Source organism: Elephas maximus, chromosome 4, assembly GCF_024166365.1.
Source record: "Elephas maximus indicus isolate mEleMax1 chromosome 4, mEleMax1 primary haplotype, whole genome shotgun sequence".
Classification (NCBI taxonomy): Eukaryota; Metazoa; Chordata; class Mammalia; order Proboscidea; family Elephantidae; genus Elephas; species Elephas maximus.
Genome location: NC_064822.1, coordinates 42,077,084 through 42,142,745, shown reverse-complemented (window position 1 = coordinate 42,142,745; position 65,662 = coordinate 42,077,084). Strand labels below are relative to the sequence as shown.

Here is a 65,662-nt window from a genome sequence, read left to right as displayed (position 1 = left end):
CCCGAGCCATTTAAGAACCTTTGCAGGCCTTGGCATTCTTACTTTTGGAGGCTGTCTTAGTTATCAAGTGCCGCTATAACAGAACTACCACAAGTGGGGGGCTTTAATGGACAGAAATTTATTCTCTCACAGTCTAGGAGGCTAGAAGTCTGAATTCAGGGTACCAGTAAGACAGGGAACAGAGGGGCCCCAAATCTGCAATTCACATAAGGAAATTAAAGTAACAAAGTAACAGGAAATGGGCCAGGGCACAGAAACAAAGCCATTCCCCAGAACAATGGGGTAAGGCCTCAGAAAACAGCCCATGAACTTTCTTAAATTTGTCTTTTTGAAGCAGCCAGATGAAACCAGCCCCAGGGACATGCGCAGAACATCCACCTCTGACCACCACGTGACCTTCCACCAGGGGCAGTGAGGGTTACAGCCACAGCTGGGGAATTGAACTCGGGGAACAAATGACTGCGCAGGTACAACACCCCGTAATAAGTCCTGCTATATGGATCCCAGAAGCCTCCAGGACAGGAGCTGTCTTAAAGCCATCTTAAAAAGCTGCTGCACGCACACCATAGTTAACATATCCCCACCCAGACAGGCCATTTGCCGGAAAAGCCCACCTATACTTATGAATAAACATAAATCTTTTGCTGCTCAAAAACCTTTAAAAACCCATGCAATTCCACTTTGAAGAGTGACCTCTGGGGTCTTAAACACTAGCAAGCAGCCATCTAAGATGCAACAGTTGGTCTCAACCCACCTGGATCAAAGGAGAATGAAGAACGCCAAGGACACAAGGTGATTACGAGCCCAAGAGACAGAAAAGGACACATGAACCAGAGGCTACATCATTCTGAGACCAGAAGAACTAGATAGTGCCCAGCTACAACCAATGACTGCCCTGACAGCGAACACTACACAGAACCCCTGAGGGAGCAGGAGAGCAGTGGGATGCGGACCCCAAATTCTCATAAGACCAGACTTAATGGTCTGAGACTAGAAGGACCCTGGTGGTCATGGCCCCCAGACCTTCTGTTGGCCCAGGACAGGAACCATCCCCGAAGCCAACTCTTCAGACATGGATTGGACTGGAAAATGGGTTGGAGAGGGATGCTGGTGAGGAGTGAGCTTCTTGGATCAGGTAGACACTTGAGACTATGTTGGCATCTCCTGCCTGGAGGGTAGGTGAGAGGGTGGAGGGGGTTAGAAGCTGGCAAAATGGACATGAAAGGAGAGAGTGGAGGGAGAGAGTGGGCTGTCTCATTAGGGGGAGAGTAATTGGGAGTGTGTAGCAAGGTGTATATGGGTTTTTGTGTGAGAGACTGACTTGATTTGTAAACTTTCACTTAAAGCACAATAAAAATTATTAAAAAAAACAAAGCCATACAAATCCTTCGTTCTGAAAGACGGGGGTAAGCGTTGCCTAGGCCTTCCTCATCTCCACTTGCAAGCCTCTTTAATAAAGCTTTGCTCGTGTGGAAAATTCTCCATGCCTTAACTGTTCATTCTTTTTTTTTTCTTTCTTTTTAAAATTTTTATTGTGCTTTAAGTGAAAGTTTACAAATCCAGTCAGTCTCTCATACAAAAATTTATATACACCTTGCTATATACTCCTAGTTGCCCTCCCCCTAATGAGACAGCACACTCCTCTTCACCCTCTATTTCCATGTCTGTTCAGCCAGCTCCTGTCCCTCTCTGCCTTCTCATCTCCTCTCCAGTCAGGAGCTGCCCACATAGTCTCATGTGTCTACCTGATCCAAGAAGCTCATTCTTCCTTGCTCCCGAGGTGGTGAAACCAGTTGCTCACAGGCTTTTAAGAACCCAGACGCTACTCACAAAAGTAGAATGTAGAGCATTTTCTTTATAAACTATGTTAAGCCAGTTGAGCTAGATGTTTCCCAAGACCATGGTCCCCAAAGCCCTTAGCCTGCAATTTGGTCCCTCAGGGAGTTTGGGTGTGTCTATGGAGCCACCATGACCTTGCCTTGTACAGGTTGTGCCGGCTTCTCCAGTATTGTGTGCTGTCTTACCCTTCACCAAAGTTACCACTTACTGGTTTTCTGTTAAGTGTTTTCCATCCCCAGCCCTCCCTTCCCTCGTAACCATCGAAGATTGTTTCTTTTTGTATACAAACCTTTTCATGAGTTTTTATAGTAATGGTCTCTTACGATATTTGTCCTTTTGTGATTGACTTATTTCACTCAGTATAATATCCTCCAGATTCATCCACTTTATGTGATGTTTCACAGATACATGGCTGTTCTTCTTTATCATTGCATAATATTGCCTTGTATGTATGTACCAGTTTGTTTATCCATCCATCTGTTGATGGGCGTCTAGGTTGTTTCCATCTTTTTGCTATTGTGAACAATTCTGCAATGAACATGGGTGTACATATATGTTTGTGCGACGACTCTTATTTCTCCAGGATATATTCCTAGGAATGGAATTACTGGATCATATGGTAGTTGATGGTATTTCTGTTTCTAGCTTTCTAAGGAAGCACCATTTCATTTTCCAAAATGGTTATATCATTTTACATTCCCACCACCAATGCATAAAAGTTTTGGTCTCCCCGCAGCCTCTACAACAGTTATTTTCTGTTTTATTAATTCATGCCAGTGATGCTGGGGTGAGATGCTATGTCATTGTGGTTTTGATTTGCATTTCTCTGATGGCTAGAGATCGTGAGCGTTTCCTCATGTGTCTGTTGGCTGCTTGACTATCTTCTTCGGTGAAGTGTCTGTTCCTTTCCTTTGCCCATTTTTTAATTGGATTATTTGCCTTTGTTGTAGAGGTGTTGGATTTTCTTGTAGATTTTAGAGATTAGACTCTGTTTGATTTGTAATAGCTAATTTTTTTCTTTTTTCCCAGTCTGTAGGTTCTCTTTTTACTCTTTTGGTGAAGTCTTTCGATGAGTATAAGTGTTTAATTTTTAGAAGATCCCAGTTATCTAGGTTATCCTCTGAAGCTTGTGTGTTGTTGGTTGTGATTTGTATCCTGTTAATGCCATGTATTAGGGCCTCTAGCGTTGATCCTATTTTTTGTTCTATGAACTTCATAGTTTTTGGCTTTATATTTAGGTCTTTGATCCATTTTGAGTTAGTTTTTGTATATGGGATGAGGTATGGGCCCTCTGTCATTTTTTTGCAGAAGGACATCCGGTTTTGCCAGCACCATTTGTTGAAAAGGCTGTCTTCTCCCTGATTTGATGGACTTTGTGCCCTTGTTGAAGATGAGGTGACCACAGGTGGATGGATTTACATCTCGGTTCTCAATTCAGTTCCACTGGTCAATGTATCTGTCATTGTACCAGTACCAGGCTCTTTTGACTACCGTAGCTGTATAGTAGGTTCTGCGGTCAGGTAGTGCGAGTCCTCCTACTTTCTTCTTCTATAGTGCTTTACTTATCTGGGGCTTCTTACCTTTCCATATAAAGTTAATGATAAGTTTTTCCATCTAAAGAATGTTGTTGGTATTTGGATCAGGATTGCGTTGTATTTGTAAATTGCTTTGGGTATAATTGTCATTTTCACAATGTTGAGTCTACCTATCCATGAGCATAGTATGTTTTTCCATTTATGTAAATCTCTTTTGGTTTCTTGCAGTAGTGTTTTGTAGTTTTCTTTGTATAGGTCTTTTACATTCCTTCTTAGATTTATTCCCAAGTATTTTACTTTTGTAGGGGCTATTATAAATGGTATTGTTTTCCTGATTTCCTCTTAATCGTTCTCTTTGTTGGTGTGTAGGAATCCAACTGATTTTTGTATGTTTATCTTGTATCCTGTTACTCTGCTGAAATCTGTTAGTTCCAGTAGTTTCCTTGTGAAATCTTTTGGGTTTTCTATGTATAGTATCATATCATCTGCAAATAGGGACAGTTTAACTTCTTCCTTGCCAATTTGGACATCGTTTATTTCTTTTTCTTGCCTTATTGCTGTAGCTAGGACTTCCAACACAGTGTTAAATAGAAGTGGTGATAAAGGGCATCCTTGTCTTGTTCCCATTCTCAAGGGGAATGTTTTCAGCCTCTCTCCATTAAGAATAATGTTGGCAGCTGGTTTTGCATAGATGCCCTTTATTATGTTGAGAAATTTCCCCTCTATACCTATTTTATTGAGAGTTTTTATCAGGAATGGATGTTGGACTTTGTCAAATGCCTTTTCTGCATCAGTTAAGATGATCATATGATTCTTTTCGTCCCTTTTATGTGGTGGATTACATTGATTGATTTCCTAATGTTGAACCATCCTTGCATACCTGGTATGAATCCTACTTGGACATGGCGTATTATTTTTTTGATATGATGTTGAAATCTATTGGCTAGAATTTTGCTGAGAATTTTTGCATCTATTCATGAGAGGTATTGGTCTGTAACTTTCTTTTTTTGTGGAGTCTTGGCCTAGTTTTGGTATCAGGGTTATACTGGCTTCATAGAATGAATTTGGACATATCGTGTCCTTTACTGTGTTCTGAAATAGTTTGAGTAGTATTGGCGTAAGGTCTTCTCTGAATGTTTGGTAAAATTCTCAGTAAAGCCATCTGGGCCAGGGCTTTTTTTGGTTAGCAGATTTTTTTTTATTACTTTTTCAATCTCTTCTCTTGTTATGCGTCTGTTCAGATTTTCAACATCATTTTGTGTTAGTTTGGGTAGTGTGTCTCTAGAAATTTGTCCATTTCCTCTAGGTTTTCAAATTTTTACAGTATAGTTTTTCATAATACTCTGTTACGATCCTTTTTATTTCAGTTGAGTCTGTTGTAATGTCCCCCATTTCATTTCTTATTTGGGTTATTTGTATCTTCTGTTTTTCTTTTGTCAGTTTGGCCGGCGGTTTGTCAATTTTGTTGATCATTTCAAAGAACCAACTTCTGGGTTTGTTGATTCTTTCTATTGTTTTTCTATTCTCTATTTCATTTATTTCTGCTTTAGTCTTTGTCATTTCCTTTCTTCTGGTGGCTCTGGGCTTCTTTTGCTGTTCTCTTTCTATTTGTTTGAGTTGTATAGCTAATGTTTGGATTTTGTCCCTTTCTTCTCTTTTTGATTGTACATCTATTGCTATAAATTGACCTTTGAGGACTACCTTTGCTCTGTCCCAAAGGTTTTGGCATGATGTGTTTTCGTTCTTGTTTGATTCTAGGAATTTTTTTAAATTTCATCTTTGATTTCTTCTATTACCCAGGGGCTTTTAAGCAGGCTGTTATTCAGTTTCCATGTAATTGATTTTTTTTTTCCTTGCTCTTCCTGTTGTTGATTTCTACTTTGATGGCGTTGGGGTTTGAGAAGATACTTCGTGTTTTTTCAATGTTTGGATTTTGTTGAGGGTTGTTCTGTGGCCTAAGATGTGGTCTCTTCTAGAGAATGTTCCATGTGCATTGGAAAAGAATGTGTACTTTGCAGCTGTTGGGTAGTGTTCTATATATGTCTGTGAGGTCAAGATGGCTGATTGTGCTCTTTAGCTCTTCTGTATCTTTGTTGAATTTCTTTCTAGATGTTCTGTCCTTTACTGAGAGTCGTGTGTTGAAGTCTCCTACCATTATTGTGGAACTGTCAATTTCTCTTTTCAGTGCTGTTAGAATTTGTTTTATGTATTTTGGAGCCCTGTCTTTGGGTGCGTAGATGTTTATTATGGTTAAGTCTTTGTGATGCACTGTCTCTTTAATCATTATATAGTGCCCTTCTTTGTCTTTTATGGTGGATTTTGTCTTAAAGTCTATCTTATCTGAGATTAGTATTGCCACTGCTGCTCTTTTTTGCCAGCCTTTGATTTTTATTAAATTTACATCTTTGTTTTTAAGGTGTGTCTCTTGTAGACAGCATATTGATGAATTCTGTTTTTTTAATCCATTCTTTCTCTCTGTGTCTCTTTATGGGTGCATTTAGGCCATTTACAATTCAGTGTAATTGTTGATAAGCGTGAGTTTATTGCTGTCATTTTGTACTGCTTTTTTTAGTGGTCCTAACATTTTCTTACTGTCCTGTGCTGAGTTCTTTTTGTTTGTGGATTTCTTTTTCATTTATTTTGTTTTTATTGAGGCTTTATGTTTTTCTTCTTTAATTTGATGAGTACATTTGTTAACTTTCTTTATGGTTACCTTGAAATTTACCCTTGTCTTCCCAGGTTTGAGCCAGTCTATTATTACTTGGTATTGCCTTGCCTTCCTCTCCATTAGAAAGTTCTGTGCCTATACCATTTATTCCCTGTTTTATTGTTCTGATGTTGTTGACATTTACAGATTAACCTCTCTGGTTCCATGTTGAAATTCTATAGGTTTTGGATAGTGCTTGAGAGTTCATTTCCTAGGTTAGTATCTTGCTGGTACAATCTTGCATCCTAGATTCAGGCTGTGGTCTGGTGTTTTTTGTTCTCAGACTGAAGGACTCCCTTTAATAATTCTTATAAGTTTGGTTTGCTTTTTATATATTCCCTTAATTTCTGTTTATCTGGAAATGTCCTAATTTCAGCATCATATTTGAATGAAGGTTTTGCAGGCTATATTATTCTTGGTTGGCAAATTTTTTCTTTCAAGGTTTTATATAAGTCATCCCATTGTCTTTTTGCCTGCATAGTTTCTGCCGAATAATCAGAGTTTAGTCTTATTGTTCCTCCTCTGTATGTGAATTTTTGTTTTTCTCGAGTTGCTCACTGGATTTTTTCTTTGTCTTTGGTTTTAGTGAGTGTGATTATGATATGCCTTCATGTTTTTCTTTTGGTGTTATTCTATGTGGGGTTCATTGAGTTTCTTGGACAGTCAGCTTTTCATCATTCAAGATATTAGGGAAGTTTTCTGTCAGGAATTCTTCAACGATCCTCTCTGTTTTCTGTTTTCTCTTCCTATTCTGGAACTCCGATCACTCACAAATTTTTGCTTTTGACTGTATCCCACATAATTCTCAGGGTTTCTTCATTTTTCTTCATTCTTTTTCCAGATTTTTCCTCAGAGTTGTATCTAAGTGTTTGTCTTCAATATCACTGATCCTGTCTTCCATCATTTTAAATCTGCTCCTCAGTTCTTCTATGACACTGTCCATTTCTGAAATCTTGTTGTTTATCTTTTGGATTTCTAATTGTGTTTGTATGATTTCTAGTTGTGAACTTATTTTGGCATTTTGTTCCTATATTATTTTCCTGAATTCTTCCCTTTTTTTGGCCTGTATTTTCCATGAATTTGTCTACCTTTTCCATAAATTTGTCTATTTTTTCCTCATTTTGTCTGCCTATTGCTTCAACTCTTGGATAGCTCTGAATACCAGAGATTTGAATTTCCCCATCAGGTAGTTCTAGTGCCTTTTCTTCTACTGGAAAGTCATTTGGCATTTTATTTTGGATGCCTACAGGAACCATCCTGTCCTGTTTATTTATTTATTTATTTTATGTGTTGATATTATCTGCTATTTTGGGGACATTCGGTAGTTATTTTCTTCTTTTCTTGAGTGTAGATTTTTTTTGTTTCGTTCTGCTTTTTTGTTTTATTTGGTTATGTCTAAGCAGGTGGGCTGTGTGTTCTTTGTTGTTCGCTCATCTGTAGTCATGATACTTTCCACCTCCTTGTCCAATGGGCAGGGCCAGTCACTCAGCTCTGGTGCTGCAGGGCAGGTCCAGCTGAAGGGGTGGAGTTGGGATGGTTTGTTTGTGGTGTGTACTAGGGCCAACAAGGTGGACCAGGAATCAGTGCTTGGCAGGTTCTGGTAGGCCGTGCCTATGCTGCTTGGGGGTGTTATGTTCAGTGCATAGTGAAGGTAAGCAGAAAAGAAGGCGGAGGTTGTGATGTGTGGAGCTAATATGGGTATGGGAAAGAGGAAAGAGAAACAGGAGCCACAAACAAACAAAGGGGGAAAAAAAAGAATGCTAAGGGAGCTTGCTGTTAGAGTGGAGCGATGAGAAACCAAGAAATGGAGAAAAGGAAAAAAAAAAGACAATAAAATTTTGGAAAAAGAAAAGAAAAGCTCCCAGGAGTCCCACCAGTGGGGCTGCGAAGACTGGGGAAGTGGCTCTCAGGCTGCACAGTATAGCCAGACTAGAAGGGGTATAGATGTCACACAGCACCAGGTGTTCAGGAGACTGGAATAGAAGGTACGTATAGAGAGAAGAACTAAAAAATGAAGAAAGACAGAGAGGAAAAAAGAGAGAAAAAAGAAAGAAAGAAAAAAGAAATGCCCCCAAGGATCCCACCTACACTGTTATACAGACTTGGGGAGTGGATTCTAAGCCATGCAGTGCAGACTGGCTAGAAGGGGCTCCAAAGCTGCAAAAAGGAAAAGAACACAAACAAACAAAATAGAACAAAGCAAAACAAATCAAGCAAATAAATAAATAAATCCCCAGGGATCCCACCAGCATGGTATCACAGGCCAGGGTAGTAGTTCCCCAGTTGAGCCGGGCTTCACAGTTTCAAGAAGAAGCAAAGATGGCACACAGAGTCAGGTGTTTGAGAGAAAGGTGGGGGAAGTGGTGGGAAGTCTGGAAGAAACCAAAAGAAATGGAAAGAAGCAACACCATCTCAGAGGCCTGGTCAGTGTGGGTGGGGTGAATCCAAGCAACCTAAGACCAAAGTAGTTGCCTCCTAGCCAAGAGACTGTGGCTGGTGGGATGCAGAGGAGGCCGAAGAGGGGAGGGGAAAATGGGTGGGGCCTAGGAAAGCCTATATCACTCTTTACCAGGTGCTCTGTCTCCTGCTAGGAACTTCATGAAGCTGCTTTCCTGTACTCCCTGTCCCCTGATGTGTGATGTGTGTGGGGCAAACCCAAGTGGCATGGATGCTGCACTTCCCAGCCGGCCGAACCACTGTAGCCAGCCAGGAAGCTCAGAGGTATAGCAATGGGGGGAGGATGAGGTGTGGGAAAGCGTGAATCACTGGTTACCAGGTGCTCTGTCTCCTGCTGGGAGATCCTTGAAGCTGCTTTTCTGTGCCCCCTGTCTGCCAATCCCCAACAGGAGTCCAAGATGGCGGATCTGTGCTGCATGAGCTGATAAGGGCACTCTGCATGTATCTCTCCCTGCTCTCTGTCCTCTGTCAGTTTCTTATTCAATTGGGTGTTTGGCTGAGTTCTTTATTTCTTCATTTGACATTTCAGGTTCCGGGAATGACGTTTGTCTCTCTTTTACTTAGCTTTTCAGGTCTTTGCTGTGAAGGCATGTTCTGATACTTCTGTCTGTTATGCCATGTTGGCTGGAAGTCTCCAAAATTTAAAATTCATTTTGTTGTGGTTGTCCTTGAGAATAGACACACCAATTTAAGTTTCTACATGAACAACTCACAGACATTGATTATGTTCTTTGAGGTGTACAACCATTCTCACCCTCTTTTTTCACGTTGCTCCTCCCCCTTTAACATAACCACACTGTCCCCCTAAGGTTCCTATCTAATCTTTCCAGTTGCTGTTGTCAATTTGATCCCATAGAGATAGTTCTTAAAAGAGCATAATGCTTAAGGTAGGTATTTTTTACTTGTTAAGCTAAACTATTGTTTGGTTTTAAGAAGACTTCAGGGGATATCTTTGGTTTTAGGTTTAAAGAATATCTCAAGGCAATAGTTTCAGGGTTTCATCCAGCCTCTATGTCTTTAAAAAGCCTGAAGTCCATGAGAATTTGAAATTCTGTTCAGCATTTTACCACTTTTGATCAGGATTCTTCTATAGATTCTTTGATCAAAATATTCAATAGTGTTAGCCAGGCACGTTCCAGTTCTAGTCTCATGGCAAAGGAGGCAGTACGGAGGCAATTAATCATACATTCCATTTTCTCCTCATATTCCTGACTCTCCTTCTTCCTCTGTTACTGTAGATGACTAGAAACCAATTATTGTGCCATATTGTTGTGGATTGAATTGTGTCCCCCCCAAAAGTGTATCAACTTGGCTAGACCATGATTCCCAGTATTGTATGGTTGTCCATCATTTTGTGACCTGATGTGATTATTCTATGTGTTGTAAATGCTAACCTTTATGATCTTAATGATGCAGGATTAGAGGTGGTTATGTTAACAAGGCAGGGCTCAATCTATAAGATTAGGTTGTAGCTTGAGACAATATCTTTTGAGATACAAAAGAGAGAAGATAGCAGAGAAAGAGAGGGACCTCCTACCACCAAAAATGAACAGCAAGAGTGAAGAATGTCCATTAGACCTGGGGTCCCTGTGCTGAGAAGCTCCTAAACTGGAGGAAGACTGATGACACGGACCTTCTCCTAGAATCGACACAGAGATACAGCTGTCACTGGGAATTGGCACCCTGCATTTGGATTTCTAGCCTCATATACTGTGAGAGAATAAATTTCTGTTTATTAAAGCCATCCACTGTGGCATTTCTATCATAACAGCACTAGATGGCTAAGACAGAATATGGTACTAGAAGAGTGGGGTGCTTCTCTGACAGATACCTAAAATGTAGAAGTGTATTTTAGTCATCTAGTGCTGCTATAACAGAAATACCACAAGTAGATGGCTTTAACAAAGGCAAGTTTATTCTCTCACAGTCCAGTAGGTTAGAAGTCCAAATTCAGGGTGCTGGCTCCAGGGGAAGGCTTTCTCTCTCTGTCAGCTCTGGAGGAAAGTTCTTGTCATCAGTCTTCCCTTGGTCTGGGAACATCTCAGCACAGGAACCTCAGGTGCAAAGGACATGCTTTGCTCCTGGCAGTGCTTTCCTGGTGGTATGAGGCCCCCGCTCTGTTCGCTTCCCTTTCCTTTTTATCTATTGAGAGATAAAAGGTAGTGTAGGCCACACCCCAGGGGAACTCCTTTTACATTGGATTAGGGATGTGGCCTGGATAAAAGTGCTACAGTCCCACCCTAATCCTCTTTAACATAAAATTACAGTCACAAAATGGAGGACAACCACACAATACTGGGATTCATGGTCTAATAAATTTGACACGTATTTTGGGGAGACACAATTCAATCCATGACAAAGTGGTTTTGAAACTGTGAATGGGTAGAAACTGGAAAAGTTTTAAGGTGACTAATAGTAAAAGCCTAGATTGCCTTGAAGAGACTGTTGGTGGAATTATAGACATCAAAGACAATTCTGGTGAGGACGCAGAAGGAAGTGAGGATAGCTGTAACACCGGAGATGGCACAGATGGTAAGAAGTGGCAGCAACAGAACCAGGAGGCTGGTGTGAGATGGTGCTCCTGCCCCCGGAGTGAGTGAGCTGAGTGCCTTTACGCAGGAGGCTTCCTGGCAGAGTAGGATGCCTATAGGCACTTATCAGTGGAGCTAGACTTGCCGACCCATGAAGCAAGAGATCTGAGTGCCTTCTGGCTGAGGTTTACTGGTGGCATGGGGTGCCTCTATGCACTTATCAGTGGAGCTAAAGAGCTTTGGAACACTTGCCTTAGCAGGGCAGTTGCTGGGCTGGCACAAGAGGCCTGAGAGGCCAAGAAGCCAAGGAACCAGGAAGCAGGAGCTGAAGAGACAAACAACACAGGAAGCAGAGCTGCCTCAATCTCAAAGGGCAGGGCCATGACCTCTGGGGTCTCAAATGGTGGGGCCACAGTCTCTCATTTTAAAGAGTCAGATCTTCACCAAGTTGGTTCCAGAGTATGGGGCTGCCTTTCATGAGCGCCAGGGGGTGGGGCCACATTCACTGTCCTAAGCTGATGGGGTAGGGCTACCATGCCCAATGGACAGAAAAAATGGGTCTGCCAGGGCTGAGAAGCTCAGGTTGCCACTCAGATGAACTAGGAGCTTGGGGACGCCCAAATCTGAGGAAGCAGAGTTCCTGTCCCAGTGGGCCTGGAAGGCAGAGCTGAAGCCCAGCGCTGAGAGGCCTCTGCCCAGAATCCAGAGAGTGTGGCCAATTCCCAGTGTCTGGAGGGCAGGGCCATTGCCTAAATGGTCTCCGTTCCCAGAGCAGCGGTGGTGGGCTGGTACTAGCGTTCCGTTGCAGGTTCCTCAGAGAGAAACAGCCAGCCACACAGCCTTCTGAACCAGAGAAGAATGGTGCTCTCGGCAAAAGCTAAGTACTTGCATATATTTTACCATGCCCCCTGCCCCCAAGCCAGCTTCAGCAGCTGAATTCCCTGGGCCTGAGATAGGCTCTGTTGAGCACCTAGAGACATCCTCCCAGCCTTAGAGAAGGAAAAAATTTGCAGTTGGGGGAATAGATAATTTGCCAGCTCCACTAACTGGGGGAGCTCAGGACAGAAGCAGCTCCCATCCAGGCATAAACGGTCTGTAGACTTTGAGCAACTTTTCCTTCTGCATGGACCTGTGTGGGCCTATTTCAGGAGAATAGGACCTTGTTGGCAGACTTCAATTGTTTCAGCTGTGTGGCGGAGAGTTGAGTGTTTGATGTTTGACATTGATTTCCCTATTAAACGGGGTCCTCACCTACCCACATCTGGGGCCTAAGGACTGGTAGCTCCTCTCAGGTCACCTAGTCACCCATGACTGGAGCCCAAGGATAACTGGTACCTCCCAGTCATTGCAACCAAAAACATTGGGTGCCCATGGTCCATCTGCAGAACCCACCCACCTGTATGCTCTAGGGATCAGGGACACACTTTCCTCAGAGACACATGGGGGATGATTCTCAGCCCTCTGCCTTATTCAGAGTGTGACCCCCTGCTGCAACCACGTACCAGCACCTACACCAATCACCCCTGCCCCTCTAAGACTGTAAGAGAGAGCCTGTACCACACACTTGATGATCAGCTACCTGGACACCTGAGGTGAATTCATACAAGAAAAGTGAACGGACTTGTAGATGGATATACCTGATAACAGCTCTAGCTATCTGGGGACAGGACATCAGGGCTCCAAAGGCGAAAATAATCAAGCTAGCTCACTCAAGCAACCCATTTGGGCATATCAAAACAAAATAAAGCAAGAAGCTATGATTCAGTAAGCAAAAATGAAACAAACTAATACAATAACTTATAGATGGCTCGGAGAAAACAGTCAATATCAAGTCACATAAAGAAGCAGATGATGATTGCCTCAACAGTCTCTCAAAACAAAGAATCAAGGGATCTTCTAGATGAAAGTGCATTCCTGGAATTACCAGAGGCAGAATACAAAAGGTTAATATACAGAACCCTTCAAGACATCAGGAAGGAAATGAGGCAATATACAGAACAAGCCAAGGAACACACAGATAAAGCAATTGAAGAAATTAAAAAGATTATTCAGGAACATAATGAAAAATTTAATAAGCTGGAAAAATCCATAGACAGACAGCAATCAGAAATTCAGAAGATTAACAATAAAATTACAGAAGTAGATGACTCGATAGAAAGTCAGAGGAGCAGAAATGAGCAAGTGGAAGGCAGAATTTCTCAACTTGAAGATAAATCACTTGGCACTAATATATTTGAAGAAAAATCAGATAAAAGAATTTTTTAAAAATGAAGAAACCTTAAGAATCATTTGAGGCTGTATCAAGAGAAATACCCTATGAGTGACTGGAGTACCAGAAAAGGGAGGAATAACAGAAAATACACAGAGAATTGCTGAAGATTTGTTGGCAGAAAACTTCCCTGATAACGTGAAAGATGAGAAGATATCTATCCAAGGTGCTCATCTAACTCCACATAAGGTAGATGTTAAAATAAGGTCACCAAGACATATTATAATCAAACTTGCCAAAACCAAAGATAAAGACAGAATTATAAGAGCAACGAGGGATAAACAAAAAGTCACCTACAAAGGAGAGCCAATAAGAATAATCTTGGACTTCTCAGCAGAAATTATGTAGGTAAGAAGGCAACGTGATGACTAATTAAAAAAATTGAAGGAAAATAATTGCCTGCCAAGAATCATGTATCCAGCAAAACCGTCTCTTCAATATGAAGATGAAATTCGGACATTTCCAGATAAACAGAAGTTTAAGGAATTTGTGAAAACCAAACCGAAGCTACAAGAAATATGAAAGGGAGTTCTTTGGTTAGAAAATCAGTATCAGCTATCAACCCAAGACTAGAGCACTGGGCAGAGCAATCAGAAGTCAACCCAGAAGGGAAATCAAAAAAACAAAGCAAGATTAAAAAAATGCTCAAAACAGGGTAACGGCGATGTTATTATGTAAAAGAAGACACCATTAAAACAATAAAAAGGGACTAAGAAATGTAGTCATAGATCTTCCATATGGAGAGGACGATGAGGCGATACGAAGAAATAAAAGTTAGGTTTAAATTTAGAAAAATAGGGGTAAATAATAAAGTAACCACAAAGAAGGCAAACTATCCTACATATCAAAAGAAAATACAAGAAAAAAATAGAGACTCGGCAGAAACAAAATCAAGAACAACGAATATGAGGAAAGGACAATATATAAAGAAAATCTACTCAGCACATAAAATTAAATGGGAAAAAGAAACTGTCAAGAACGCACAAAAAAAGACATCAAAATGATAGCACTAAATTCATACCTATCCATAATTTCACTGAATGTAAATGGACTAAATGCACCAATAAAGAGACAGAGAGTGGCAGAATGGATTAAAAAACACGATCTGTCTATATGCTGCCTACAAGAGACACACCTTAGACTTAGAGACAAAAACAAATTGAAACTCAAAGGATGGAAAAATATATATCAAGCAAACAACAATCAAAAAAGAGCAGGAGTGGCAATATTAATTTCTGACAAAATAGACTTTAAAGTTAAATCCATCATGAAGGATAAGGAAGGACACTATAAAATGATTAAAGGGACAGTACACCAAGAAGATATAACCATATGAAATATTTATGCACCCAATGACAGGGCTGCAAGATACGTAAAACAAACTCTATCAGCATTTAAAAATGAGATAGACAGCTCCACAAATAATAGTAGGAGACTTCAACACACCACTTTTAGTGAAGGACAGAACATCCAGAAAGAAGCTCAATAAAGACACAGAAGATCTAAATGCCACTTGACCTCATAGAGGTATACAGAACACTCCACCCAACAGCAACCAAGTATACTTTCTTTTCTAGTGCACATGGAACATTCTCTAGAATGGACCACATATTAGGTCATAAAGCAAGCCTTAGCAGAATCCAAAACATTGAAATATTACAAAGCATCTTCTCTGACCATAAGGTCATAAAAGTGGAAATCAATAACAGAAAAAGCAGGGAAAAGAAATCAAACACTTGGAAACTGAACAATACCCGGCTCAGAAAAGACTGGATTATAGAAGGTATTAAGGATGGAATAAAGAAATTCATAGAATCCAATGAGAATGAAAATATTTCCTGTCGGAACCTTTGGGACACAGTGAAAGCAGTGCTCAGAGGTCAATTTATATCAATAAATGCATACATACAAAAAGAAGAAAGGGCTGAAATCAAAGAATTATCCCTACATCTTGAACAAACAGAAAGAGAACAACAAAAGAAACCCTCAGGCACCAGAAGAAAGCAAATAATAAAAATCACAGCAGAACTAAATGAAATAGAAAACAGAAAAACAATTGAAAGAATTAACAAGACCAAAAGCTGGTTATTTGAAAAAATCAACAAAATTGATAAACCATAGACCAACCCGACAAAAGAAAAACAGGAGAGGAAGCAAATAATCCGAATAAGAAATGAGATGGGTGATATTACAACAGACCCAACTGAAATTAAAAGAATCCTATCAGATTACTATGAAAAATTGTACTCTAACAAATTTGAAAACCTAGAAGAAATGGATGAATTCCTAGAAACACACTACTTACCTAAACTAACACAAACAGAGGTAGAACAACTAAATAGACCCATAAAAAACAAGAGGTTGAAAAGGTAATCAAAAAACTCCCAACAAAAAAAAGTCCTGGCCCCAACGGCTTCACTGCAGAATTCTACCAAACTTTCAGAGAAGAGTTAACACCACTACTACTAAAGATATTTCAGAGCATAGAAAAGGATGGAATACTCCCAAACTCATTCTGTGAAGTCAACATAACCCTGATACCAAAACCAGGTAAAGATACCACAAAAAAAGAATTATACAGACCAATATCCTTCATGAACATAGACGTAAAAATCCTCAACAAGATTCTAGCCAATAGAATTCAACAACATATCAAAAAACTAATTCACCATGACCAAGTGGGATTCATACCAGGTATGCAGGGGTGGTTCAACATTAGAAAAACAATTAATATAATCCACCACATAAATAAAACAAAAGAATCACATGATTTTATCAATTGATGCAGAAAAGGCATTTCACAAAGTTCAACACCCATTCACGATAAAAACTCTGAGCAAAACAGGAATAGAAGGAAAACTCCTCAACATAATAAAGGGCATTTATACAAAGCCAACAGCCAACATCATCCTAAATGGGGAGAGTCTGAAAGCGTTCCTGCTGAGGTCAGGAACCAGACGAGGATGCCCTTTAACACCGTTCTTATTCAACATTGTTCTGGAGGTCCTAGCCAGGGCAATTAGGTTAGATAAAGAAATAAAGGGAATCCAGATTGGCAAGGAAGAAGTAAAAGCGTCTCTATTTGCAAATGACATGATCTTATACACAGAAAACTCTAAGGAATCCTCCAGAAAACTACTGAAACTAATAGAAGAGTTCAGCAGAGTATCAGGATACAAGATAAACAAACAAAAATCAGTTTGATTCCTCTGCACCAACAAAAAGAACATCGAAGAGGAAATCACCAAATCAATGCCATTTACAGCAGCCCCCAAGAAGATAAAATACTTAGGAATAAATCTTACCAGAGTTGTAAAAGACTTACACAAAGAAAACTACAAAACACTTCTGCAAGAAACCAAAAGAGACTTACATAAGTGGAAGAACATACCTTGCTCGTGGATAGGAAGACTAAACATTATAAAAATGTCTATTCTACCAAAAGTGATCTATAGATTTAATGCAATTCCGATCCAAATTCCAAGGATATTCTTTAATGAGATGGAGAAACAAATCACCAACTTCATATGGAAGGGAAAGAGGCCCCAGATAAGTAAAGCATTACTGAAAAAGAAGAAAAAAGTGGGAGGCCTTACTTTACCTGATTTCAGGCCCTATTGTACTGCCACAGTAGTCAAAACAGCCTGGTACTGGTACAACAACAGATACATAGACCAATGGAACAGAATTGAGAATCCAGACATAAATCCATCCACATATGAGCAGTTGATATTTGACAAAGGCCCCAAAACAGTTAAATGGGGGAAAAGACAGTCTTTTTAACAAATGGTGCTGGCATAACTGGACATCCATCTTCAAAAAGATGAAACAAGACCCATACCTCACTCCATGCACAAAAACGAGCTCAAAATGGACCAAAAGCCTAAATATAAAGTCTAAAATGATAAAGATTATGGAAGAAAAAATAGGGACAACGTTAGGAGCCGTAATACATTGCATAAACAGTATACAAAACATTGCTAACAATGCAGAAGAAAAGCTAGATAACCGGGAGCTCCTAAAATCAAACACCTATGCTCATCCAAAGACTTCATCAAAAGAATAAAAAGATTACCTGTAGACTGGGAAAGTTTTCAGCTATGACATTTCCGATCAGCACCTGATCTCTAAAATCTACATGACACTGCAAAAACTCAACTACAAAAAGGCAAATAACTCAATTAAAAAATGGGCAAAAGATACGAACAGACACTTCACTAAAGAAGACATTCAGGTAGCTAACAGATACATGAGGAAATGTTCACGATCATTAGCCATTAGAGAAATGCAAATCAAAACTACAATGAGATTTCATCTCACTCCTACAAGGCTGGCATTAATCCAAAAAACAGAAAACAATAAATGTTGGAGAGGCTGTGGAGAGATTGGAATACGTATACACTGCTGATGGGAATGTACACTGGTACAACCACTTTGGAAATCGATCTGGCACTTCCTTAAAAAGCAATATACTATTACGGCAACAACCATCAATTACAGTTAAGAATTTTTCTGTAACAACCAATGGATAATCAAATATTGCAACAACTCAAGTATTACTGAGCAAAGTGCATTTCTACAGTATTCAGTGTTGCTATTCAGTTTTCTAACTTAAAACAGCCTATGATAACTGGCAGCAAAGAAGGTCCTTGCAATAGACGGCCTCTGCTTGAGAACTTATGATGTAAACCATATGATCCAGCAATCCCGCTCCTTGAAATATATCCTATAGCAATAAGAGCCTTTACACATACAAATATATGCACACCCATGTTCATTGCAGCACTGTTTACAATAGCAAAAAGATGGAAGCAACCAAGGTGCCCATCAATGGATGAATGGATAAATTATGGGATATTCACACAATGGAATACTATGCATTGATAAAGAACAGTGATGAATCCGTGAAACATTTCATAACGTGGAGGAATCTGGAAGACATTATGCTGAGTGAAATAAGTCAGTTGCAAAAGGACAAATATTGTATAAGACCACTATTATAAGAACTCGAGAAATAGTTGAAACAGAGAAGAAAATGTTCTTTGATGGTTACATGAGGTGGGAGGGAGGGAGGGAGGGTGGGAGAGTCGTATTCACTAATTAGATAGCAGGTAAGAACTACTTCAGGTGACCGGAAAGACAACACACAATACAGGCGAGGTCAGCATGACTGGGCTGAACCAAAAGTAAAGAAGTTCCCGGAATAAATTGAATACTTTGAAGGCCAGTGTAGCAGGGGTGGGGGTTTGGGGACCATGGTTTCAGGCGACATCTAAGTCAATTGTCATAATAAAATCTAGTAAGAAAACATTCTGCATCCCATTTTGGAGAGTGGTGTCTGGGGTCTTAAACGCTAGCAAGCAGCCATCTAAGATGCATCAATTGGTCTCAACCCATCTGGATCAAAGGAGAATGAAGAACACCAAGGACACGAGGTAATTACGAGCCCAAGAGGCTGAATGGGCCACATAAACGAGAGGCTACATTAGCCTGAGTCCAGAAGAGCTAGATGGTGCCTGGCTACAACGGATGACTGTCCTGACAGAGAACACGACAGAGAACCCTTGAGAGAGCAGGAGAGCAGTGGGATGTAGACCCCAAATTCTCATAAAAAGACCAGACTTAACGGTTTAACTGAGACTAGAAGGACCCTGGTGGTCATGGTCCACAGACCTGTTGTCCCAGGACAGGAACCATTCTCAAAACCAACTCTTCAGACAGGGATTGTACTGGGCAATTGGTTGGAAAGGGATGCTTGTGAGGAGGGAGCTTCTGGAATCAAGTGGACACTCGAGACTATGTTGGCGTCTCCTCCCTGGAGAGGAGATGAGAGGGTAGAGGGGGTTAGAAGCTGGCGAAATGGACAGGAAAAGAGAGAGTGGAGGGAGGGAGCAGGCTGTCTCATTAAGGGGTGAGCAATTGGGAGTATGTAGCAAGGTGTATATAAGTTTTTGTGTGAGAGACTGACTTGATTTGTAAACTTTCACTTAAAGCACAATAAAAATTAAAAAAAAAGTTCAATAATAATTAAAAAAAAACCTGCCTCCCTCTTTAGTGCTTATTCTCCTCCCCTTGACCATCAAATGGCTTGTGAGAATAGTTTACCTGGCCAGCTACCATCTGCTCTACTATAATCAGGCTCTTAAAACTTCTCTTTTAAATGTAGTGGACAACGTTGGCATTCTACTCAAATCTATCCACTCTGATTTATTCCGTGCCTGCTTCCTCAACCCCTGGCTGTCTATAATTTTTTTTTTTCTTTTTTAGGGGGAGGGAGTTGCGGTTTCATTATGGTGTAGGTATTTATATTTCTCTTTAATCTAGTCTGCTTGGAATTTGCTAGGTTTCTTTTGTCTGGTGTCTTGCATCAGCTCTGAAAAATCTAAGCCATTACCAAATCTAAGCCTCTATGCTCTTCTCTTCTCTCCTTCTAGAACTCCAGTCAAATGGATGATTCTAATGATATTCTCTCTCTTTTTTTTTTTTTATTGTACTTTAGATGAAGGTTTACAGAGCAAATTAATTTCTCATTAAACAATTAATACACATATTTTGTGACTTTGGTTACCAACTCCACGACACATGAACACTCTTCTAGACCTTGGGTTCCCCAGCTTTCCTGTCAACTTCTGCCTTCTCGTCCTTGCAGTATCCCTTCCTTTTCTATGTTCTGAAATAGTTTGAGTAGCACTGGTATAAGCTCTTCTCCTAATGCTTGATAGAATTCTTCAGTGAAGCCATCTAGGCCAGTGCTTTTTTTTTGCTGGGAGTTTTTTTGTTTTGTTTTAATTGCCTTTTTAATCTTTTCTCTTGTTATGGGTCTGTTCAGACTTTCAGCTTCAGTTTGTTTTAGTTTGAGTAGGTAGTGTGTTTCTAGAAATTTGTGCATTTCCTCTAGGTTTTCAAGTTTGTTGGAGTATGATTTTTTATATTACTCTGTTGTGATCCTTTTTATTTCAGTTGGGTCTGTCATAACATCCCCAATTTCATTTCTTATTTGGGTTATTTTCATCTTCTCCTCTTTTCCTTTTGTCAGTTTATCCAGTCGTTGGTTGATTTTTTTGATCCTTTCAAAGAACCAACTTTTGGTTTTTTTGATTCTTTCTGTTGTTTTTCTATTCTCTTTTTCATTTATTTCTGCTCTGATCTTTATTATTTTCTTTCTTCTGGCGGCTGTGAGCTTCTTTTGCTGTTCTCTTTCTATTTGTTCGAGTTGTGCAGTTAATGTTTTAATTTTGTTCCTTTCTTCTTTTTTGATGGGTGCACCTATTACTATAAATTGACCTCTGAATGCTGTCTTTGCTGCATCCCAAAGGTTTTTGGTACAGTGTGTATCATGGATTAAATTATGTCCCCCAGAAATTTGTGTATTAACTTGATTAGTCCATGATTCCCAGTATTACGTGGTTTTCTACCATTTTATGGTTGCAATTTTATGTTAAAGAGGGTTAGGGTGGGATTGTAACACCCTTACCAGGTCACATCCCTGATCCAATGTAAAGGGAGTTTCCCTGGGGTGTGGCCTGCACCACCCTTTATCTTACAAGAGATTAAAGGAAAGGGAAGCAAGCAGAGAGTTGGGGACCTCATATCACCAAGAAGTAAGCACCAGTAGAGAGCACATCCTTTGGACCTGGGGTTCCTGTGGAGAGAAGCTCCTAGTCCAGGAGAACATTGACGAGAAGGACTTTCCTCCAGAGCTGACAAAGAAAGAACACCTTCCCCTGGAGGTGACGCCCTGAATTTGGACTTCTAGCCTACTAGGCTGTGAGAAAATAAAGCCATCCACTTGTGGTATTTCTCTTATAGCAGCACTAGATGACCAAGACAGTGTGTTTTCATTCTTGTTTGATTCTAGGATTTTTTTTTTTATTCCATCTTTGATTTCTTATATTACCCAGTGGTTTTTAGATGGTGTTATTCAGTTTCCATGCATTTGATTTTTTTGCCTTCCTCTTCCTGTATTAATTTCTATTTTTGTGGTCTCTTGGTCAGAGAAGAGACTTTGTATTACCTCAATGTTTGAATTTTGCTGAGGGTCGCTTTGTAGCCTAAGATGTGGCCTATTCTGGAACACATTCCATGTGCATTGGATAAGAATGTGTACATTTCTGCTGTTGGGTGGAATGTTCTATATATGTCTATGAGGTCAAGTTGATTGACTGTGACCTTTAGGTCTTTTGTATCTTTGTTGATTTTCTTTCTGGATGTTCTGTACTTTGCCAAGAGCGGTGCGCTGAAGTCTCCTGCTATTATTGTGAAACTGCCAATTTCTCTTTTCAGTGCTGTTAGAGTTTGTTCTCTGTATTTTGCAGCCCTGTCATTGGGTGCGTAGATATTTATTATGGCTGTGTCTTCATTGTGGATTGTCCCCTTAATCGTTATATAATGACCCGATTTTTCTCAAACAAAGTAGTATCCAAGGATTTGTCTTCTGTTTCACCGATCCTGTCTTTCATTGTTTCAAATTTGCTCCAAAAACCTTCTATGGCACTGTCCATTTCTGAAATCTTGTTATCTTTTGGGTTTCTAATTGCTGTTTTTGTATGATTTCTAGTTTGGTATTTTTTTCTTGTAGTATTTTCCTTAATTCTTCCATTGTTTTGTCTTTTCCATGATTTTGTCTGTGTTTTCCATGATTTTGTATATTTTTTCCTTATTTTGTCTGCATTTTCCTTCATCTCTTGAAGAACCTTGAATATCAGAGTTTTGAATTCCCTCTCAGGTAGTTCCAGTGCCTTCTCTTCTACTGAAAGGTCATCTGATGTTTTATTTTGTTTGCTTTCTGGGATTATCCTGTCGTTTTTTTTTTTTTTTTATGTTTTGATATTGTCTTCAGAACATTCAGAACTTATTTTCTTCATTCATCGATGTAGATTTGTCTTATCCTGCTTTTTTTTTTTTTTATTTGGTTATGTCTGGGAAAGCAGGCTGGGTGTTCACTGTTGTTTGCATGTTACTTCTTACCAGCTTCTCCAGGTGAGCAGGGCTGATTCCTGAGCTATGATGCAGGAGGGCAAGGCCAGTGGAAGGGGAGGGGCAGCAATGGATCATTTGCAGCATGTACTGGGGCTGGCCAGGGTGCAATGCAGGGTGGGATCTGGTGCCATTTAGGGATGCAGCACTCAGCTTGTGGTACAGATAGGCAGGAGTGAAAGGGGAGGATGTGATGTGTGGAGCTATGTAGGTGGTGTGAGAAAGAAGAAAGAGAAACAGATGATTGTTGTGACTGTTTATGATGGCTCAAGGCCATTATTACTAAGAAATGTCTCTGAGAGACAAAGTGACTCCCTACCTTCTGTGAACTTTCTTCCTCTATTAACATAAGTATTTCTCTTCTCGCAGAGCTCTGCCCACACTATATAAGAACTGTGATAGGCTAAATGCTCCTCTCAGACTCTCAGCTGGGGCTGTGAAATGATTTCTTCTCCGGGATCAAGAGTACATATGTGAAAGTAAGGAGATCAAAACTTTTTTTTTTTTGATGACATCCTTTCTATTTTATCTAATTATTTTTCTTCTTTTTTCTGAATATTTGAAGCTTGCAAAATTAGAGATTTGGCATGCTACTGAATTCCTAACTCTTCTCTCAGATTAAATGAGCATTAGCTTTATAGATATCCAGAAAACTAAGACATGCCTATTTTCAAAACAAATGACCCCCTCCCCCATTTTCTAGCAGGTATTAAGTGTTTTCTTCTTGATCTATCTGCAGAGTTGTTTAGTTGCTAGAGTTTAGAAATGTTGCATTTTTGTCTTTCTGTATGTTAGCTAGAGGTCCTGTTAATGGAAGAACTTACTTTTAATCTAATAGAAACTGAGGCAAGTGACTCTTTATTCTTGGATTACGTCAGTTGATTCCAATCCATTTCTTCTTCTCCTCCTTCTCCTTCTCCTTGTCCCCCTCCTCCTTCTTCTCCTCCTCTTTCTTCTCATTCTTCTTATCCTTCAAACAGGCGTTGGAGCAATAAACACAGTCAGCACATTTAGAAAGAAATTTGTTCACTTCTCTGCACAAGTCTGGTTGGAGGTTTTATGCCCGGAGTGGTACTGAATCCAGCACTGGCTCTGCAGATTGCTGCTACCAGCAACGAATTCTTCACCGTCTCCTCATAACATGGAAGAAAGAGACAAATCTGGGAAAGCCAGGTAGGTCACCTCTTGTGAATCAGTTCACCGTGCCCCTAACTGTTCACCATGCAATATGGTATTACTTGGTAGTGTTTTTGAAGTGAAATTGTAAGCCTACGTCTTGGCTGAAGCACTCATGTGGATTAGGAGAGGTGAAGGCAAGGTTCAATTTACAAATTAAAGTGGAGAACAGGTTCAGGTCCTTGACCCTGATCCAAAATTTCCCAGATCCTTAATTCTTGCCACTTAGCAGTTTGCTTGAACATTGATGCTGAGTCTATGGGGAAAAGATTGAGTTGGGATGTAACTTTTAAGAATAACAGGATTTGGGTTCTAATTCCTGATTTGTCACTAACTGTCTGAGTGACTTTATGTAACTGAATGTCCTTGAGTCTCAGTTTCTTCAACTGTCAAAAAAGGAATAATGGGCTACATTTATTTGTGCTTAGTGTATGCCAAAAACTATGCAAAGCATTTTTGGTACAGTTAATTGTCACATCTACCTTGTAGGGAAGATACTATTATTGCCATCATTTTACAGATGAGAACACTGAGACTTTCAAGCATTTGAGTAATTTGCCTAATGTCAACAGAGTAAAGGGTGGAGCCAGGATTTGAACCCAGGTCTTGTTTCCACAGCCCATGTTCATAATCACTAGGTTGTAATAGCGGGTTAAATGATTCCTCTGATTACTCGTAACTCCAAAATTTTAGAGTTCTATTATTTAACTCAAAAAATGAAGAAGGAGAAGATAAAGAGACATGATTTCAGGCAGAAGGCAGGCTTCACCCTGGAGAACTGGCCGCCCCAGGTGTGGTCAGTTTAATATTGATCTTTGATTCTATCTCTCGAGGAGGGAAGAGATCGGATGGGTGGGGATACTGAGAACAGTTCTACTAACTGTCCAGTCTCAGCAGTGATGGGCACTACCCTCCCTGGTCTTATCCTCTGTGAGAGCTAAGCAATGGGTTCACTATGCAGTGTGGGCATCCCATTGGTATTGATTCTGAGAACACACTGGGTTCTGACACTGCTTTAAATAAGAGAAAGACATCTGCTACCTCATCCCCAATCCAAAGTAAGATGGCTTTACCTTTGAAACTAATGATCAAAGGTCTTGCCTAATTTTGCATTCATAATTTTGTATTCTTTTTATTAAAGAATACCCCAAATCTGCAAATTGCAGAGGCTTCAGGTACTGCAAAACCAGTGTCCACCCTTGTCCTAACATATTTTTTGTTTATTAGAATGCAAATAATTTAAATAGATTGAAGTTGGGCTTCCTGACTTTAAAAATATAGAATGTTTTTTAAAAATAATATTTTATTACATTTCTGGTGAAAGTTTACACAGCAAATTGGTTCCCATTTAACAATTTCTATATAAATTGTTCAGAGACATTGGTTACATTTTTTACTGTGTATTAAGATTCTTATTATTTCTGTTCTGGTTGTTCCATTTCCATTAATCAAGCCTTCCCTGCCCTACCTTGCCTTCTCATCTTTGCTTTAAAGTAAATATGGATCATTTGTCATATAGATAATTTCCTAAAGGAGCACAGTACTTATGGGTAATATTGTTTATTTTATGAGCCAACCTGTTATTGAGCTGAAAGGTGACCCCTGGAATAGTTTCAGTTCAAAATTTAAAGGGTATCTCAAAGTGATATTCTCAGGAGTTCCTCTAGTCTAGACTTTTTAAGAATTTGAGTTTTGTTTTACATTTTTCTTCTACTGTATCAGGGTCCATCTACTGTGTTCCTGATCAGGATGGTCAATAGTGGTAGCTAGGCACCATCTAGTTCTTTTGGTCTCAGGATAGATGAGACCATGGTTTGTGTACGCTATTAGTCCTGTAGACTAGTTTCTTCTTTGAGTCTTTGGTTTCCTTCTTTCTCTTTTGTTCCAGATGAGTAGAGGACAATAGTTGTATCTTAGATGGCCACTTGCAAGCTTTAAAGACCACAGGTGCTACTTACCAAACTAGGATATAGAACATAAACTTTATGAACTATATTATGCCAATTGACCAAGTTGTCCCACAGGATTATGGTCCTAAGCCTTCAAACTCACAAAGTCTTTGGTTATGTCTAAGAAGTATCTGTACTTGTGGCCTCTTTGCACATTATTATATACAAATATATATGCAACACACAACTATGTGTATGTGTATATACATATGCCTACAGATACGCCTATACATGCACACAAATATACACACATATATATCTACATATACACATATATGCCTCCATACCCAGCTATGTAACCACACAGATAGTTTTTGGTTGCTGTTGCTATTGTTGCAAAATTATATATATTTAGAGCATTTACCAAAAATGTCTCTTACTCTTGTGCACTTCTTAGTGACGCCATTTACCTTGGTCAAGTTGTACACACTTTACCCACATTCAGTGTTACTTTTCCCATTACTGAAAATAAAAAGTGTCTAGTATCTAGAGTGATTCCCACTCCTCCCTCTCCCCTCCTTGGTAACCACCAATGAATGTTGGCTTCTGCATGTGTGCCTATTCTTCTTTTTTATAAAATTGAGATCATAGAGTATTTGTCCTTTTGTGATAGACTTATTTTACTCACTATAATGTCCTCCAGATTTATCCATGTTATAATATATTTTGAGAACTCACCATTATTCTTTTTTGTCAAAATATCATTTATTTTGTTGTTCTTGAAAATATACACAGCGAAACATACACCAATTCAACAGTCGCTACATGTACAATTTAGTGACATTGATTATAATCTCCGAGTTGCGCAACCATTCTCACCCTCCTTTTCTGAGTTGTTCCTCCCTCGTTGACATAAACTCACTGTCCCCTAAGTTTCCTATCTAATTTTTCGAGTTGTTCCCATAGAGATAGTTATTAAAAGAGCATAATGATCAAAGCAGACCTTCTTTACTAGCTAAGATCAGCCATTGTTTGGTTTTAAAAAGGCTCCATATTATCTTAAAGATTATCTCAGAGTAATAGTTTCAGGAGTTCATCCACTCTCCATGGCTTCAGAAAGTCTGGAGTCTGTGAAAATTTGAAATTCTGTTCTGTACTTTTCTCCTTTTGATCCAGATTCTTCAATGGACTCTTGGATCAAAATGTTCAGTAATGGTAGCCAGGCACCATCCAGTTCTTCTAATTTTGTAGCAAAGGAGGCAGATGTTCACGGAGACAATTAGTCACACATTTCATGTCCTCCACCTATTCCTGATTCTCCTTCTTCCTTTGTTGCTCAAGATGAATAGAAACAATTGTCATGCCTTGACTGGCTACTTGCAAGTTTTAAGACCCCAGGCACTAAGCAACAAACTAGGAGGTAGAACAGAAACACTAAATGCTTTATTAGGCCAGTTAACTGGGATGTCCCATGAAACTATGACTCTGAACCTCCAAACAAAGGAACAAACTCCCAGTGAGGTATTTGGTTGCTACCAGCAATTACAATAATTGACTGTACAACCCCACCCTTAATCACCTTAAACCCTGCCATTTTTCCATCAGCATTAACCACCATTTTCCTCCTCTCTCTTGTCCCTAACAACCACTAATAAGCTCTATACGCTTGCCTTTTCTTGTCTTTTATATAACTGAGGTCATACAATATTTGTCCTTTTGTAATTGACGTATTTCACTCTGCATAATGTCTTCAAGCTCCATCTATACTGTAGCATGTATCAAGAATTCATTTCTCCTAGGGGCAAAGTAGTATTCCATCATATGTATGTACCATATTTTGTTTATCTGTTTATCTGTCAAAACGCCTTTAGGTTGTTTCTACCTTTTAGCTATTGTGAACAGTGCTGCCATGAACGCTGATGTAAAAGTCTCTTTTTGAATCTCTGCTTTCAAGTCTTTTAGGTATGTCCCTAGGAGTGGAATTAGAGCTTTGGTGGCGAAAGTGGTTAAGAGCTCAGGCTGCTAACCCAAAAGGTCGGCTGTTCAAGTCCACCAGCTGCTCCTTGGAAATCCCAAGGGGCAGTTCTACCCTGTCTTATAGGGTCGCTATGAGTCAGAATCAACTGGACGGCAAACAACAACAACAACGATAGTTCTGTTTTTCATTTTTTGAGGAGCCACCACACTGTTTTCCACAACAACTGTACCATTTTGTGTTCACACCAGCAGTGGATAAGGGTTGCAGTTTCCCAATGTCCTCACCCACATTTTTCTTTTTCTTAGCCATCCTATCCATTGCCGTCGAGTCAATTCCAACTCATACCCTATAGGACAGAGTAGAACTGCCCCAGAGGGTTTCAAAGGAGTGGCTGGTAAATTCAAACTGCTGACTTTTGGTTAGCAGCCGAATGCTTAACCACTGAGCCACCAGGGCTCTTTAGCCATCCTAGTGGGGTGAAACGGTATTTCATTGTGATTTCGATTTACATCTCTCTGATGCCTAATGTTGCTGAGTGTCTTTTTTGTGTTTGGTGGCCATTTGAATGTCCTGTTTGTTGAAATGTCTATTCAAATTGTTTGCTCATTTTATGACTGGGTTGCTCGTCATTTTGGTGTTATTGAAGCTTTATATATATTTTGGCTATTACCGTCTTTTTGGATATTCTGAAGATATTCTCCCAGTCAGTAGCTTGTCTTTTCACTTTTTTGGTAAAGCCTTTGATGAACAAAAGTTTTTAATTTTTATGAGCTCCCATTTATTTATTCTGTCTTTTGTTGTTCATGCTTTTTTTTTTATTTTTATTACATTAGATAATTCATTGTCAAAAGCTAGGCCTGACAGTGTTGCCCCTCTTTGTTCTAAGAATTTTATGGTTTTAGATTGTACATTTTGGTCTTTAATCCATTTTAAATTTGTTTTTGTGTATGGTGTGAGGCATGGATCCTGTTTCATTTTTCTCCTTGTGGAAATCCAATTTTCCCGACATCATTTATGGAGAGACTCTTCTTTCCCCCATCAAATGGACTTAGCACCCTTGTAAAAATTCAGTTGACCATAAATTTGTGAGTTTATTTCTGGACTCTCAATTCTATTCCATTGCTATATGTGTCTATTGTCATACCAGTACCAAGCTGTTTTGATTACTATAGCTCTACAACGTGTTTTAAAATCAGGACGTGTGAGTCCTCCTACTCTGTTCTCTCTCAACATTGTTATAGCTATTCAGGGCCTCTTGCCGTTCCATATAAAGTTGAGGACTGGTTTTTCTATTTCTGTAAAGAAGACTGTTGAAATTTTGATCTGGATTGAGTTGAATCTATAGATCACTTTGGGTAGTATTGACATCTTAATAATATTAAGTCTTCCAGTCCATGAACATGCAACATCTTTCCACTTAAGTCTTCTTTAATCTCTTTCAGCAGTGTTTTTGTTATAGTTTTCATTATATAAGTCCTTCACATCCCTGGTTAGATTTACTCTTAGTTATTTTATTCTCTTAGATGCTATTGTAAATGGAATTGTTCTCCTAATTTCCCTTTCAGATTTCTCATTGCTGGAGTGTAGAAACCCAACTGACTTTTTTTGTTGACCTTGTATTCTGCAACTTTGCTGAATTCTTCTGTTAGCTCTAGAAGTTTTCTTGTGGACTGTTTGGGATTTTCTAATCATTTCATTGACGAATAGAAATAATTTTACTTCTTTTCCAATCTGGATAAATGTTGTTTCTTTTTCTTGTCTTATTGCTCTGACTTGGACTTCTAATTCAAAACTGAATAGAAGTGTTGACAGCAGGCACCCTTCTCTTGTTCCCAATCTCGAGGCGAAAGCTCTCAGTCTCTCTCCATTAAGTATAATGTTGGCTGTTGGCTTTTCATATATGTCCTGAATCATATTGAGGAATTTCACTTCTATTCCGATCTTCTTTAGGATTTTTATCAAGAAAGGGTGTTAGATTTTATCAAACGTTTTTTCTGCCTCCATAGAGAGGATCATGTTCTTTTCCTTTGTTCTGTTGATGTGTGTATTATTGTCATGGATTGAATTATGTCCTCCAAAAAATGTATCATCTTGGTTAGGCCATGTGTGGTTGTCCACCATTTTGTGATTTTCCTGTGTGTTATAAATCATAACCTTTGCTTGTGATCAAAAGGATTAGGGTGGGATTGTAACACTACCCTTACCCAGGTCACCTCCCTGATCCAAGGTAAAGGGAGTTTCCCTGGGGTGTGGCCTGTACCACCTTTTATCTCTCAAGAGATTAAAGGAAAGGGAAGCTAGCAGAGGGTTGGGGACCTCATACCACCAAGAAAACAGCACCAGGAGTGGAGCACATCCTTTGGACACGGGGTTCCTGTGCCTGAGAAGCTCGTCCACCAGAGGAAGATTGAGGCAAGAACCTTCCTCCAGACCTGACAGAGCGAGAAAGCCTTCCCCTGGAGCTGACGCCTTGAATTTGGACCTTTAGCCTACTTTACCATTAGAAAATAAATTTCTCTTTGTTAAAGCCATCCACTTGTGGTATTTCTGTTATGACAGAACTAAATGACTAAGACAATTATGTTGATTGATTTTCTAATGTTGAGCCATCCCTACATTCCTGGAATAAATCCTACTTGGTCATGGTGTATGATTCTTTTATTATGTTCTTGGAGTCTGTTCACTAGTATTTTGTTGAGGATTTTTACATCTATATTCATAAGAAATATTGGCCTGTAATTTTACTTTCTCGTGTCTTTGGTCTTGGTATCATGGTTATGTTTGCTTCATATAACAAATTAGAGAATATTCCTTCCTTCTCTATCTTTTGAAAGAGTTTGAACAGTATTTGTGTCAATTCTTCTCTAAATGTTTGGTAGAATTACCTGGTGAAGCCAACTGGTCCAGGACTTTTTGGGGGGAGAGGTTTTAATCACTGATTTGATCTCTTCACTTTTTATGTGTCTCTTGAGAATTTTATTTCCTTTTGAGTCAGTTTGGGTAATTTGTATGCTTCTAAGAATGTGTGCATTTTATCTAAGTTATCCAGTTTACTGCCATACAGTTGTTCATAATATTCTATCATAATTCTCTTTGTTTCTATCGGATCCATTGTAATGTCCCCTCTTTCATTTCTTATTTTGGTTATTTGCATCTTTTCTCTTTGCCAGCTTAGTGAAAGGTTTGTCAATTTTATCGATCTTTTTGAAGAACCAACTTCTGGCTTTATTGATTGTCTCTATTGTTTTTCTGTTTTAATTTTGTATATTTATGCTCTGATCTTTGTTATTTCCTTTCTTCTGGTAGGTTTAGGCTTAGTGAGCTCTTCTCTTTTTGTTCCTGGATTGGTCGAGTTAGGCTGTAAATTTGAAATCTTTCTCCTTTTTTCATATAGGTTTTTATTGCTATAAGTTTCCCTCTAAATACTGCCTTTACTGCAACCCGTAAGCTTTGGTGTATTATGCTTTCATTTTCATTCGACTCTAAGAAATTTGTGATTTCTCTTTTTATTTCTTCCTTGACTCTTTGGTAGTTTAATAGTGTGTTGTTTAGTTTTCATATGTTTGTGTATTTTCCAGGTTTTTTTTTCTTTTTCTGTTATGGATTTCTAGCTCCATTCTATTGTGGTCAGAAAAAATACTTTGTATGATTTTAAATTTATCAGACTTGCTTTGTGACCCAAAATATGGGCTATCCCGGAGAATGATCCACATGCATTGGTGTAAAATGTCCATCGTGCTGTTTTGGGGTGGAGTGTTCTCTATATGTCTGTTAAGTTTAATTGGTTGATCTTCTTTCCAGATATTCTGTTCGCTGTTCAAAGTGGTGTATTGAAGTCTCCAACTATTATTGTAGTGATGTCTATTTCTCCCTTTAATTCTGTCAGTGTTTGATTTATATATTTAGGTATCCTGATGTTGGGCACATATATATTTATGATTGTTAAATCTTCTTAATTGACCATTTTATCACTATATAATATCCATCTTTATCTCTTCCGACAGATTTTGTCTTAAAGCCTACTTTATCTGATATTAAGTTTGCCACCCTAGCTTTCTTTTGGTTATTATTTGCATGGAATATTTTTTTCCACCTTTTCACTTTCAACCTATTTGTGTCCTTGGGTTTAAGGTGTGTCTTTTGTAAACAGCTTGTAGTTGGATCATGTTTTTTGTTTTAATCCATTCTATCATTCTCTGCCTTTTGATTCAAGCATTTAGTCCACTTACATCCACTGTAACTACTGATAAATGACTTACTTCTGCCATTTTGTTATTTGTTTTCTGTGTGTCTTTAGCCTTCTTTGGACACACAGAAAGGGTCACTATGAGTCGGAATCGACTCAATGGCAACGGGTTTGGTTTTTTTGGTTGGTAAGCCTGTCTTTGTCTTTTCTGTCTTTTTTAAGCCTGTCTTTGTCTTTGTCCTTTAGTAGTACTTGCTCTTGTGTTTTGTTGGTTTATTGTACTGAGCCCTTTTGGTTTCCTTCTCCTTTTCTTTTATGTATGTTTTGTATGTGTTTTCTCATATTACCATTTTAAGTTTAAGAGCTTGTATTTATAACATTCTAGATTAAGTTGGTAGCAACTTCAGTAACATACAAGAGATTCAATGTCTATAGCATTCTTCTTCCCCTTTTGTTGTTGTTATCACTAATTATGTTTGTATATTCCATGTGCCCTGTAACATAATTTTTTCCTGCCTTTTATATATTTGTTATTAAAAACTGTGAACCCCCCCAAAAAACCACTGCCATTGAGTCAATTCCAACTCATAGTAACCATATATGGCAGAGTAGAACTGCTCCATAGAGTTTCCAAGGAGAGCCTGGCTGATTTGAACTGCCGACCTTTTGGTTAGCAGCCATAGCACTTAACCAGTATGCCACCAGGGTTTAAAAACTGTGAAGGACACAGTTATTACTAGCCCTTGTTCTTGTCGATGCATTTCCTTTTATTAGGAATCTTTCTTTTTATGTATAGCTTTGAATTACTTTCTAGTATCTTTTCCCTAACATCCACAGAACTTCCATTAGTATTTTTTGTAGGGCCAGTCTGGTGGACATGAATGCTCTCAGCTTTTGTTTGTCTGGGAATGTTTTAATTTACCTTCATTCTTGAAGGATCGTTTCATTGGGTGTAGTATTCTTAGGTGACCTTTTTTTTTTTTTATCTTTCTTTCAGCACTTTAACTATATCATTCCATTGCCTTCTGGCCTCCCAAGTTTCTGAGAAAAAATAAAATTGGCACTTAATCTTATTGGGGATCCTTTGTATACAACTGTTTGCTTTTTTCTCACTGCTTTCAGGATTCTCTCTTTATTTTTAATTTTTAAGAGCCTAACCATGATGTGTCTCAGTGTAGACCTCTTTGGGTTTATTCTGCTTGGGGTCCTTTGAGCTTCATGGATTTGTAGATTCATGCCCTTCATTAGATTGCAGAAATTTTCTGTCATTATTTCTTCAAATATTCTTTCGATCCCTTTCACTCTCTCATCTTCTTCTGGAATTCCCGTGATGCATATATTAGGTCTCTTTTTGTCTCATAATTCCATTAAACTGTGCTCAGCCTTCTTGAGCCTCCGTTCTTGTTGCTCTTCAGCATCCGTGATTTTAACTATCTTATCCTTGAATTCGCTGATTCTTTCTTCTGCCTGATTAAATCTGGTGGTAAGTCCTTCTATTGTGTTTCTCATTTCAGTTATTGTCCCTTTCAGTTGCAATATTTCTTTTTTAGTTCCTCATCTTGTTCTTGTGCTGTTTTCCTGATTTGTTTTAGCTCTTTGTCTATGTATCACCATAGTTCTTTAATTATGTTTAATGTTGTTGTATTATATTCTTCCATTTTTTTTCCATTATTTGGTCATCTGTGGATGTACTTTCACTCCTTTTGTCACATTCATTTGAATGGTTTATTGTTTCTCTGTTCTTTGTGTGTCTTGTGATTTTTTGTTGGGGCACTGGAATTTTTTTTTTTTTCTTAATAACTTTTATTAAGCTTCAAGTGAACGTTTACAAATCCAATCAGTCTGTCACATATAAGTTTACATACATCTCACTCCCTACTCCCACTTGCTCTCCCCCTCTTGAGTCAGCCCTTTCAGTCTCTCCTTTCTTGACAATTTTGCCGGCTTCCCTCTCTCTCTATCCTCCCATCCCCTCTCCAGACAAGAGTTGCCAACACAATCTCAAGTGTCCACCTGATATAATTAGCTCACTCTTCATCAGCATCACTCTCCCACCCGCTGACCAGTCCCTTTCATGTCTGATGAGTTGTCTTCGGGGATGGTTCCTGTCCTGTGCCAACAGAAGGTCTGGGGAGCATGGCCGCCGGGATTCCTCTAGTCTCAGTCAGAGCATTAAGTTTGGTCTTTTTATGAGAATTTGGGGTCTGTATCCCACTGATCTCCTGCTCCCTCAGGGGTCCTCTGCTGTGCTCCCTGTCAGGGCAGTCATCGATTGTGGCCGGGCACCAACTAGTTCTTCTGGTCTCAGGATGATGTAGGTCTCTGGTTCATGTGGCCCTTTCTGTCTCTTGGGCTCTTAGTTGTCGTGTGGCCTTGGTGTTCTTCATTTTCCTTTGCTCCAGGTGGGTTGAGACCAACTGATGCATCTTAGATGGCCACTCGTTAGCATTTAAGACCCCAGACGCCACATTTCAAAGTGGGATGCAGAATGATTTCATAATAGAACTATTTTGCCAATTGACTTAGAAGTCCCCTCAAACCATGTTCCCCAGACCCCCGCCCTTGCTCCGCTGACCTTTGAAGCATTCATTTTATCCCGGAAACTTCTTTGCTTTTGGTCCGGTCCAATTGAGCTGACCTTCCATGTATTGAGTGTTGTCTTTCCCTTCACCTAAAGCAGTTCTTATCTACTGATTAATCAATAAAAAAACCCTCTCCCACCCTCCCTCCCTCCCCCCCCTCGTAACCACAAAAGTATGTGTTCTTCTCAGGTTTACTATTTCTCAAGATCTTATAATAGTGGTCTTATACAATATTTGTCCTTTTGCCTCTGACTCATTTCGCTCAGCATAATGCCTTCCAGGTTCCTCCATGTTATGAAATGTTTCAGAGATTCGTCACTGTTCTTTATCGATGCGTAGTATTCCATTGTGTGAATATACCACAATTTATTTACCCATTCATCCGTTGATGGACACCTTGGTTGCTTCCAACTTTTTGCTATTGTAAACAGAGCTGCAATAAACATGGGTGTGCATATATCTGTTTGTATGAAGGCTCTTGTATCTCTAAGGTATATTCCCAGGAATGGGATTTCTGGGTTGTATGGTAGTTCTATTTCTAACTGTTTAAGATAACGCCAGATAGATTTCCAAAGTGGTTGTATCATTTTACATTCCCACCAGCAGTGTATGAGAGTTCCAATCTCTCCGCAGCCTCTCCAACATTTATTATTTTGTGTTTTTTGGATTAATGCCAGCCTTGCTGGTGTGAGATGGAATCTCATCGTAGTTTTAATTTGCATTTCTCTAATGGCTAATGATCGAGAGCATTTTCTCATGTATCTGTTGGCTGCCTGAATATCTTCTTTAGTGAAATGTGTGTTCATATCCTTTGCCCACTTCTTGATTGGGTTGTTTGTCTTTTTGTGGTTGAGTTTTGACAGAATCATGTAGATTTTAGAGATAAGGCGCTGGTCGGAGATGTCATAGCTGAAAATTCTTTCCCAGTCTGTAGGTGGTCTTTTTACTCTTTTGGAGAAGTCTCTAGATGAGCATCGGTGTTTGATTTTTAGGAGCTCCCAGTTATCGGGTTTCTCTTCATCATTTTTGGTAATGTTTTGTATTCTGTTTATACCTTGTATTAGGGCTCCTAGGGTTGTCCCAATTTTTTCTTCCATGATCTTTATTGTTTTAGTCTTTATGTTTAGGTCTTTGATCCACTTGGAGTTAGTTTTTGTGCATGGTGTGAGGTATGGGTCCTGTTTCATTTTTTTGCAAATGGATATCCAGTTATGCCAGCACCATTTGTTAAAAAGGCTATCTTTTCCCCAATTAATTGACACTGGTCCTTTGTCAAATATCAGCTGCTCATACGTGGATGGATCTATGTCTGGGTTCTCAATTCTGTTCCATTGGTCTATGTGCCTGTTGTTGTACCAGTACCAGGCTGTTTTGACTACTGTGGCTGTGTAATAGGTTCTGAAGTCAGGTAAAGTGAGGCCTCCCACTTTCTTCTTCTTTTTCAGTAGTGCTTTGCTTATCCGGGGCTTCTTTCCCTTCCATATGAAATTAGTGATTTGTTTCTCTATCCCCTTAAAATATGACATTGGAATTTGGATCGGAAGTGCGTTAAATGTATAGATGGCTTTTGGTAGAATAGACATTTTTACTATGTTAAGTCTTCCTATCCATGAGCAAGGTATGTTTTTCCACTTAAGTATGTCCTTTTGAATTTCTTGTAGTAGAGCTTTGTAGTTTTCTTTGTATAGGTCTTTTACATCCTTGATAAGATTTATTCCTAAGTATCTTATCTTCTTGGGGGCTACTGTGAATGGTATTGGTTTGGTTATTTCCTCTTCGGTGTTCTTTCTGTTGATGTGGAGGAATCCAAGTGATTTTTGTATGTTTATTTTATAACCTGAGACTCTGCCAAACTCTTCTATTAGTATCAATAGTTTTCTGGAGGATTCCTTAAGGTTTTCTGTGTATATAATCATGTCATCTGCAAATAGTGATAACTTTACTTCTTCCTTGCCAATCCGGATACCTTTTATTTCTTTGTCTAGCCTAATTGCCCTGGCTAGGACTTCTAGCACAATGTTGAATAAGAGTGGTGATAAAGGGCATCCTTGTCTGGTTCCCGTTCTCAAGGGAAATGCTTTCAGGTTCTCTCCATTTAGAGTGATATTGGCTGTTGGCTTTGCATAGATGCCCTTTATTATGTTGAGGAATTTTCCTTCAATTCCTATTTTGGTAAGAGTTTTTATCATAAATGGGTGTTGGACTTTGTCAAATGCCTTTTCTGCACAATTGATAAGATCATGTGGTTTTTGTCTTTTGTTTTATTTATGTGATGGATTACATTAATGGTTTTTCTGATATTAAACCAGCCTTGCATACTTGGTGTAAATCCCACTTGATCAGGGTGAATTATTAGTGCTTTCACTCCTTTTGTCACATTCATTTGAATGGTTTATTGTTTCTCTGTTCTTTGTGTGTCTCGTGATTTTTTGTTGGGGCACTGGAATTTTTGAGGGTGTTAACTTTCTCAGTTTTCCCTTGCATTTGGTGTTTTTGCCTGGAGTACTTTCTGCAAGAAACTCATGCTGTCTTCAGTCTGTCCATCAGTGGGTACCACCACTCAGGTGAGATATCTCGTACTAATCAATCTGTCCACCAAGGGACACAGTCATCTCTCTCTGGTTATTACTCCCTTTCTTTCTCTGTTTCTGCAATCATTCTTTAGTCAGAAAACCCACACCCAGCAAGCCCCCTTTGGGGCTGGGTGTCACTGTCCAGTTTTGGCCAAGTTTTCCTTCCCTCCTCTGTAGGAGCTGCTTTTATCTGAGCTGGCAGTCAGGGGAAGCACAGGCAGACTTTTCTCTGTTTAAGGAGGAGGGGGGGCTAGCACTCCCCAGAAGGGCCTCTGACAGATCTGTCTTATTGGTTTCAGAGCCCCGTTGGCCCTGTGGTGTTTGGAGGAGCAGTCTCCACTTAGGTGACCTTCCTCCTGACTCCACTGTAGGGAACCTTCTGTAGGAGTTTATATCAGTCCCGCAGCTGACAGTTATTGGTTAGGAGAGAGGTAGTTACACTCCAAACAGACCCCAAAGGAGGTCAGCCTTGTTGCTATCAGAGCCTACCCCATAGTATGTTGGCTGTGGGTTTAGCCTCCACCCGAGATGCATGCTTCCTAGCACACAGCAGCTTCAATCAGCAGTCCTCAGTGCCACCTGTAAGGGGGAGCAGATAGATCACAACTGACTCCTCGGGAGGTCTGTCCTGTTGGTTTTAGAGACCTGAGCTATGGCGTGCAAAAGGAGGCAGGTAGAGTGTTCACTTTGAGAGCAGACTCCACTGCATGGGCCTTCTGTAGCAATTCTAAGTAGGCTTGCAATAGACAGTGTCTTGGTGGGGAAGGTGCTGGCACACTCCAAATGGATGCCCAGGGACGCCTGCCTTGATTTTAGGGCAGAAGCTTGGGGTCTTGTCTCTTTGTACAGGCAGGAGTTGTGGTGGCCAGAGAAGCAAGCTGTTTTTCGGGGTCCACTACCCCAGTTCACAGCAGCCAGCAGCCTGCATGACTGGAGGAGGGGCAGGGACTGGGAGAAGCAATTTTGCTACCATATGCAACTCATTATTGATTCTTACCTGTCTGCAATTCTCGCTGCTTTCCTCTGCTCCCCAGTTCAGAATCCTTCAAAGGCAAGCACCATTGCCTTGTTGTATTTGTGAGGGAGGGTTGGAACAATGGTTTGTTTATGCCACCATCTTCCCAGAATTCTGCTCTTCATTATTTTTTATGGGTACGTAGTATTCCATTGTATGCATGTACCACATTTTGTTTATTGATTCATCCATTGGCAGGTACTTAGGTTGTTTCCATCTTTGTGCTATTATGAATGGTGCTTGTCTTAGTTATCCAGTGCTGCTGTAACAGAAATACCACAAGTGGATCACTTTAACAAAGAGAAGTTTATTCTCTCATAGTCCAGTAGGCTAGAAGTCCAAATTCAGGGCACCAGCTCCAGGGGAAGGTTTTCTCTCTCTGTCGGCTCTGGAGGAAGGTCCTTGTCATCAGTCTCCCCTTGGTCTGGGAGCATCTCAGCTCAGGAACCTCAGGCCCAAAGGATGAATTTTGCTCCCAGCACTGCTTTTTTGGTGGTACGAGGTCCCTCTACTCACTTCTCTCTTTTACATCTCAAAAGAGATTTGTTTAAGACGCTATCTAATCTTGTAGATCTCATCAATATAACTGCTGGCTAACCCATCTCATTATTATCATAGTGATAGAATTTACAACATAGGAAAATCACATCAGATGACAAAATGGTAGACAATCATTACAATACTGGGAATGATGACCTAGCCACGTTGACAGATTTTTGGAGGGACGCAATTCAATCTATGACAGTGCTACAGTGATCGTAGGTGTGCATATGTGTTTCTGCCTTTAGTATTAGATCTGTAAAGTATAAATCTTAGTTATCTAGTGCTGCTATAACAGAAATACCACAAGTATTAATGAACAGAAATTTATTTTTTCACAGTTTAGGAGCCTAGAAGTCCAAATTCAGAGCACTGGCTCCAGGGGAAGGCTTGCTTTCTCCGTTGGCTCTGGAGGAAAGTCCTTGTCTTTTCAGTTTCTGCTTCCTGTTTTCTTGGAGATCTTCATGTGTCTTGGCATCTACCTTTCCCCTTCTCTCCTTGCTAGCTTGCATTTAATCTCTTTTTTTATCTCAAAAAAAGATTGACTCAGGTTATACCCTACACTGATCTGTCTCATTAAAATAACAAAGACAACCCATTCCCAAAGGGGATTATAATCAGAGGCATAGAGTTTAGAACTTAAAACACGTATTTCGGGGGGGGGGGGGCGGTCACAGTTCAATCTACAACCATACCTAGAAGTGGAATTACTGTATCATAAGGTAGTTCTATTTCTAGTTTGTTTTAGAAAGTGCCATACTGTTTTCCATAGTGGCTGTAACATTTTACAGTCCCACAAGCAGTGGCTAAGTGTTGCAATCTCCCCATACCCTCGACAACATTTGTTGTTTTCTGTTTTTTTTAATCAGTGCCATTTTAGCATTTGTTTTGATTTGCTTCAGAAAGGCCACTCATTTGCTCTGTAGTTTTTATTCTAAAACTCTGCAGTTACTAGGCTCTACTGAAGGTTTTTACACTCCTTGAAAAATGACTCTAGACTTATTTTAATAAGATGGTGAATACCTATGGAATTCTCATTTGGGACTGATCCATATCAATGAGCTTTTTGAAGATGGGGTTGGTTAGTGGGAACAAACCTTCAGTATGAATGCTCCTCTTCAAAAGAAAAAAATTAAAATCATCCCTTTTTGCTTTTATCTTTTAAAATTTTTTTTTTTTTATCTTTTAGCTAGCATACATGTTGAAATAAAAGGCAAGGAATTTTTCAAATATTATTTTTCAGAAAATGATTTATACTCAAGTTCTTATAAAGTCTCTCCTATTATTTTGTTTTGAAACTCAATGTCCTCTTTAGAGAACACGTGTTAACCTGAAAAGATTTCAGTGAATGGTAGCTTTGGATGCTTATAGTGATCAACTGACAAGACTGGTACTTTAAAAAAGGAGGGAGGATATTATTATTCTAGAGTTTATGACTCACACTTGGAAGGATTATGTATCTTATAAACAAACATTTTAATAATAATCAATTTAAAAACTATATATGTTTAAATTATGAAGAATGGAAATATGTACATATGGAATGAATTTTCTTTTTTAAAAAAACCTATCCTAATATTAAGGTCACTGGGTGGCGCGAATGGTTTGCACCCAACTACTAACTGGAAGGTTGGTAGTTTGAAGCCATCCAGTGACACTGCAGAAGAAAGGCCTGGCAATCTAATCATAATCATAAGATTAAAAAAAAAAAAAAAGATTACAGACAAGAAAACGTTATGGAGTGCAGTTCTACTCTGAAACGCTGGGGGCATCGTGAGTCAGAACTCACTCTACAACAATGTTTTTGGTTGTTTTTGTTTTATCCTAATATTAGGTGAATGGGTACTTAGATCTTGGGATAAAATTTTCAGTGACAACCTTATACAGAGATTTAAAAAGTACTGTATATCAAACATTCAGAAGGAAGTGAAAATTATGTGCTCTGGAAAACTTTTAGATGACCCTCCAAAAAAGTGGCTCTAGTGATGATTAAGACATTGATATTGAAGCTGCTCATGAATTGTTCAAATAAAACTATTCCCTGAATTCTGAAAAATGAGATGAGGAAAAGGCAATTTCTAAATTAACATTCATATAATAAACCATTTTAAATGTATATATGAAATGTATTTATTAAATTCTATATATAGATACTTGTTTTTATCTACAACCCTAAAAGTTATATACTCAAATTGTCAAAAACAAAAATTAAAAAAAAAAATTTTTTTTTTGGTCTTTCTCATTGGAAAAATTGCTAGCCACTTCATATTTGACCATTTGATCTTTATACCTACTAAAGATTTTCATTTAAAAATGCCTCATGTTAAATATATTTGGATTTTCTCCCTAGGAATGAAAAGGTGGTAAACTGCTTATACCCAAACCCAAATGCAATTTTTCGACTGATCTGCTTTCCCTGGGCAGGAAGTGGCTCTACTTATTTTGCCAAATGGGGCCAAAAGATTCATGGCTCACTAGAAGGTACGTTAATTTTCATAACCATCTGAGCAGTTTATAAAGTCAGATGACATGCACATGTAGTAATTTGAAGCCTGGTAAAGATTTTCCCTGCTTATAGGTAATTTACCATAATTAGTATTTAAAATTGTTCTTCAATAGGGTAATTTTTGTATTTCTAAAGAAAGAAATTGTGTTACTTTTACTTTGTCATTGAGAGTAGTTTTGTTAAGAGTCCTTTCAGGAGATGGCATTCTAATGATTGATTTATTTTTAAAATAACTGGTGATACGGTTGAATTGATGTCTACCATCTTGCAATTTCTTTTTAATTTTTCCCGTCTGTCATTTGTTTGATTTTTCCTGTTTTTCTTTTTTGAATGGAGTATCTTTTAAAATATTCTGTTTATCTCCACTATTGCCTTATTAGCTATGGCTCTTTATTTTATTGTTTTAGTGGTTGTTCTAAAATTTACAATAGGCATTTTTAAATTATCACAGTCCATGTTCAAATAATATTATGTTGTTTGATGTAAAATTTAAGGAGCTCACAACAGTGTACTTAAATATTTCTCCTGTCCTTTAGCTATAATCATACATTTTACTCCTATGTTTCATTTTCTTTCTTTTTTTTTTGGCTTTGAATAATAAATTATCTTCTAAAAAATGGGAAAAAGTATTTTTTTTTTTTACATGTTTATCATTTTTGGCACTCTGTCTAGATCTGAGTTTCTATTTGGAATCATTTTCATTTAGCCTGGCAGAAACATTTTTTATAGTACATGTCTGCTGCCGACAACTCTCTTAGCAGACTGTGTTTTACCTTCATCTGTATATTTAAAATAAAAAATATTTCATCTGGCTATACAATTTTAGGTTGACAGTATTTTTATGTTTCATCACTATAAAGATGCCATTGCATTGTCCTCTGACTTGCATTGTTTTTGATAAGAACCCAGCAATATTATTAATTCGTAAGTAGCTGGCTTTTTTTCTCTGATTTTTTAAGATTGTCTCTTTATTACTGGTTTTTAGCAATTTGATTACAATGCACCTTGCTGTGGCTATCATGTTTGGAATTCCTTGGGGTTTTGTGTTCTGCAGATTTAGAATTTTTATTAGATTTAGAAAATCTTCAGTCATTGTATCTTCGATTTTTTTCCCCTACCTCTCTCCTTCCTCTATTTCTTGGATACTAATCAAACATCATGGCGCAGTTGATGGTGCTTGTTCCCAACGCCTTGGCTGCAGCGATGGGGGCTACTCCCGTGGCTCCTCACAATCATTGCTATGTTTGAGCCCATTGTTGTAGCCACTGTGTCAGTCCATCTCCTTGAAAGTCTTCCTCTCTTTAGCTGACCCTCTACTTTACCAACCATGATATCCTTCTCCAGGAACTGGTCCCTCCAGATAACATGTCCGAAGTATGTAAGAAGCAGTCTTGCCATCGTAGCTTCTAAGGAACATTCTGGCTGTACTTCTTCCAAGACAAACTTGTTCGTACTTCTGGCAGTCCGTGGTATAGTCAATATTCTTCACCAACACCATAATTTAAAGGCATCAATTCTTCTCTGGTCTTCCTTATTCATTATGCAGGTTTCATATGCACATGAGGTGATTGAAAATAACATGGCTTGGGCCAGGCACACCTTAGTCCTCAGAATGACATCTTTGCTTTTTAACACTTGAAAGAGATCTTTTGCAGCAGATTTGCCCAATGCAATATGCTGTTTTATTTCCTGACTGTTGCTTCCATGGATGTTGATTATGGATCCAAGTAAAATGAAGTCCTTGACAACTTCAATATTTTCTCAGTTTATCTTGATGTTGCTTATTGGTCCAGTTGTGAGGATTTTTGTTTTCTTAATGTTGAGGTGTAATCCATACCGAAGGTCGTAGTCTTTGATCTTCATCAGTAAGTACTGTAAGTCCTCTTCACTTTCAGCAAGAAAGGTTGTGTCATCTGCATATCACAGGTTAATAACGAGTCTTTCTGCAATCCTGTTGCTGTGTTCTTCACATAGTCCAGCTTCTCAGATTATTTGCTCAGTACACGGATGGAGTAAGTGTAGTGAAAGGATACAACCCTGACACACACCTTTCCTGATTTTAAACCACGCAGCATCCCCTTGTTCTGAATCTTTCAACTACCTCTTGTTCTATGTACAAGTTCCACATGAGCACAATTGTTTTGAAATTTTCATTCCTTGAAACGTTACTCATAATTTGTTATGATCCACACAGTTGAATGCCTTTGCATAGTCAATAAAACACAGGTAAACATCTTTCTGGTATTCTCTGCTTTCAGCCAAGATCCATCTGACATCAGCGATGACATCCCTCATTCCATGTCATCTTCTGAATCTGACTTGAGCTTCTGGCAGTTCCTTGTCAATGTACTGCTGCAACCTCTTTCGAATGATCTTCAGCAAAAATTTACTTGCATGTGATATTGATGTTGTTCAATAATTTCCACATTCTGTTGGATCACCTTCCTTTGGAATGGGCACAAATATGGATTTCTTCCAGTTGGTTGGCCAGGTGGCTGTCTTCCAAAATTTTTGGCATAGAGGAGTGAGTACTTCCAGCGCTGCATCCGTTTGTGGAAATTTGTTGAATTGGTATTCCATCAATTCCTGGAGCCTTGTTTTTCACCAATGCCTTCAGTGCAGCTTGGACTTCTTCCTTCAATACCATCCGTTCTTGATCATATGCTACCTCCTTAAATGGCTAAACATCGACCACTTCTTTTTGGTACAGTGACTCTGTATATTCCTTCCATCTTCTTTTGAGACTTCCTGCATCATTCAATATTTTGCCCATAGAATCCTTCAGTATTGCAACTTGATGCTTGAATTTTTGTTTCAGTTCTTTCAGTCTGAGAAATGCTGGGCATGTTCTTCCCTTTTGGTTTCCTAACTCCAGGTGTTTGCACATTTTATTATAATACTTTACTTTGTCTTCTCAGGCTACCCTTTGAAATTTTCTGTTCAGCTCTTTTACTTCATGGTTTCTTCTGTCCACTCTAGCTACTCTATGTTCAAAAGCAAGTTTCAGAGACTCTTCTGATATACATTTTGGTCTTTTTTTTTTCTTTCCCGTCTTCTTAGCGACTTCTTGCTTTTTTCGGGTGTTATGTCCTTGATGGTCTTTAAAGTGTTAAAAAGCAAAGATGTCACTTTGAGGACTGAGGTGTGCCTGACCTAAGCCTTGGTATTTTCACTTGCCTCATGTGCATGCAAAAGTTGAACGATGAATAAGGAAGACAGAAAAATAATTGATGTCTTTGAATTATGGTGCTGGCAAATAATAATGAATATACCATGAACTGCCAGGAGAATGAACGCATCTGTCTGGGAAGAAGTACAGCCAGAATGCTCCTTAGAAGCGAGGATGGTGAGACTTACTTTGGACATGTTATCAGGAGGGCCGAGTCCAGGGTCAGATTAACCAATAAGCAAGGTACACATGGGCTTACATTAAGCAACATACACACAGCCTTACTTGTATTTACTTTCTCATCTGTAGCACCAAATTTCACATGAGTTTCACCACATCTTTTTGCTTCTTGAGTAATCTGCTCCTGGTCCAGTCGCTGAAGTAGGACATCATGCTTAGTAAAGGAGAGGATCAACAGGATAAAAAGGAAGACCCACAATGAGATGGATTGGCACAGTGTCTGCAACAATGGGCTTAAACATAGCAATGATTGTGAGCATGGCGCAGGACTGGGCAGCATTTAATTCTGTTGTACATGGGATCACTACGAGTCAGAACAGATTCAAAGGCATCTAATAACGAGAAGAAGAAGACATGGATGTCTTCAACAACAATGAAATATTGCCTACTTGTTCTCCAAAGGAATTGCAATGATTTACACTACCATAACAGTGTAAAAAAAAATTGCTATTGCTCTACATTCTAGACAATATTGTTATTGCCAAACTTTTCAATTTTTGCCAATTGGTGAATGAACTTATCATTTGTTTCTTTCAAATAACTCATAAGCCCTTTTAGAATATCACAGTATCTTACTCACCCTCTGCATGTGCTAACTTGGATTTTTCAATCTCCAGTGCACTCCATAAGGCTTGCTGGAAGAGAAAATCGATCTGACGAACAAGTTCCAAGTGATATGTACCAAGTAGCTGATGAAATTGCTTGTGCTTTGCTGCCAGTCCTCCAGGATAAACCATTTGCATTTTTTGGCCACAGGTATATAAAATCTGCTTTAAGAGACAGTTTGGGATGTTTCTTCAATGAAGAGTCCATGGTTAATGTTGTTCTTTGTGTCTTGTGAGATGCTTAGTTTTTGATTGGGTTACACTGCTTCACCACTGATTAAGGGAGTGATTGATTAACTGTGGTTATAGCTGTCCTCAAGCAAAGAAGTGAGACAGGGAGAAATTGTACAACAGGGGCCATAAAGACCTAAATGCCAGGCGATGGGATTAATTGAAATTCTTCCTTAAGGAGTGTGTAAATCCTGGGCTCCTCTTAGTATCTTGTCTCTAGAAAATAGTCCCACCATGTTGGATCATTATGACCAGTAACCATTCTTACAACTGGTTAATTTTTATAGTAGTTAGATCTTTTTCCTTTTAGGGAAAAAATCAAAACTTATAAAATCAAAACTCTATCAGCAACTTAATTTTTAAAATTAAAAATGAAATAATCCATCATGAAAGAACAAATATTGTATGATTCCACTTACATGAAATATTTAGAAAGGGCAAATGTATACAGACCAAGATTGATTAGGGGTTACAAGAGGCAGGTGGGAGGGAGAGGGGGGTAATGGGGACTCATTGCTTAGGAGACACTGAGCTTCTGTTAAGGATGATGGAAAAATCTGGAGGCAGATAATGGTGATAGTTGCACAGTGTGATGAGACAATTAATGTCACTGAAGTGTCCATTTGAAGGCTGTTAAAATGACATGTTACATTGCATATATATTTACCACAATAAAAACAAAACAAACAAGTAAAGTTATACAAATAGTATACATTTCTCAAGCTAGGTTATGTGTTGAGGTAGGCCATGAATCCTGGGATTCTGATTGCCTCGTACTAGGTGTGACCTTGGGTAAGTGCCTTGGGCTTTCCTCATCTATTAAGCTAAAATAACAATAGCTCTTATCTGTGAGGATTAAATGAATAATGATCATAAATTATTTGGTATATGGTAAGAACTCAGTAAACGTTGGCTGATATAAATATGGTCAAGCAAAAATTGAAAAATTAAAGTATCCATCATCCTACTACCCAGATAAAGATCCTTTAAAGCTTTGATGTGGTCCCATAGTATTTTGACATGATGAGATCCTATTTTATCTGGAGTCCTTATTTACCTGACTTTTTTAACTTAATGTTGCTGTGGACATCTTTTAAAGTTTATAAGTATGCATTGCTCCATAATTTGTTTTATTAATCACCTTTTGTGTATATAAGGGTTATTTCTACCGTTTTCTGTTATAAACAACATTTCAATGACCATTCTTGAAGAAAACTTAGTATGCATCCTTTATAAGTTTCTTAGGATAAATTCCCAGAATTTAGTTAAACGATACGTACATTGTAAGAGATCTTGATACATATTTCCAAATTACTGACCAATTTACACTGTATTAGCAATGGGCATGATAAAGACATTGAATATTTTTACCAACTTCTGCAGTCTGAAATTGATCTAACATGCACTCAGCACGCATTGATAATTACTGGAAATTGGCATGCGAAAAGTTGGAAACAAAGAAGAAGGATCCATAGTTGGAAAATATGGCCTTGGTGATAGAAACAATGCCAGAGATTGCATTATAGAATTTTGCGAGACCAACAACTTCTTCACTGCAAATACCTTTTTTCACCAATATAAATGGAGAGTATACATGTGGACCTCACCAGATGGAATATACAGGAATCAAATTGACTACATCTGTGGTAAGAGACAATGGAAAAGCTCAATACCATCAGTCAAAACAAGGCCAGGGGCCGACTGTGGAACAGATCATCAATTGCTCATATGCAAGTTCAAGGTGAAACTGAAGAATATTATAACAAGTCCACAAGAGCCAAAGTATACCTTGAGTATATCCCACCTGAATTTAGAGATCATATCAAGAATAGATTTGATGTGTTGAACACTAATGACTGAAGACCAGACGAATTGTGTAAGGACATCATGAAGAAAGCAAGAGGTTATTAAAAGACAGGAAAGAAAGAAAAGACCAAAATGGATGTCAGAAGAGACTCTGAAACTTGCTGCTGAACGTCAAGCATCTAAAGCAAAAGGAAGAAATGATGAAGTAAAACAATTGAACAAAAGATTTCAAAGGGGGGCTCGAGAAGACAAAGTAAAGTATTATAAAGACATGTTCAAAAACCTGGAAGTGGAAAACCAAAAGGGATGCACACACTTGGCATTTCTCAAGCTGAAAGAACTGAAGAAAAAATTTAAGACTTGAGTTGCAGCATTGAAGGATTCTGTGGGGGAAAATATTAAATGATGCAGGAAGCATCAAAAGAGATGAAAGGAATACATAGAGTCACTACACCAAAAAGAATTGGTCGATGTTCAATGATTTCAGGAGGTAGCATATGATCAGGAGCCGATGGTACTGAAGGAAGAAGTCCAAGCCGCACTGAATGCATTGGCAAAAAACTAGGCTCCAGGAATTGACGGAATACCAACTGAAATGTTTCAACAAACAGATGCAGCACTGGAAGTACTCATTTATGCCAAGAAATTTGGAAGGCAGCTACCTGGCCAACCAACTGGAATAGATCCATATTTATGCCTATTCCAATGAAAGAAAGGTGATCCAACTGAATGTGGAAATTATCAAACAATATCATTAATATCACACACAAGTAAAATGCTGAACATCGTTCAAAAACGGCTGTAGCAGTATATTGACAAGGAACTGCCAGAAATTCCAGCTGGGTTCAGAAGAGGAAGTGGAACAAGGGATATCACTGCTGATGTCAGATGGATCCTGGCTGAAAGCAAATACCAGAAAGATGTTTGCCTGTGTTTTATTGACTATGCAAAGGCATATGACTATGTGGATCATAACAAATTATGGATAACATTATGAAGAATGGGAATTCCAGAACACTTAATTGTGTTCATGAGGAACCTGTACATAGATCAAGAGGCAGTCACTCCAACAGAACAAGGGGATATTTCATGGTTTAAAGTCAGGAAAGGTGTGTATCAGGGTTGTATCCTTTCATCATGCCTATTCAATATGTACGCTGAGCAAATAAACCAAGAAGATAGAGTATATGAAGAACATATCATCACGACCGGAGGAAGACTCATTAGCAACCTGTGTTATGCAGATGACACAACCTTGCTTGCTGAAAGTGAAGAGGACTTGAAGCTCTTACTGATGAAGACAAAAGACCACAGCCTTCAGTATTTTCTCAACATAAAGAAAACAAAAATCCTCACAACTGGACTGATAAGCAACATCACGAGAAATGGAGAAAAGACTGAAGTTGTCAAGGATTTCACTTTACTTGGATCCACAATCAACACCTGTGGAAGCAGCAGTCAAAAAATCAAAAGATGCACTGCACTGGGCAAACTGGCTGCAAAATACCTCTTTAAAGTGTTGAAAAGTAAAGACGTCACCTTGAAGACTAAGGTGTGCCTGACCCAAGCCATGGTGTTTTCAATCTTCTCCTATGCATGTGAACGCTGGACGATGAATAAGGAAGGCATAAGAAAAGTTGACACCTTTGAATTGTGGTGTTGGAGAAGAATATTGAATATAGTGTGGACTGCCAAAAGAATGAACAAATCTGTCTTGGAAGAAGTACAACTAGAATGCTCCCTAGAAGCAAGAATGGCAAGACTATGCCTCACGTACTTTGGAGATGTTATCAGGAGGGATCAGTCTCTGGGGAAGGACATCGTGCTTGGTAAAGTAAAGGGTCAGTGAAAAAGCGAAAGACCCTCAATGAGATGGATTGACAAAGTGGCTGCAACAATGGGTTTAAGCATGAGAACGATTGTGAGGATGGTGCAGGACTGGGCAGTGTTTAGTTCTGTTGTATACGGGGTCCCTATTTGTAGGAACCAACTCGATAACACCAAACAACAACAACAAAGGACACAGGACTGAGTTACCCCTTCTCTCATAAGCTGTGTAAATGCATAACTTACAAGTGAATAACCTTTGGCAATATTGTCTACATAATATATACCAGCACTTTATAAACCTTTTGGTTTCAGGAAGCCTTTATATTTTTAAACAGCATAGATGACCTCAAAAAACTTTGCCTTATGCTTGTTTATATTTACCATATTAAAAATTAAAGCTACAAAAACTTAAATATGTTTAGTTATTAATTTATCTAAAATTACAATTATAAACCCACTATTTGTTAACATAAATAATATCATTTGTGGGAAAAAATTCAAAAAAAATAATTTAGTGAGCAGAGTAGCATCACATTACGCTTTTGAAATCTGCTTAATGTCTGATTTAATGGAAGATGGCTATGTTCTTGTGTCTGCTTCTGCATTCAAACAGTTGCAATATCTCATGTCGTGTAGCTTCTGGAAAACTGAACTGTGCACTCTTAGAGTGTGGAAAGACAAGTAACTTCCTGGTATTATTATGAAAAATAGGTTCTGGCCTCATGGACCTCTTGAAAGGGTTTTAGGAACCCCCGGGGTTTAGGAACACTTTGAAAACTAGTGGTACACACTATCAAAGAAATCATGATATACATCTTTATGGGAGAAAAGGAAATTTAAGTTAATTTCAAGACACTGAAAATTGGTACTAAATCATAGGTTGAAGTGTCTAGGGTATCTTGATATTCTTTTTATGCTGATATGAATCATTAAAAAAATATAGCTTTTGAGAGCCCAGACTTAAATCTATCCACCTATGGTCAGCTGATCTTTGACAAAGGATCAAAGTCCATTAAATGGGGTAAAAGTCTTTTTAACAAACGGTGCTGGCAAAACTGGATGTCCATCAATAAAAAAATGACATAGGACCCATACCTTACCCCATACACAAAAACTAATTCAAAATGGTCAAAGGCCTACATATAAAACCTAAAATGATAAAGATCATGGAAAAAAATTAGGAATGACTCTAGGGGCCCTAATTCATGGCATAAGTAGCATACAAACCATAACAAACAATGCACAAACATCAGAAGATGAACTATATAACTGGGAGCTCCTGAAAATTAAACACTTATGCTCATCTAAAGACTTCACCAAAAGAGTAAAAACAGAACCCACAGCCTGGGAAAAAAATTTTGGCTACGACATATCTGATAAGGGTCTAATCTCTAAAATCTGTAGAATATTTCAACACCTCAATAACAAAAAGACAAATAATACAATTAAAAACTGGGCAAAGGGTATGAACAGACATGCCACCAAAGAAGACATTCAGGTGGCTAACAGATACACGAGGAAATGTTTGAGATCATTAGCCTTTAGAGAAATGCAAACCAAAACTACAGTGAGATGCCATCTCACTCCAGCATTACTGGCATGAATCAAAAAAACAGAAAATAGCTAACACTGAAGAGGTTTCAAGGAGATTGGAACTCTTACGCACTGCTGGTGGGAATGTAAAATGGTACAACCACTGTGGAAAATGATGTGGTGCTTCCTTCAAAAGCTAGAAATAGAAATACCATGTGATCTAGAAATCCCACTTCCAGGAATATAGCCTAGAAAAATTAGAGCCATTACGTGAATAGACACATGCACACCCATGCTCACTGCAGCATTCTTCACAATAGCAAAAAGATGGAAACAACCTAAGTGCTCATCAACAGATGAATGGATTAAAAAAAAAATGGTACTTACACACAAAGGGATACTACACAACGATAAAAGCAATGATGAATCCACGAGATATCTCACAACATGGATGAACCTAGAGGGCATTATGCTGAGTGAAATAAGTCAATCACAAAAGGACAAATATTATATGAGACCACTATTATAAACACTCAAGAAAAGGTTTAAACACAGGGAAAAAAAATCTTTTATGGTTACAAGTGAGGGGATGGGTGGGAAGGGAAAAATCACTAACTAGACAGTAGACAAGTTTTAACTTTGGTAAAAGGAAAGATAACGCATGATATAGGGGAAGTCTGAACAACTTGACCAGGGAGAAGCCATAGAAGCTTCCTAGACACATTCAAACACCTTGAGGAACAGAGTTACTGGGGCTTAGGGCTGGGGACCATGGTCTCAGGAACCATCTAGGTCAGTTGGCATAACATAGTTCATAATGAAAATGTTCTACATCCTACTTTAGTGAGTAGCATCTGGAGTATTAAAAGCTTGCAAGCAGCCATCTAAAATACATCCATTGGTCCCATCATGTTTGGAGCAAAAGAGAATGAAGAAAACAAAAGATTCAATGAAAACATCAGTCCAAAGACTAGTGAACCGCATGAACCACGGCGTCCACCTGCCTGAACCCAGAAGAAATAAATCAGCCCCACTACCACCACCGACCGCTCTGACAGGGATTACAACAGAGGGTTTCAGGCAGAGGGGGAGAAAAATGTAGAAAAAAATCAAATTTACTAAAAAAGACTAGATTTAACTGATCTGACAGAGACTAGAGAGACCCCTGAGGCTGTGGCCCCCAGACACCATGCTGACTCGGAACTGAAACCACTCCCAAACTCTACCTTTTACCCAAAGGTTAGACAGTTCTAGAGAAGGACATCATGCTTGGTAAGTTAGAGGGTCGGTGATAAAGAGGAGGACCCTCAACTAGATGAATTGATACAGTGGCTACAATAATGGACTCAAGCATAACAACGATTGTGAGGATGGCGCAGGATTGGGCAGTGTTTCGTTCTATTGTCCATAGGGTTGCTATGAGTTGGAACTGACTTGATGGACCTAACAACAACATAAAACAAACAATAACATAGGCAAGGAACATGCTTCTTAGTTCAACCAAGTGAAACTCCTGCCCACAAGCAAAGATGAGAAGGCAGGAAGGGACAGGAAACCTGGAAAAATGGACATGCGGAACCCAGGGTGGAAAGGGCAAGGGGGAGGGTGCTGACACATTGTGCGGATTGCAACCAATGTCACAAAACAGTGTGCGTATAAATTTTTGAAAGAGAAACTAATTTGCGCTGTAAACTTCCACCTAAAACACAATTGAAAATGCCTTTTACAAATAAATTGGAGTTATTACTCAACTAGCTTATGTTTGTCTTTTTACTATTACATGACATTGCTGTTTATAATACTTGTTCCTGTTGGCTTAGGGTGGATTATCATGAGTTTTCTTGAACAGTCATTACTGTTTTTCTTTCCCGAGTTTAGTTTGGGATCCTATATTGCTTTTATGACTGCACTACGTCTAAAAGAAAATCATAAACTAGAACCAGTGCATTTCTTTGTGTCAAGTACATCTGCTCCTCATGTAAGTAATGTATTTTTCCTTAGGTAGGGGGTGGAGAGGAGGCAGGTGGGAAAAAATATCAAGTCCTTATTTTACTCGGAGTCCCTGGGTGGCACAAACAACCAGCTACTAACCAAAGGTTAGCAGTTCAATTCCACCCAGAGGCATTGGAAGCAAAGCCTGGTGGCCTACTTTTCCAAAATCACCCATTGAAAACCCTGTGGGGCACAGTTCTACTCTGACATGCATTGTGTCACCAAGAGTCAGAATCAACTTGACAGCAACTTAAAAAAAATTTTTTTTGTTTTGCTACCTGGTGAATTTTGTCCAGGATGGGGCCAATGGCAGGGGTATAACTTGTTAATGAAAAATCCCCTCAAACCTCTTTCAATATCACCATCTCTTCATTTCTCTGAAACGCACTGATTGTTCACCAGTCCTTGTCTGCACTGCCCCTGGCACCTCCTAGCTCATGTTGACCGTAAGTGCTTTTTCTGTCATCCTGGGTCAGCTGGGAGCTTAATCAACCTTCAGTAAAGTAAGTGGATAAGAGCCAGGGAATAATCCTGGAAACCTCAAGAGGAGGCAGTGTGTCACATTTCCTAAAAAAACCTGACTTTGTAAACCCAGTGCTGCTGTTGCAGCTGCTTTTCCTCTTACTCTTTTGGTCTTCCTCTCCTTTCTGGAGGAGATCCTGACTGATCTGGGAATCTAAGTCCAGTCTGCCTTTTTTGGTGGCATAATGGCCCCGGAATTGCTGAGGAACTTTCTTCTCCCTTCTTTGAAAAAGAAATAACCCATTGCTGTCGAGTCAATTCTGACTCAGAGTGACCCTGTAGGACAGAGTAGAACTGCCCCGTAGGGTTTCCAAGGAGTGGCTGGTGGATTCAAACTGCCAGCCTTTTGGTTGACAGCTGTAGCTCTTAACTGCGATGCCACCAGAGTTTCCAAAAAGACATAGGTCTCCCTTAAAACCTGTAGATGAAAAAGTCCACTTCCTAACCTTGATTTAATGACTTTTCCTTAGACAGTTTTCAGTTTATGAAGGTGTGCATGCTATGAAATATTCAACTTGTGTTATTAATGTTTCAAGTCAAAGTTCCGGCCTCGCATTCCAGAAGGAAAAGAAATGACAGAAGAAGAAATATGCAATCTCCTTGTAAGTGCTGGATTCACTACCAAAAATTTTGTTGACGAGGAGCTTTTTCAACTACATGTTCCCATACTGCTGGCAGATTTATACATGGCTAATGCTTACGTGTAAGTAACAGAGAAGTTTTTTTTTCTTTTAAATAATTTTCTACAGAAATATGTACATTGGTAGTTCTATGAATCTGCATGTACCAGACAACAACATTCTAGGAGTTTGATTTCATTTCCTTTGAGGCTACCTGTAATATTTGTACTGGCTTAAAATTCCACCTAATGAAGGCTTGACACAGAAATTGTGTTGATAAAAGGTGACTAGAGCATATTTTCCTTTAAAATATGTGTATATAGTTCAACATGCATTTTTTTAAAAACATGTAATAAATATTTGTTGAATGAATTAATGCCAAAGCAGTCTTATCTTCTTAAAGGGGTCAGCAGAAGTGGAAGTCTTCTTTCAGAACTTTAAAATGAGTTAACTGTGGCGGTGAACCAGGGAAGGAGGAGTGGTTTGCTAGGTTTGTTTTTTGGGAATTTTGTCCTGGAACTCATTTTGCTCCATGGTACCTGCCCATTGGCTTCTCTTGTGGGATGCCTGGATTGATGCTTGATTCATCTGGTAGGACTAAAGTCCTAATACTCTATAAAGCCTCTCCAATAATCTAAACCCAAAAATGGCTCTTCCTATTCTAACTTCCCTGTAGCATTAATTGTGGCATCAGCAAATGGCCCGTAGTCACCATTATATATTGTAGTGTATTTCTTCTGTTTTTCCTGGTCCTTGTCACCTCAGTGTAAGTTCTTTGAAGGCAGATGCTTGGTCCTATGCTTCTTTTATTTCCTTCAGAGGGCTTGGAGCTGGGCATAGGGTCAGCATGGAGAGTACTTGTCAGTAGAAGTTTACATAAATAGCCAAGAAAAGTGGAGCAGACTTGAAGCACCTTGAGAATTGACACTTCCCTCCATTGAATACCCCTGTCCGATGTGTCCTTAAATCCAGTCAGCTTTACCACCTAAATATCCCAAGTCTATCTATCTCTCTCCATCTCCCTCCCAACCATCTTCACCCAAATGTAATTTTCAGAAGCCAAACTGTCTTGTGTGTCTGGCTTAGCACAAACACCAGTCTGATATCCAAAAATAAGCCAAACCACCATGGACTTTCAATGAAATAATGTACGTAAAAGATGTCTTCTTTTGTTTTAATAATTAAGCCTTGCATGTGATTAAACATGCAGTCTCTAGAGTCCAATTACCAGGACCAAAACCCTCTGCCTGCAGCTAGCTAGTGGTGACATTCTGAGCAGCTTTCTTTAAGTTTGTGTCTTACTATCAAAGAAAGGAATAATAGCAGCAGCTTCCTCAAGAATTAAGTGAGATCGTGGTTAAGAGAGGGCTTGGCGCGTAACAAACTACAAGCAAATTAAAAAAAAAAAAATGGAATGAAACAAAAACCTTACTACTGAAGGATCTCAAAAGAAACCTCCCCAAAGCCAAAAATAAAAAAACAAATCACTCAGCGGAATATTTCACTCATAGAATATAGAAAACCTTAACATTCTTACTCTCTGAAACAATTATAATAGATACCCACAATGCTTAGTTTCCTCTCTCCAAATTCCAAAAATGTTCCCAGAACCCTGCTTTCTAGATTCTTCTCCTCTCTTCTCGACTGCTTCTCTCCCTTTCTCAATCTGTTCTTCTCTCTTTACTCTTCCTTAGCTTTCAGCTCTTTCCAATGTAAGTAAGATCAGGCCTACTGACCTTCTCTCAGTCCTTTCCCTCCCCCGTTTCCTCTCAGTAAGGCTCAGAGCCTGGAGCCAAAATAGAAATCTGTGACAGGCAGGAGGTACCAGAAGCCAACACTACTCCCAACTCATACAAGCTGTCCTCATCTCTTGCCTGGACTATTGCACTGTTCTCTCTTCTTCTTCTGGAACTCTGCTTACAAACATTTAGGCTATTTGTTATTGTCCCACAGCTCTTGGATACTCTGTTCTTCCCCCCCGCCCCGCCTTTATATTTCATTTTGGATAATTTCTATTGACCTTCAAGTTCACTGACTCCTCATCTGTGTCAAGTCTACCCATGATGAGCTTGTCAATCAAAGGAATTCTTCCTTTCTATTTCCGTTTTATCATCTAGCATTTCTATTTGACTCTTTCTTAATTTTTGCCTTTCTACTGAAATTTTTCATTTGTCCATACATGTAGTTCACTTTTTTCCAGCAAATTCTATAACATATTAATCATAGTTATTTTACAGTTCTTGTCCTGATAATTCTAACATCTGGTGTATATCTAAGTCTAATTCTTTTGATTATTTTGTCTTTTTACAATAAGTTTTTTATTTCTTGCTTTCTTGTGTGTCTGGAAGTTTTTGACTGAAAGTTAGTCATGCATAAAACAGTAGAGATTGAAGTAAACATTTTTTATGCCTGAATATAACCACACCTCTTCTTCCCTCAGGCCATTAGTGTTGAGTCAGTCTAGTCTGGAGTTGAGCTGTGTTTGGATTTTGTTATTGCTGCAGTTAATTTTGGTGTACCACACCTTCAAATTCCTCTGGTGTCCCTATCTGTTTAGTGTGGGGACAGGGTTGCTGGAGAAATTTTTCTTACTGTTCCTGTCCACCCTCAGCTTTCAGTCTTCCCTGTGAACCTGATCCTCATAGCCTACTTCCCTCCATGCTCTTGCCCCTCCACCATAGTAGATTGCTATTCTTGTTACTCAGGGTGTGTTAGCCTGTTGGGGGTAGCACTGAGAATTTTTGGATGTCCTAGTCAGTCTTACATTTCAGTCTTAGGCAGGACTTCTGTGCCTAGGCTTTGGGGTAGGACTTTCTCAGCAGGCCTGCCCCTTCTCCCTTTTGCAACCACATTTTGCCTTGTATCTGAAGATGATTTTCTGTGGAAGTTTCCTGCCCATCCCCCAGCAGTAGCTGACCTCTGCTTGGTTTCAGTATAGAATTGTGGGTCCAGGAGGGTTTCCTGCCCTTCCCCAAGGGTAGAGAGTTAATATTTTTATCCTTTCCCTGGTAATGGGTCTTCACTTGTGCCAGAGAGAGTTCACTGCCCCTCCTCCGGCAGCTTAAGGCTTTTGTTTAATGTGAGAGAAAGGCCTGGGCAGGGGGCAGGGTTTCATGCCCGTCCATGTTGCTGTTGTTAGGTGCTGGTGAGTCTATTTTGACTCATAGCAACCCCATGTGACAGAGCAGAACTGCTTCATAGAGTTTCTTAGACTACAATCATTATGGGAACAGATCATCAGGTCTTTCTCCCTCAGAGCTTCTAGGTAGATTCGAACCACCAACCTTTCAGTTAGCAGTAGAGTGCTTAATCATTGTGCCACTAGAGCTACTGCCCCCATATTCTGCTCTCTCTGGCTTCCTGCCTCACTCCTAATCCTTCTAGTGAGCCCTGATTGGAGGCCTATGGGAAACAGCCTTCGAGTCAGTGTGAATTCCCTCTGTGTTTGGGGCGTCTGGCCCTTCCAGTCTGACCCACCATCCCACACTTGGTCTCCAGCAATCTGTTAAAAATTAGAGCTGATTCTTCCAACTTGTTTGCACAGCAGCTATGCTATCCTCCCACACTTTGCCATGAGTGAGCCCGGCCATACTCCCATCTCTTAGAGGGGCTTGGCCCTCCTTGGAATTTGGGTTATTGCTTGCCTTGCCTTGTAACCTCAGCTCTCTGATGAGTTAAAAAATAAGAAGATGATTTTTGTAGTTTATCTAACCTTTTTTTCATTGTTGGGGCGGAAGTGGTACTCCTTCCAGTCTCCTACATCCTAGGCAAAAGTGGAAATCCTTGCCTGGATTATTGAAAGAGCCATTTAACTGGTCCTCTCATACCCTTTTGTTGTTATTTTGAGTTGCCATTGAGTTGTCTGACTCAAGGCAAACCCATGCACAAAGGAATCAAACCATTGGGGTCCATAGGGTTTTCACTGAAATAGATTGCCAGGGCCTTTTTCCTAGTCCATTTTAGTCTGGGAGCTCCACTAAAACCTGTTCAGCATCGTAGCAACACGCAAGCCTCCACCGACAGACTGGTGGTGGCTGCGTATGAGGTGTATTGTCTGGAAGGAAACTGAACCCAGGACTCCTGCATGGAGAGTGAGAATTCTACCACTGATCCACCATTGCCCCCTTCGTAAACTCTACTCTCCTCCCATCCATTCCTCAACCATATCCAGAGGGACAAAAGCCAACCTTTACTAAGTTGCTTCTTTTTTTTTTTTTTAAAGAATTCCTTTTTAAATCTTTTGTAGTGGTTTTCTATTGCTCTAAAGAAGACCAAAATCCTTTACATGATCTAGACTTGGCCCTTGCCTATCTCTTCTACTTGAATTTGCCCCAGTACCTCCTTCATTCTCTAAAAAACAGTCATTGATTTAAGCTCATTTTATTCCCTCCTGCCTCTATCCCCTTTGCCAAGTTTTTTCCTATTCATTCAGTTCTCAGACCCAACTCCATTTTCCCAGGGAAAACGTCCCCGACCCTAAACCCATCCTGCCCTCCTGCCCAGTGTTCTCAGATCACCCAAGACTTGGTTACACTTACATATCTCTCTAGTTGTCTGATTACTAGTATCTGTTCCAAGCCAGCGTGTAAGCTGCAGGAGGGCAGGACTGTGTCTGTTTATTGATGTGTTCCTAGTGTCTAGAATAGCACCCAGCATCTACCTCAGTAAATATTGTTGTTGTTGGGATTAAACTGAGAATAGATAAAAACCAACTCAGAGTCTCTGCTTGCTCCAACATTTCAACCCTCTGCTGGACCACAGAGAGCTGAGAAATACCAGACAGGTAGTCATTTCTAAGGAGTCCTGATGGCTCAATGGTTAGGTGCTCAGCTGCTAATCAAAAGGTTGGTGGTTCAAATCCACCCGGTGGCTCCACAAGAGGAAGATCTGGTGATCTGTAAAGATTACAGCCTAGAAAACCTGATGGGGCAGTTCTGCTTTGTCACATGGGGTGGCTATGGGTTGGAACTGACTCAACGACACCCAACAAGAGCAGTTATTTCTGGGGAACAACAGTTGGAAGTACTAATTGTAACCAGTCTCACCCTGAATTGGACTGCATGCCCAGGAGCCATCTGCTAGCCACTTGCAGCGTTCTAGAAGTTAGATGGCCTTGGAAAATAGCCTGGGCCACAGTGAGTCTCAGGCAGGTTCTGATAGGTACAAGTGCCATTGCTGAAGAAACATTTGCATGGAAGTAGCAAAAGAGAAAGAAATGAGGGCACACCATTTTTCATTTAAATTTTTTACTAGGTTAAGAAAAGACTCTGGGATGCTGATTATGAAAAAATATTAATGAGCCATTTTCTGTTTACAGCTTTGATACCCCATCTGAGGCTGTTCTTTCTTGTGACTTATCATGTTTTATTGGATCTGAAGATCAAGCAGTAAAGGATTTGGAAGGTGAGATTATTTTGATAGTTGTTTGGGGTATTTTATTGAAATATTTGTTTGATGGTGTTGAATTAATGTCAACTAGCAGTTACTATATGAGTAGAAAATTGGCCCAAGTTTTACTGCACGTAAATGGAGAGGTGTTGGTTGCACACAAAATGAGGAATGCATGTAATCCTGCTGTGTGCTGGTAGGTCTTAAAGAAATAGAACATGACACCTTGAAAGTAATTCTACCACTAGGTGTCAGCTCTTAGAAAAAAAAAAAAAAAATCCTCTGCCGTCGAGTGGATTTCGACTCATAGCGGCCCTATAGGACAGAGTAGAACTGCCCCATAGAGTTTCCAAGGAGCACCTGGCAGATCTGAACTGCCGACCTATTGGTTAGCAGACGTAGCACTTAACCACTATGCTACCAGGGTTTCTGAGAGAAGTGGTATGGGGAAGTAAATCTTTTGTTGTCGGTATCACTTGTTATTAAATATACTGCTGTTTCTTTTTAGCCTGGAAAGATGTAACCAGTGGAAGTTTTTACATGCACAAGCTTCCAGGAGGTCACTTTTATGTTATGGAACCTACCAATGAGACCTTCATCATGAACTACATAACCAAGTGTCTAGAACTATCCACACTTTCCTGTTTTTAGATATTTTTCCTTTGGGCCTTAAAATAGTCAAAGCGATTATATGATACTCTTCTTAATTACCCAGAAGTAGCTCACTGATTTTATTCGGTGATGAAAAATTATATATTTTCTCTTGTCAGGGTGATTTGTTATATGTAAATGTTTTTCTCCATGGTACACTTTTATGCATCTAGAGACCAAAGACAGGTAAGAAAAGGTCGTGCAGAATCCTTTATCTTCACTTTAGAATCACCTTAGATTCTCATTAGTGGGAAGTTTGTCAACAAAATTCCTGCTTGGTAAATTACTCATTTTTTCTTCAATTATTTTAACAGTGGAAATGATTGACAGGGGAAAGGCTTGATATTTAATTACTAGTCTGTTTACATGCTGTCACTCAAAGGTTGATTTATTCTTTGGAAATATAGGGTATTTCCATTTAATAAGAAAACGTCATCTGCAGCCTTTAGTAAAATAAGATTTAAGCTGTTATCATAGTCTGTCCCAACAAGTCCTCAGAAGGCCTGCCACCCCAGGCCCCCTGCTAAGGGGTTCCTCCTCCATCAATTGCCTGCTGGCTCTGGGTGACCCGGCTACTCTGATGATAACCAACTGGGACCCAGGGTGAGCCCTTCATGGACAATATAGCAAAGTCTCGTCAGCGGCATATGGAATGGTCCAGCACAAATGCCATGCCCAGCAGGCTGCCTCTGTGATAATTTGAGCTTGACAATAGGGAGAAAGCAGAACAACTGGAAACGAACAGCAACTAAAAGGGGGAAAAAAAGCAGAAATAGAGAAAATTACCTGAGTAAGAAGAGTGGCAGAACACTACAACTGGATCCACAAATGCTGCCTACTGAAGGGAATGAAGCGTCACCTTATCCTCAGAGTGGCACGAATGCTGAACTGTCAATTCTGAAACATTTCTGTCTCTTGGAGGCCTGGCTGTGCGATCAGACCCCCTTATTTCCTTATTCCCCACTGAGCTTCACAATAAACTCCAATCCTGCATGTGATGGATGCCTCTTTCTTGTGAGTTAAATTGCTTACCATAGTATTATGCTAACTTTTAATGCATTGCTAGCTACGTTTAGGATCACATAATATGGGATCATGTTTTTGTTACGTTATTTAAAGATAATATGGAGATCTGGTGATACAGTGGTTAAGAGCTCAGGGGCTAACCAAAATGTCGGCAGTTCAAATCCACCAGCCACTCCTTTGGAAACCCTATGGGGCGTTTCTACTCTGTCCTGTAGGGTTGCTGTGAGTTGGAATCAACTTGACAGCAATAGATTTACTTGTTTGTTTTTGGTTTAAAGGTAATATACCTAGAGTCTTAGTAAATAAGATTAATGAAAATGCATATAGGTGGTATTTTTCAGAATTTACCACTGCTTTTTTAATAAAGTACAAACAATATAAAATGCATTGGCGGGGGAGGGCTTTGAGTTAGAATTCCCATAATGAATTTGGGCTAAAATTTTGTTAAAGAATGTCAAAGCAAATTATATTATATATTTGGTACGTCTCACGCTCTGCTTTGATACCGTTTCCAGGGTTCCCTTACTGAAGGATTCATGATTAATTTGAAAATGTTTTGCTCAATATAGTCCACAAAGAGATCTCAGGGTGTAGTTGACGCCAGGCTTTTGGGGTGGACTTTTCCTCTTATCTCTCCACCTGGCAGAGGTGAAGTCCATGTAGGAAGAGCCCTGAGTTTCCAAGCCCTCAGCTGGAAGGGTCCAGGACTACCTCTGCTGATGCCTTCGCCTTGTGGGATCAGGGCCTGGGCTTCACTGTGGAAGGCTCCAGGTTACCTTAGGCAAAACTTGGTAAAGACGGGAATGATCCACACTTTTCAAACATTCCCAGATTAGAAATTCACCTAGGTTTTTTTTTTTTTTAAGTAACATGAACTCAATCTGCCCCTCCGGTCATACCACACCAAACCTGAACTGTGCAGAGACTAAAGGTATACTGTTTGTCCTCGTTCTCATTTTTTTTTTCTCTCTCTCTCTTTTTTTTTTAAATTTGGTACAACATTTTGGGGGGATATTTATCCTATGGGATCTCAAATAGGTTTTAGAACTGTGAAAATGAGAGTCTTCTTTCAGGGAGTTTATGTATTGGCAAGACTGAGTATTAGACTAATGTGATTTCCAGACTTGACATTTTCACTCTGATATCACTAGATACTATATTTTAATTTGATTTTTTAATTTATGTCTTAAATGTAAAAATTAGAGAAAAACAGTAGATGTTTCCCTGATGACTTTCTTCTTTCTTTGAAGAGCTATAGACTCACAAGTTTTTGTTTTTTAACATTTTCAGCATATTCGTTCTTATGTTTTATGTAGTATTTGCTTTAAAATGAGGATAGGATAATAACAGTTACCTTATTCAACTTTTCTAGCAATCCTGTGCGATTGATATCATTTTCCCTATTCTACAGCTGTGGCTTGTCCCAGGTCACCTAGCATGTAAATCACAGAATGAGAACTTGAATAAGGAATATTATTCCAAAGTCCCTGCTTTGCCGTGAACCCTGGAGACACAAGGTATCAGAGAGCAAAGGTCTTGCTATTGGTTCTTAAACTATTTTTATTACAGTGGCAATACTAAGTCATTACAGAAAAACAGATAAACCAAAAGAATAAACAATTGCTAATGTTTTTGTGTACATACTACCAGAGCCATAATTTTTTCCAAAGAACTTTAAAAATCACCCCACTTAAGCAAGTAAAATTTATTCAGATGTCATTTCAGCATACTTCTAATTAGGTATTACAGCTCATGTTAAGTATCTGAAATAAACACGAGACATGAAGCGTTAACAGTGCATTTCTCCCCTACATGTTGGGTTATCATCACATTCTGAAGGCTTCCATGAGAAAAGTTTCTCATATGCTGAATTCTAGATTCCATCTTTTTCTATCAGTTCTTTGGCTTTAGAAATATAGGCTCTCATAGCATCTTCCTTCAATAGCCCTAGAAAGAGAAAAATAGATTATTTCATTGTTTGGTGTATCAGGAAAGTAAGAAAATTTGTTTTAACTTGTTTAAGAATTAAAAACCTTTTTGGAGGTTCCAGGCTTCCCATTTAGCCTTGCCTTTTAAATCTAACGTACCCGGCCTTTCTGCCAAAAGAAGGAAGACACCGTTTCAAGTTTATGTCTCTCTGTATGTTTCTATAAACATTGTTCAAATGAAACATTATATTGTTTTTAAAATGCTGCTATAATACCAATATCGATGTCTCCAATTACAGACTGTTTGTAGAGCCCATAGAGTTCTTTCAGGTTCTCATCATCCGGTCTCGCCTTCAGCTTCCTCACGTCTTCCGCAGCCCTATCAAAATCAGCCTAAAGCAAAAGCAAAAAAAAAAAAAAAGCCAGCGCACACAGTGTTTTCGCTCACTTTAGCCAGAGCCATTATAATCTGGACTATTTACCACCAAGCAACGGAAACTCAGAGCGGAGGAGGAAGGTCTCAAATAGAAATGGACTACTCCTGCTCTCCTTCCCACCAAATATCTTAATTTATTTTAACTTGTGGACACCTCTCCTGGTACTTACTGAAATATAGACAAAATACGGGGAACTAAAAATTCTTAACACTAGAAACTTATATACATGATTGTATAAAAAAGAAAATGGGCATTATACTCAAAGTAGCTTTCTTGATCACCCTCAGGAACATTTCCTTCCTCATCTTCCCAAATCCATACTTTGCTAAACGAAGTTTTGCTACCAGTTCATGTCTTTGGCCAGGGCATTTATTTCCAGTGCCTACTTGCTCATATTCTTCAACATCAGTCTAACAGTTAACAGACTGGGCTGCTAACAGAAAGGTCGAAAGTTCGAGTCCACCCAGAGGTGCCTCAGAAAAAAGGCCTGACGATCTACTTCTGAAAGATCAGAGACTGAAAACTGTATATGACCTACATGGGGTCACCACAAATCAGAATTGACTCCAAGGCACCTGGTTAGGCAATGAGCTAGTTTCTGAGGGCAGTATTTCTAGCTTTTAAAAAATTTTTTTATTGTGTTTTAAGTGAAAGTTTACAAATCAAGTCAGTCTCTCACACAAAAACTTATATACACCTTGCTACATGCTCCCAATTGCTCTCCCCCTAATGCCCGCTCCCTCCCTCCACTCTCCATTCCACCAGCTTCTAACCCCCTCTACCCTCTCATCTCCTCTCCAGGGAGGAGATGCCAACATAGTCTCAAGTGTCCTCCTGATCCAAGAAGCTCACTCCTCACCAGCATCCATCTCCAAGCCATTGTCCAGTCCAATCCATGTCTGAGGAGGTGGCTTTGGGAATGGTTTCTGTCCTGGGCTAAAAATATGGAACGCTTCACGAATTTGCATGTCATCCTTGTGCAGGAGTCACGCTAATCTCTGTATGGTTCCAATTTTAGTAAATGTGCTGCCGAAGCAAGCATGAGGGCAATATTTCTGATTAGTAAATTGCTTGCATAGATTCCTTTATACACTGAACCAAAAATTATAAGGCTTATTTCAACTAATTTCCAGAAAAGAAAAGTCGTTTAGCCAACTGGCTTCCTGGAAATTCTGTATGCAAACATCGTTGTTCTTGTTAGCTGCCCTTGATTTATGGGGCGGAAATAAATGCTGCCGGGTCCTGGGCCACGGTCTGCTAAACAGGCACGGCAGGCAAAAAAGTTCTCCCACTGAACCACCAATATTCCTGTATGCAAATATGCTGAGTAGTAAACCTTGTCTGCCCTGTCCCCGACTTACTCTGAAAACCCTGACCTTCTTGCTTCCCAATGCCCTGCGAACTGGCCCGGCTCTCAACCCGTGGCTCAGCCAGCACTATCCCCTTGGAATATTCCACACAGGGAAGAAGCCCTGCTCTGCTTCCTCTGTAGCCTGAGCACTCCTAGACACGTCACCCCTTCCCCCAGTTAATCTCTTCATGGTTGCTATACAAAGGGCTTTTGTGATTATTTTTCTTGTTACAATTTTTCTAATCTTTTTCTTTTTTTAATAAACTGAATTTTATTTCGTGTTATCTGCCTAAACTGGAGATAAACAGGGGTTGTGAATAGCCCGGGTATCAAACAAAGGAAGCTAAATGAGGCATTCTATCCTCATCCCCTCATATTGTTTTCTCCAATGCCCAGAGGCCTCTTTTGATCCAAAGACCCAAAGACCTAGTAGAGAAAGTGGATAGCACTGCTGTAACTCCAGAACCCTGGTGATCTCAACAGAATTGCTGTATAAAGTTTCCACTCAGCCCCAAAGACAGGACAGTAGCACAACTAGAACAGCTGTTTCGTGGTGAAGAAAAATCACCCGGAAATTGGAGACCAAGGTCGCTTACTTAAACAACCTTGAAAATGACCCAGCCTTCTAATCAATCCCTACAGGGGTCTGAGAGCATGGGTGCGTGTGACAAGGGGTGAGCCCCTTACCTTTCCGAATGTCTTTCTAGGAAGTGTCAGCTGCTTTATACATAATGTCATGGTTAAGAACACAGGCTCTGGAGCTAGACTGCATTGGCTTCATCACTTAAGAGCTGTGTGACCTTGAGCAAGTTACTTAACCTCTCTGTATTGTTTCTTCATCTGAAATATGGGGCAATAACAATACTTGTGCATAAAGTCTTTAGGAGAATTTAAAAAGTTAACAAATGTAAAGCACTTAAAACGGTGCCCAGAACATGGGGAGTGCTCAGTAAAGGTTGGCTGTTGGAGCCCTGGTGGCGTAGTGCTTAAGAGCTCAGCTGCTAACCAAAAGCTGCGAATCCACCAGCCACTCCTTGCAAACCCTGTGGAGCAGTTCTGTTCTATTCTATAGGGTCACTATGAGTCAGAATTGACACAATGGCAATGGATTTTTAAATTGTATTATTTATTATTTGTATTAAAAGTCTCTGAAGAAAAAAAGCTAATTCTAGAAAAAATTGAACAAAGTTACTCTGAAGCAGGACAGTAAAAATACTTCTTTGGTTGATGATTTAACAAAGGTTACAAATTTGTTTTTATATGCTCAGCTTTGTAAACGTGTGTAGAAAAAAATTAAAGACTAAAAAGAAATATACTAAAATATGTAAAGAGTAAATTACCTCTGATTATTGATAAGGTTTCTGATTTTTAAATACTTTCTATGTTTTTCAAATTTTCAATAATGTGCATGTGTTGTGTTTATAAATAAGATAAAAATTAAACTATTACATCAGTGTCCAGGGCTTCCTAAGGGCAAGACCAAGGGCACGGCAATTAAGAGAGAAGTATATTAGGCATCAGGTGTATCAGGTATCTCAGGTGTACTGTCTGCTGTAAAGTCTCCTGCCACTTTC

At 39.3% G+C, this 65,662-nt stretch overlaps 1 protein-coding gene and 1 non-coding gene across 2 annotated transcripts; one reads left to right on the top strand and one right to left on the bottom strand.

The window, feature by feature from the left end:
- Positions 1 to 39,853: 39,853 nt before the first annotated feature.
- OLAH (oleoyl-ACP hydrolase) lies at positions 39,854 to 59,346 on the top strand. The gene is made up of 7 exons (XM_049881629.1): positions 39,854 to 39,882; positions 40,604 to 40,734; positions 44,786 to 44,924; positions 52,052 to 52,151; positions 53,224 to 53,390; positions 58,625 to 58,710; positions 59,204 to 59,346. The coding sequence occupies exons 1-7, from the start codon at positions 39,854 to 39,856 to the stop codon at positions 59,344 to 59,346; spliced, it is 795 nt and encodes a 264-aa protein (XP_049737586.1).
- A 4,329-nt stretch (positions 59,347 to 63,675) lies between these two features.
- LOC126076640 (U6 spliceosomal RNA) lies at positions 63,676 to 63,779 on the bottom strand. Its single transcript, XR_007517565.1, has one exon. It is a non-coding gene; the product is annotated as a U6 spliceosomal RNA (small nuclear RNA).
- Between the last annotated feature and the right edge of the window lie 1,883 nt (positions 63,780 to 65,662).

Coding starts and splice junctions, on each gene's coding strand:
- OLAH (XM_049881629.1), top strand. CDS start 39,854: ATGGTTTGCACCCAACTACTAACTGGAAG. Junction 44,925..52,051: donor TTTGCATTTTTTGGCCACAG/GTATATAAAATC, acceptor TCCCGAGTTTAG/TTTGGGATCCTATATTGCTT. Junction 52,152..53,223: donor CAAGTACATCTGCTCCTCAT/GTAAGTAATGTA, acceptor TAATGTTTCAAG/TCAAAGTTCCGGCCTCGCAT.